The 72,089-nt window shown below is 41.7% G+C and overlaps 1 protein-coding gene and 1 long non-coding RNA gene across 2 annotated transcripts in view; both read right to left on the bottom strand.

The window, feature by feature from the left end:
- LOC121636039 overlaps positions 1 to 16,877 on the bottom strand; it is a 19,765-nt gene extending 2,888 nt beyond the window's left edge. Inside the window, exons 1-2 of the long non-coding RNA XR_006009588.1 lie at positions 16,865 to 16,877; positions 15,773 to 15,786 (exon numbers count right to left, since the gene is read on the bottom strand). This is a non-coding gene — a long non-coding RNA (uncharacterized LOC121636039). The remainder of the gene's footprint in view (positions 1 to 15,772; positions 15,787 to 16,864) is intronic.
- Positions 16,878 to 59,540: 42,663 nt separating this feature from the next.
- Positions 59,541 to 68,225, bottom strand: LOC121636041 (NACHT, LRR and PYD domains-containing protein 9A-like). Its single transcript, XM_041979386.1, has 4 exons — positions 68,192 to 68,225; positions 67,738 to 67,789; positions 67,480 to 67,638; positions 59,541 to 59,820 (listed from the first exon to the last, which is right to left on the bottom strand). The coding sequence occupies exons 1-4, from the start codon at positions 68,223 to 68,225 to the stop codon at positions 59,658 to 59,660; spliced, it is 408 nt and encodes a 135-aa protein (XP_041835320.1). The 3' UTR covers positions 59,541 to 59,657.
- Between the last annotated feature and the right edge of the window lie 3,864 nt (positions 68,226 to 72,089).

Genomic DNA, 72,089 nt, shown 5'->3' with positions numbered 1-72,089 from the left:
CCCAGGGTGTCCAGTAGTCTTTGTCCTTACCATGTGTTGGGATTACTGTTATAAGCCCTTGTTTCATGCTTGGCAGTAATTCTTTTGTTTCTATGCATGTGTTACAGCTGCCACTCATTGCCTCCACCTTGGGCTCATCCTGCAGGTAAACGCCTGCCCTCTGTTGCCTGTTTAGAGTCGGCTGGTACTGTCACACCTTCGCCTTCACCCGCCTGATTGGATAACTGCTGGTCCAATCCCTGCTCCTGCTGCCTTCCACCAGGAAGTAAAAGATTGCTGCGACCGCTCAGTCAGTAGCAACTGTTTGCACAGACAGGCTGCCCTTTGCTTGTGAACTTGATTGTGACCGTGTGCTTAGTTGGTGGTTCTGAGAAGCAAGATTAGTATTTATTTCCAACAGAGTTAAAACTGTTTGGCTTTTGTGTTCTTCGTTTTGCTGACTGACAGTCTTGTTTTTTGTTATCTTTGTTTGGTGTTTGGTAATACGTAAAGCCCTTTTGGCTTCTCTTTCAGTTGTATTAGTTAAAGTTGTTAATTAGTTAGTTGTTAAAGTTAGAATGTGCTGGGCTAGGTTAGTTTTGTAATTGTAATTGTATGTAGAGCTTTATATCAGCATAGCTACTGAAACTGCTTCACTCTTCATTAACTTAGATTAGTAGGCCAGTTTCCGTCCTCCCGTTTGGTTATTTCCGGTTTTTGCTTTCAATTGGCTGATTTTGAGTTAGACCATAGCGGTCATTTTGTGTTTTTGCTTTCAGTAGCTTGCTAACCCCAACACTTTTCATTTACTACCATTTGTTTGTTCTCTATTTCCACTTGTTCCAATAAGATCTGTTAGCTTACGTTATGAACATCTGTCTGCAGTTCTCTTCTTTTGTTACGCCTCTCATACCCCTGAACTGGGTCGTAACAGCATTCCTGTATTGTATGAAATATAAGGAGTCTAACGTCATTCCAAGAGAATTTATAAAAGTCTGCTGTAAGACCGTCACAACCAGGGGATTCGTTGGATGGCAGTTTCATAACTGCGTCCATAAAACAATGAGATACACTTTCTAGATCAGTTTTACAGAGGAGCAGGCGGAGGAGCGGACGGAGCAGGTGGGGGTGGAGTTTTATGCCAAACAGTAAAACAGCAGTAAAACAGAAATATTATTAGTAGGCACCAAATCCACTCTCTCCAAATCTGACAGTTTCTGCCATTAATTGATTTGATGATTCTTCCATTTCTCCCTCCCCTAAGGTAAAAAGTCTGGATGTCATCCTCGACAGCACCCTGTCTTTCACATCACATATCAATAACATAACCTGGTCAGCATACAGTAGTAGCGGTTTAAAAGTTCCCATCCAAGCTGAAAGCCAGCCGAATACCTGCTGGCTTCCAGCCCAGTTCCATTCCAGTTCCAGCCAGCTGCCTTCCAACTTCCAGCCGCCAGAGAGGCCCCCTCCTTCTCCTGGGAGTGTCGATGTTTTAATCAAACTCCACCCATTCCTTGTAATATAGGGTAGACCCAGAAGATGGCGCTTCTCTCACAGACTTCTCATCGCCCGTAGTCTGTCAGATTTTATCTGAATTTACACTGACCGGCAGAGGCGCCACTCAAAGCACCTCTGATGGCCAGTCACAATTCATAAAAATGCATAAAACTTAATACATAATCATCGTTTGACGTGGAATGTGAAATTGTAACATGCTTGTGCGCTGCCAATTGTTTTATTCAGAAATGAATGCTAGTAGGTTAATAAAACCTTTCAAATACTGGATCACAGCCCCTAGCTCTATTCTCAATAGGATGTATTTATCATACTGATTAATCTTTTAATATTAGCATTATTAACATAGACAAATCAGATTTGGATCAAGCAACACAGAATCTGTTTGAGGTAGCTAGGAAGGGTTATTTTATTCTCATATTATTTATTTCACCTCCATAAGAAGACAGGGCGACAGATAAAAGCCCCACGCAGGATCGGAGATAATTTCTTCCACTTCAATGTGTCTAATCGCGGGGGGACATCCAACACTCGCTGTGCTGCGACTTCCTGCTCGCCGGGAATCCCGATTACGTCACCCCTCCAGGTGGGCTATTCCCCGACACGCTCTGATTACCATTCCAAAAGGTACTGTATGCAGCCCCCAACTTGAACATGCACCTTCTTCAACATTCGCACTTGCTCCAGAAAATTACCATCTCTTAGGCTCCTCCACCACCACTTTGACTGTGGATTGATACGTAAATGAGCCGCAATGAGGCAGCTGAACAAGTGACCCAGTTTTGTGATTGTTGCACATTGGGTAAGAGTGGTAGTCAAACGAGTCCAGTTTGTGTTGTCATGCTATACAGAAATTCAGTAGGCTAGTCGGTCCTAATGCAGTGAATTTCCATGTTAATGTTGCCAAATTCAATAGCATAGCAAGAGATGAAAAAAGAAACAACGATATTTCTTCAACATGTTAACCAAAATATTTACCTCTTAAAGCATAAACCAAGTATTTACAACAAGCAGTGTGCTTTTTAACGTTAACGTGTGCCATAGCCTGCATATATGCAGCCCACAACTTGGTATACCTTTCAGAATGATAATAAACAGAACAAGACACACCAAACCAGGAGCTAGACCACGAAGTTCAGCATCATGCTTATCTATCTTTGGCGTTTTTACACCAACATTTTTATACACTGGATAATGATAATAATTATCGATTAAAGTCACGGATAAAACTGCTGTTGTTAAAACACACCCATCTCTTACAAAATCTAAAATGTAAAACAAAAAAAACAACAAACAAAAAATCTGGATCACTGTAGAAATATCTTTATTCATTGCTGATCATCTGGCCATTGAAGCGTTTTTATTTGGAATTGGGAACAAATATTTTCCACCCTGTTATATTCTGTTCCACTCTGTTATGTTCCATTCCACCCTGTTAGTAAGGTGTTTTTTTAATTTTTTTTTTTTTTACTAAAAACATTGAGGACTGTGAACCTTGTTGCACCATATTAGGAAGTGAGGAACATTAAATTGATTTTGCTTTTCTGTTCCCAGGTCAAAAGGAATGTAATTATCTCTCATTTGAAATACTTGATTATGCTTTCCTTTTGGCCTTTGTGGAAACAGAAACGTGATAATCTCTCACTTGAAAGCAAGCTGGGCGTACAATAGTGTGATGACGATGAAAACTCACATGACCAATGCTCAATAAAGGGTACATGAAAATGTGAGAAATGGTCAAAAGCACAAATACCGTTTGTGGGGAGTGAAACTATACAGCACAGTCCACAAGGCTCTTTTCAAGCACACTCCTCCCCCCAAGGAGTATGCTTGAACAGCTAACGGCAGGTAATGGCTGTGTTTACAAATGTAAAGGTGCTAATTGTTGGCCATTGAATTGTTAATTTCAAACCGGGCAGCCTTTTGGTTGTACTCTGGGCATGGTAGAGGGGTAAGAAATCTCTGGGTTTTCTAGTGTTAAACACTGGAAGCGCCGCCAGCGGTCTTTTGATGACCGCCAGTCACGCTACCATGCTTATAGTGTATTAAAAACTAAACGGCTGAACCTGGTATTTTAGGACTTTTATTATATAGTTGTTGTCTATAGTTTTACCTGCTTACTTGTTTGGAAAAGTAAACACATCAATATTTACGAGCAGTTTAGCACGTCTAAACTTCCACAGAGCCGCTCAGGGAGACTCTTTCTCAGCCAAACTGTCGTATATCACGGCTACGGACTTGTAATAAATGCCCGCCCTACTCTGCTTCTGATTGGCTGTAAGATCACAAACCCTGTGTGATGATAGGCTGCTGGTTCCTGTCATTCCTACCAGCCTTTGCGCATGTGCCTGCTTCAGACAGCAGGCAGGCGGCTGTCCCACCGCTGAGACACAGTTGTATGACGTTTTATCACGTTTTATCACTAGATCGCTATGAATAAAATCCAGGGACACTTCATTTCACAGTATAAACCATTTATTTACTTATCTACTTAGGATAATAGCACTTTGAGGCCTAATTCAGAATATAGGTTGGGCTGGGTCCGGACTTTTGTGATCCCTGCTTTACACATTATCAGTATTATGTTATTTTTACCTGCCGATATTACGTTATGATTTTGTCAATATTCAGTTATGCAGCAGCTGTATCAACCCCCACTGTGAATAACTTACGTTGCAGTCAAATGACCGCTGGCGGCGCTCCTCGGGATGTTTAGCTCGCTGCTAGTGACATTCACCACTTAGCCGACTTGAGGAGGTTGTGCTTTGCCTCATAACACCATTAGCTACACATGTCGGCTTTTTTGATACATTTATTTGACGCCATTTTCAAATCAAATCATTTTTTAAATGTTGGCAAAAATGCAACAAATGAGCGACACAGCTCATTATAAACTGTTTAGAAAGCAGCAAGATCAAATCACTGCTCCTCCCCGTGGACAAAAGAGGGATTGCAGCTGTTTTTTTACTTGGGCTGCTTGGGGGCAGAGCCTCGCTGACGACGTCATTGCGGGGGATTACATTACCCCCACAGACCTGTGAAGGATCGGCCAAGGATCAGTCAAGGACCAGTCAAGGACCAGTCAAGGACCAGTCAAGAACCAGTCAAGGACCCATCATGGAAACAGGGGAACTTTTAAACCGCTACTACTGTATTTTCACCTTCGCAATATCAACCCCCTCCGCCCCTCCCTCACCCCTCACGCCACCGCCATACTCGTTCACAGTCTGTCACCTCCCGTCCTGACTACTGTAACTCCCTTCTGTTTGGTCTTCCCCAAAAAACACTTCATAAAATTCAACTGGTTATAGGATGCAGCAGCCCGGGTCATCACAAGAACTGCATCCACTCATCACATCACCCCTGTCCTGCAGCAGCTCCATTGGCTCCCCGTCACCTACCGCATCCACTACAAAATCCTGCTGTTCACCTACAAGGCCATCCATAACCTCTCTCCTCCCTACCTTTCTGATCTCCTCCATGTCTCCATACCAGTCCGTTCCCTCAGATCCTCCTCCTCCATCCACCTCCCCCTCCCCCCAGTCCGCCTTGTTACCATGGGGAGAAGAGCTTTCAGCTGCTCTGCTCCTCATCTCTGGAACTCACTCCCCCTAGACCTCCCTTTCTCTGATTCTATACAACTGTTCAAATCCAAACTCAAAACACATCTGTTCAAACTGGCATACTCACTGTAATATTTCACACTGCTTTTTATTATTGTTTTATGCATCCTTTATGAGTGTATTTATTGATTTGTTTTATTCTTGTTTTATCCTCTAAGGCAGGGCTACTCAATTCGGTCCTACGAGGGCCGCAATCCAGCAGGTTTTCCATGTATCCCTGCACCAACACACCTGAGTCAAATTAATGAGTCATTGTGTAGAACCTGATTGGCTGTTAGAGCCACCTAATTTGACTCAGGTGTGTTGGTGCAGAGATACATGGAAAACCTGCTGGATTGCGGCCCTCGTAGGACCGAATTGAGTAGCCCTGCTCTAAGGTGACCCTGAGTGTCAAGAAAGACGCCCACAAATAAAATTATTATTATTATTATTATTATTATACTGTCAGAATACCTGCCTTAATGTTTTCATGGCTTTCAGGATGGTTTTCAAACAGCTGAGAGTGATGTTAACAGAAGTTAGCATCGTCTGTGAGCAGCGTTAGTCAGTGTGAAAGCTGACTGCTGTCAGCGAAGTGTGCTTCCATGTCAATTTGCAGACAATGAAGAGAAAGTCCGCCATACTACACATTTCATCAATTTTTCTTTTTTGAAGCTCAGAACAGAGTCAGTGGACAACAGAGGGACTGCAGTTACAGCTTCCCAACAGCAGTGAGGAGGAGGATGACCATGCAGCTGAGGGAGGGGCAGCAAGACAGCATGACCGAGACTCAGACTCAGAACATGGCCACATCTCTACAAGGACCAAACATGAACAGGAAACAGATTATTTGCATTGCAGTGAGCTTCAGTGAGCAAGATCAGCCACAGAAAGCAGTGAGCTAGAACTAGACCAGCCACTCCACCTGCACCTGGACCAACAGGTGAATTTATCTGTCCACAATATGAGGAATGGATGGCTACAGGTTAAATCATCTTAATAAATCTGTGGTTAAAACATGTTTAGACTGAGTGAAGATGATTCATGTTATTATATAAAACCTTTATGATTCACCCTGATCAGTATGGGATAAGCTTTGTGCCACTGGGGAGTGAATCTGAATTCTTTATATTTGAATTTGAATCATTCAATTTGAATCTGAATATGCCTTTTTAAATAATTGCTTTAAAAACTGAATCCAAATGAAGATATTTGATATTGAATCTTTGTTTTTTTAATGTGTATTGTGGTAAAGTTGAAACTTTTGTATTTGAAAAATTCAGATCTGAAATACAAATTCAGATCTGAAATACAAACTTTTGTGCCACACATCCGGGACCTGACGTGAGGCAAAACTAGTCGATCGCAGATGGAGTAACGTCAGTTTTGTGCAGTTGTTCTCAACAGCTAAAAGCAGAGGGAGGGCGAGGGGAGGATGGCGGTGGGGAGAGAGAGAGAGAGAGGCAGAGAGAGAAATGGAGAAACGCTAAGATCCAGGCCAGCCACTCGCTACAACGGCAGTTACCGTTCCTGCAACGGCACTTGCCGTTTCTGTAGCGGTAGTTACCGTTTCCTTAACGGTCTCAGCGGTTTGCCACTGTGGGCTGGTTGCTGACTTTTCACATTAGTGGTAACCCCTAAAACAAGAAAAATATGCGTAGGTTTGCACAGATTAATCTGCACCTCAAGTGACGTATATACACCATGTAGGCTATAATGGACCAGCTTGATCTTTCGCGTTTGTTTGGAAACATTTTAGTAAGTAAGTCGCCGGGCTGCAGACACGCCAGATCATGTCTGTGACGGCGCATCGCTGTGAAAGCAGCTTGCAGGCTCAACTAAAGGTTTTCTCCAGGACTCTTGAGGGAGACAGAAGAAGGGAGACACTAGAACTACCAGGATTTTCAGTTTCTCCTGCATTCCCCCCTCCCTCTACCAAAGTTAATCACCACCCTCACTGAGCCATTGTTTTTCAAATGAGGTAGACCTGCAATCTCCCCCACCCAGATTACAAATGCAAGATGCACCTAACTTTCCCTTCATTTCAGAGTTGTAGAGTTCAGAATCAATTTATTACTATTGTCAGTGAAAGCTTCACAGACCAGGGGTCTCATTTATAAAACTGTGCGTAGGATTCTTACTAAAAGTGTACTTACGCCCAAAACCGGAAGTTGGCGTACGCCATAAAATATTCTGATTTATAAAACCGTGCGTACGCACAGGTGCAAGCAATTTCCCCTTTATAAATCACACTTGTCCTTGAAGTTTGCGCAGGTGAATTTGGCTCATGTTCCGCCCACTACACACCCACTTTCCACCATAAATGGTCAATGCAAAGTACCTCAGCGTGTATTAAAATGAGCCAGCTGATCCATGTTGTGATCCATGAACAACGGCAACCGCAGGGAAGCGAACCAAAAAACGCAACTTCACAGAGGCAGAAATCGATGCATTAGTGAGTGAGGTGGAGAGTCGAAAAATTATTTTGTTTGGTAGCCACAGTAGTGGCGTGACAAATAAGAGTAAGTGTCGTGAGTGGCACCACACAGTTACCTCAGTTAACTCTGTGAGCGGGACAGAGCGGACAATGGCGAGATCAAAAAGAAACCATCAATGAACTGAAGGAAATCAGAACAACACTGCATAATTTGTGTGACATTATGTTCGACATTTCAAACACATTAAAAGAGCTTGTGAAAAAGTGAACCTTATTGTCTGCTTAATCGCTGCATGACCTCCTCACGGAGCCGTGCCCCGTGTTGGAACTCCCTGTGTCTGGGAGGGGGCTGTGGGTGAGGGTCGGCATTCCGAGGAGGGGGGAGGCCAGGAGGTAGTTGGATGCCGTGCCTCAGTGCCAGGTTGTGCAGCACGCCACACGCCCTCACGATCTTGCGCACCTTTTGGGGATGGTACAATAATCTACCCCCTGACGCATCCAGACACCGCCACCGGCATTTTAAAAGGCCGATGGCGCGCTCTACAGTTGAGCGCGCACGGGAGTGAGCGGTATTGAACAGGGTCTCCTCTGCGCTCTGGGGGTTTGGGAAGGGGGTCAGGAGCCAGCGCCGGAGGGGGTAGCCACTGTCCCCTGCATTTCAATGAAACAGTGCATCAGTGGTCTGCATCTGGCTAAGCTGGTTGTCAATATAAAGTTATTGTCTTACCAAGAACCCAGCCATCACGTACAGCGCCTGCCTGCAGTCTCTTCTCTACACTGCTTTGCGCTAGGATGTAAGAGTCATGTGTAGAGCCAGGCCATCGTGCAACTACATTTGTCAACATCATGTTGGATTGACATATGACTTGAACATTGATAGTATGCACATGCTTCCTATTGACATACATGAATTCATCGACATATGGGGCCCTTATAGCAATATGAGTGCAGTCAATTGCGCCGATTACATTAGGAAAACCGGACATTGCTGCAAATTGCCTTTTAATGTCGGCCTGTTCTCCTGCAATATAGAGAAATTGGATGTGGAAGAGTGTAGCAGGACGCATAGACAGCGGAGACGGGTTATGAACTCTTGCCGGGTTGAAGTCATGCACGCTGACCAGTGAGCCGAAATCACATCTGCGGTCATACAGCCAGAGCGCAAAATTAATTGGAGACATGGTGACAGGACCCCACGCTGCCACAAGAGGACTCTGGATGCAGTGTGTTGTTAATTCCCCACCTCTCCATCTGTGTCGCCAATTCCCCCAGCCTCCAAAACCAGCGTACGCATGGGTCAGAGCTGCCGTGAAAGACCGCACATTTTCACGTCAAGTTTGTTTTTTATAAATCACAACCTTTGCGTGAAAAGAGGCGTACGCCAGTTTCAGGCCCCATTTTGTGCGTACGCAACGGTTATAAATGAGACCCCAGGAATTTTTCTTGGTGCAATGGCGCAACATGGAACATGGAATGCAGACTAGTAAGGGAAATAAAATAAATCATAATAAAGACTTCAAAATAAGGCATGCAATAAAAACAATCCAAACTAAAAAATACTCCTCCTACATAGTAACACTGTATAAATGTGGTAATTATTCATGTTAATGTCTAGCAGCAGGTGAGTGTGGAGTGAACCACACAGTGCAAATATGGCAGAGTTGGTTGGTGTTCATGAGTCCGGTGCGGAGTAGCTGATTGTTCATGAGTCCGATACAAAGTTATTTTGTGTTTATGAGTCTGATGGCAGAGGGGAAGAAGCTGTCCATGTGGCGGGAGGTTCTGATCTGAAAGAACCGTAGCCTCCTGCCTGAGGGGAGAGGGACAAACAGATCATGTCCAGAGACGCAACCAATCACCTTCTCAGTAGCATGGACAATGTGCTGCTGTCTGTGCCTGTCCCTGGCTGTGGCTCCAGCGTACCACACAGTGATGGACTCCATGATGGCTGCACCAACATCTTGGCGGGCAGCTTGATTTTCCTTAGCTGCTGCAGGAAGAACATCCTCTGCAGAGCCTTTTTGATGAGGGAGCAGATAGTCGGCTCCCACTTGATGTCCTGGGGTATGGTGGTGCCCAAGAAGTGGAGATGGGGCAGCCAGTGAGGATGAGGGGGGATGGTGGGGCTGTGATTTTCCTGAAGTCCACCATCATCTCCACCGTCTTTTTTTTTTTTTTTTTTTTTTTTTTTAGCTTTTCCTGTCCAGCATCATAGCAAGCAAAATGATAATCTGGTTGCTGTATCGTGCTGAACAAATTTGCTCTGCCAAGGGGAGGCCTATGGGTAAGGCTCCTCTTGATAATCTGATTCATTTATTTATTTACTTTGAATCACGGAATCTATGTAATCTTGCAGGCCCCCCCCAGACAGCCACTCGGCGTAGACCAGCACACACCCCGATGTTCCAGCCGCACACCCCGGGAACCAAGGCGCCATCGACACCCCCCCCCCCCCCCCCCCCCCCCACTCCAATCTGCACCCCATATAACCCCACACTCTCACCCTCCCCTGTGCTGTACCCACAAGCACTCACCATCACACAGTCACGTCACACATAACCTACCCACCATGCCCCGTGGGGGACACCCCAGGCGGATCAGAGGACAGCGAGCCCCAAGCACCCCCCCTTGACCCAACACCCACAGAGCCAGCAGCCCACCAGCACAGCCACCCCAGTACCCGGCCCGGGGGCAACCACCTCCCCCCTCTCACCCCCGGCCACACACAGGGGGAACAGGGGTGTGAGAGGCCCCCAATACCCTCTCCCTCCCCGCTCCTGACTGTTTATGTAGTGTGTGTTGTGTGCAATTAAAATTGATGGGCAGTGACCGCAATGAGCCGGGAGCCGGGCCACCTAAGTGGCCCCGCCCGACATGCACCGCATGACATGCCCCCCAGGTGTTGTTTGTGTGTTGTGTTTCTTGTGTTTTGGTGTCTCTGTGCAATTAAAACTGAGAGATGAGTCGCCATGGGGTGCATCCAAGGAGACCACTGAATGGCCCCCTCCGCTCCACCCTGCATGGCTCCACGCCTCCCAACTCCCTACGTGTGTGTGTGTGTGTGAGACAGAGAGAGCGGGAAGTAAGAGGGGTCCGGGGATGTACGTCCAGAGGGAAGCAAACTTCCCTCTGGATGTTAAGCCTCTAGTGCCATTAGGCACCCCCGCTCCCCAGGAGGTCCCCCAGGGCAAGACAGGCCAGGAGAGGCCACCCCCCACAACCGGGCCATTCAGGGACCACAGCCAGTGAGCCGTCACTGACCCCAGAAAGAACCCCTACACCCTTCCTGCCCCCGGGCCATACCCTGGGTCCCAGGGCGGCAACCAGACACCAGGGCATGCACCAACCCACACCATGGCAGCACATCCGGGCAGGCCAAGACCCCCGGCACATACGGACCCCGGAGGGAGGAAGACCACCCACAGGCACCAAAACCCAGAACCCCCGCCCAACCGCTCCTGGAATAGCCCGGCCGCCTGGCCCAGGACTGACGCACACCGACCCAGGCGTCACCAGTGCCCTCACCCCCCGCCATGAGACGACTCCAACCACTGGACCCCACAGCCCCCGACGGGGCCAGACCCAGAGCCACCCCCATCGCAGAGCAGCCCGGCTCCTCACCATGGGAAACCACAAAGAACCCGCAACCACCAGTCACTCCCGGCCATTTCCCAACCCCCATAGCAACGAGGTCACAGTCGTCCACCTACACTAAGTGATGGAGCTAAGCACAGGGGACCAGAGGGAATGAGATTCAGCTAAATGGTTCTTTGAGGAGGCAGACGTTGTCTCACTACTGATGTGGTCAACTAAGAGATTCCTAAACTGCTGAATACACTGATTATTTTTGGTTATCCAGTTCACAAGGATAGTTTTCTTTGCGATGCATAATGCTGTGCACAGCAAAAATTGGAGAGTTGAATTTTCAGGGTTAAACATTTCTGAGTTAATTTGAACTACAAAAGTGTGATTTTAACATGTTCAGAGTGAAATGTTAGTCAGCACTGGTGTTATGTCACAATGTTAATCATATCAGGGTTATTCTAACTCATTTTAGACATAAATAAACTACGCCAATGGACTGCAGGTAGGTGTTGTTTGGAATTGGGGTTAAATAAACAGAGTTGATTATGTCAGAGTTAAGCCTGGAACACACATAAAGATTATGTCATGTGTGTACCAGCTGTAGCTGTTTTTGTCCCAATTTTTTTCTCTTCCCGACCAGGGACAGCAAATGCCCGATTGCACAAGTCTTATAATATTTTCCTATACAATTATCATTTGGTCTCTGATGCTGTGTGCTGTTATGTCCGGTTTCCGCTATGTTTCTTCTTCGTTTTTTGCCGGTTGTTGCCGGCACAAAATATACAATACCTTTTACATACCGTATATGGTTGTTGCCATGGTTGTTGCTATGGTTCTTCTTCTACGTTTTTGTTAGATCACATTTGGTCACATCAGATGTCTGGCTCGGAGGACTAGATTGTAGATCAGTCGCGGGACAGCATCATTATGTGTGTTGTTCAAACAGTATGACTAACACTGTTAAATGCCTGATTTTTTTATCTTCACATGTGAGGTCCCGACCAGATAAAAATATCAAAAGATTAAAAAAATCCTTATGTGTGTACCAGGCTTTGGCTTAACTCCTTACAGACATAATTATGCTCCGCCCACATTTAACTGCTGCAGTTTGTGGAGTGGCTCGGCGCCATTACCTGCTTGAATTTCTTCGTTACATGTACGTGCAGCTGAAACAGTAAGAAAAAATATTCATGTGTACTTAACTGCATAAAACATTTATTGTGTTTTTAAATGCTTTGATTACAAGTAAATTTAAGATTAAAATATATGTTAATGTTTTGCTTTATGGTTTGACTGAACAGCACTGTAATATCAGTGAACAGCTTGCTAGCTAGTTTTTAGCTGCTAATAATTTGTAGCTGCTACTTTCTGGAGCAGACTATGATTGAAAAACGAGAGCATATAAGATCTAAAAGCCAAGAGATGTAATATGGTGCAGAAATTGTGCACATTTCGTAGCTTAAGTGTTGCCATTTTCTCACAGACAGTTTATAATCATAGCGGTCAGTGGAACTGCAAGTGGGGGGAGGGGGTAACGGCCGTTTGCCGCTACGTTTTTTTTCCCCCCTCATTGATGTATTTTAATCAGACTGTAGGAAGGACTCCACGACATGTTTATGTTTATATTAACTGTTGCTAATTTTTTAACAGAACCATATATATAGCTCTAGAGAGTAGAAGTGCTGTTAGGGACAGAAGGATTTCCAATTACTTTAAAAACATTCTGTTAAAAAATACACAAAGAAATGCTTTGTAAGAAAAGGTCTGAAAAATGTAAATAATAAATGTCATTGGTGAACTCAATGATAATTCCTGCTGTGTAGACTAGTGTATGATCCTATGTGTCTATAAGGGTCAGGGGTGTGTGTCGATTTTCTTCAGCCAACTTTATTTGATCTTATCCACCCTCAACCTTTTAGCTCAGGAGGTAATGCTAAAGATACCGCGCTGAAATAAAACTGTCATATACCTGCCAGACACAATTGTCAGTAACCATGACTTTTACAAATGATCTAAACTGTCATACAACCCTGACTTGTGAACATTTCTTGCATATCCCAGTTAAAATGCTGGTCCAGGTCAAGTACAAACATCAGCAGAAATATGTGAAGCTGGATTTTACTTTAATCCATACAGTGGCTATAACTTGTAAAGCAAATTTGATTTTTTTTTCTATTCCAGTTATTGAGAGATTTTGCCTGCCACCAGAAACAAATGTTACATACAAAGATGCAAAAGGCACAGAAGTAGATGAGGAAATATTCAGCGACCTTGTTGGACAAGGCAATGTGGTGCTGACTGCTTTCCCGAACGATGGTAAGTCTTATTGTTTTTAAAAAGACATAGTTTGAGACATTAACTTTTTCTTCATAGAGCTTGTGCTAAGATATAGTCCTACTGGCTAATAATCTACTACAAAAACAGTCATTATTGGCTGCTATGGTCAAAGATGCATATGTGTAAGATAATAAGATGTAGTACTTCTTTTCATATCATGGGATAATGAGCATAATGAGACGTTTTTTGGGGGTACCTCCTGAATTAGCTGTGATTTACTGTAAATAATTATAAAACTGCATTACAAATTAAGTTTAAAGCATCTGATGTATGCTAATTTCATTTATCACAGATAATTGCAAGTACAGATGTGTTTTTCATAACTAATTGATATCTCCTCTTAGACATCACCCTTCTAAAACTATCAGGGAGCAATACGCTCTTGGAATAGTGATGCTGTTTACCTCGCTCAAGGATCCATATTCCCAAAAAGGCTCTGTAATTCTCTCTTACTTTTTGCATCAGACAGTCATGTTATATGTGCATGCTATAACTCATGAGATGCTTGGATGACTTCATATCAGATTCTGTGGGATATTGTTTTTGGGTGGTATTGTTAATTGTAGCTTTTTTTTTTTTTTTCAGGAACATTTCTATGATGCTGCAAGCAACACAGGGTACACTGCTTGGCGTTTGAAAACGGTCCAAAGAAAGATTCATCGTGGCTCCACTGCACCACGAAGTAGTCCCGCGGATGGTTCTCCTGGAGGCCCAAAATGCCAGAGGATTACAAATGTTGAAGGACAGCTTGATGGTGATGCTTGTCAAGAGGCCATGTCTTTGCTCAACCATACCACAGACAAGTCTTTGATTTTTGAGATTTTGAGAAAGACCTTTCAGCATCATCAGAAACTTGTTAATGATCCAGGCAGAACTGTTGGAGTTTTCTCTACAGTAAAACCCACCACATGTCTTTTAGACCCAATTCCCACTTCACTTTTTAAATCATTTTATGGATTTTTTAGACGAGCTTTTATGCATGATAAATTGTTCTCTTCTGATGGGCGTTTTCCCTGCGGCCTTTAAAACGGCGGTGGTGAGGCCCCTTCTGAAGAAAAGCAATTTGGATTGTAATGATCCTAATAACTATAGACCTGTATCCAACTTACCCTTTTTAAGTAAAATTTTAGAAAAACTGTTTTTTATTCAGCTTAATGATTTTTTTAAATAGTAGAAATATCCTTGAGATATATCAGTCTGGATTTAGGGTGAACCACTGCACAGAGACTGCTCTCCTGCTGAAATGATTTTAGGATTAACTGTGACTCACAGAACCTCTCAGTCTTGGTGCTACTGGATCTTAGCGCCGCCCTTGACACAGTAGACCAAACAATTCTTTTAAACAGACTGAAACACCCGGTGGGCCTCCCTGGTGTTGTTCACAACTGGTTCACTTCCTATCTCACAGACAGAACTTATATGGTAAGTTTGGATACATGCTCCTCTAAGATCCATAAAATGACATGTGGTGTGCCCCAAGGGTCAGTTTTAGGCCCTGTTCTTTTTAATTTGTATATGCTCCCTCTTGGCAGCATCATCTGGAGGCATGGAGTAAACTTCCACAGTTATGCTGATGATACTCAGCTGTACATCTCCATGTCTCCTGATGACACGAGACCAATGGATGCCCTTTTCAACTGTATTTTAGATATCAAATCCTGGATGGCAGAAAACTTTTTACAGCTTAACCAGGACAAGACTGAAGTTTTAGTCATTGGTCCTGAGGCTCAGAGAGAGAAACTCTTAACTAAATTACAGGCATCCGCATTAAACCCATCATTACAAGTAAAAAACCTGGGCGTTATTTTTGACTGTGAGCTTGGTTTTATTCCACATATTAAACATGTTACTAAAATAGGATTTTATCACCTAAAAAACATAGCCAGAGTTCGTCCCATTCTCTCTCGGGCCAACACGGAGATGCTGATGCATGCTTTTATCACCAGTCGTATTGACTACTGTAATGCCCTGCTCTCTGGTCTTCCCAAAAAGAGTATTGCACCTCTACAACTTCTACAGAACTCAGCTGCTCGTGTGCTGACGAAGACCAGAGGGCGGGCCCACATTACACCGGTTTTAGAATCACTGCATTGGCTCCCCGTGTGTTTCAGGATCAATTTTAAGGTTCTCTTATTGGTTTTTAAATGTCTTAATGGTCTTGGGCCTTCTTATCTTTCAGATTTGTGTTTACCTTATGAACCCTCGCGGCCCCTGAGGTCTTCCGGTACTGTCCTCCTGACTGTATCTAAAGTCAGGACACATACTCACGGAGAGGCAACCGTGTTTAACCATGGAAAGCACTTTGGGCTGCATTTACGTATGAAAAGTGCTCTATAAATAAAGACTGATTGATTGATTGATAGATATTCTTTCTACCCTTCCAAGATTCTTGGATACAAAAGGATTGGTAAGTTTGAAATAACTTGCTTACTATGGCTTCAGTTGAGGTGAATATTCTAGTAATTGCTTCTTTTTTAAGGTGGATCAAGACCACAACAGATGGAACTTTAAATAGAACACTGTCAATAACTATTCCTTACTTTAACCATTATACAGTATAAAACTAGATGCTGGTGGTGGTTTCTTTTCCTGTACTGTCCTTTGCATTCATGGTGCCAAATTTAAAATTCAAAGAGGGCAGAACTTTATGATATTGTCTACTTGTTAACATGACACATGAATTGAAGCAGAAAACTCAAATTTATAGCACAGCAATAAAAAAAAAAGGTTAAATTTCAGCTGAATCTGCATCTCCCATGAGCCTTTGCGGTCGGAATATGTTGAGTTTTGAAAATGGCCCCGCCCCCTCTGACAGAAACGTAACATGTTGAGTTTTCTTTGCTAATCATTATTATTACACTGCACAATGTAGAAAACTATCAGAAACAACTTATTTGTTTTATTAATGTGGAACTGTTATACAAAACATAAAATGATAATTAGTCACTACTAAATAGTTTATATTCAAACAAAATGTGGGCTAAGAGTGTGGAGTCACTGTGTCAAGTAAAACAAGCGCACCCTGAAGAAGGCGAGGACGAGTTGCTCGAATTAGCTGGTATTCTATTGGCTGGAGGAGGTTTGACAGACAGCTCTTTCTGCAACCCAAGAGAGAGGAAAGAATATCCAAGAGCAGAAGTTTTGAGTGCGCAGAGAAAGTGTCTGAGTGTGAGGGAAAGAGACCAAGTCTGAGCACAGAGTTTTGAAAGGAAGAACGATATATTTGAAAGCAAGAGGGACTTTTTTGAGTGTGAGAGCAGAGTTTTGAGAGCGAGCAGGATGATATTTGAGTGTGAAAACCAGAAATCTTGCTCTCAAAGCAAACAATTGTGCTCTTGATTAAAGATAGAAAAATACCCCCATAAAAAACACCCCATTGTTGTTTGGAGACATTGTTCCTCCAGGAGACAAAAACTGGAGTTTATTTCTTTTATTACTAAAAATAATGAACATAATCTTTTCACCTTCTCTCACTACTGGTATGCCATTTTATCTAAAACACTCAATTGTTGACCATCACACACTTTTTAAATACTTGTATCCACACAGAAATTTAATACCCAAGCATCATTTTATGATTCATTACCCATCTTCAATTAGGAAAATTGGGCCTTTATTGTACACTGCTCACAAAAATTAAAGGAGCACTTTAAAGAAACACATTAGATACATCAGATCTCAATATGAAGTTGGATATCTATACAAATAACGACAGGGCAATGTCTTAGGAACAAAAGGATGCCAAGTCTTTTAATGGAAATAAAAGTTTTCAGCCTACAGAGGGCTCAATTGTGTAGACACCCTAAAATCAGAGTGAAATGAAGATGTGGCAGGCTAGTCCATTTTTTTCAAAAACTTAATTTCTGCAACTCAAAATGCGTTTCAGTATCTTGTGTGGCCCCCACGAGCTTGTATGCATGCTTGACAACGTCGCGGCATGCTCCTAATGAGACGACGGATGGTGTCTTGTGGCATTTCCTCCCAGATCTGTGTGAGGGCATCCCTGAGCTGTTGTACAGTCTGAGGAGCAACTTGACGGCGCCTAATGGATCGAAACATAATGTCCCACACATGTTCTATTGGGTTTAAGTCAGGGGATCGTGAAGGCCATTCAATTGTTTCAATTCCTTCATCCTCCAGGTACTGCCTGCATACTCTTGCCACATGAGGCTGGGCATTGTCGTGCATTAGGAGGAAACCAGGACCTATTGCACCAGCGTAGGGTCTGACAATGGGTTGAAGGATTTCATCTCGATACCTTATGGCAGTCAGAGAACCATTTCCTAGGCAGTAGAGGTCTGTGCGTCCCTCCATGGATATGCCTCCCCGGACTATCACTGACCCACCACCAAACCTGTCATGTTGAACGACGTTGCAGGCAGCATAACGTTCTCCTTGTCTTCTCCAGACTCTTTCACGTCTATCACAGGTGCTCAGGGTGAACCTGCTCTCATCTGTGAAAAGTACAGGGCGCCAGTGGCGGACTTGCCAATTCTGGTGTTCTTCAGCAAATGCCAGTCAAGCTCCACGGTGCTGGGCAGTGAGCACAGGGCCCACTACAGGACGTCGGGCCCTCAGGTCACCTTCATGAAGTCTGTTCCTGATTGTTTGGGTAGAGACATTCACACCAGTGGCCCTCTGGAGGTCATTCTGTAGGGCACGAGCAGTGCTCAGCCTGTTCCGCCTTGCACAAAGGAGCAGGTATCGGTCTTGCTGATGGCTTGAGGACCTTCTACGGCCCTGTCCAGCTCTCCGAGAATAACCACCAGTCTCCTGAAATCTCCTCCATGTTCTGGAGATTGTGCTGGGAGACACATTACACCTTCTTGCTGCAGCACGTGTGGATGTGCCATCCTGGAGAAGTTGGACAACCTGTGCAACTTCTGTAGGGTTAAGGAATCGCCTCATACTGCCAGTAGAGATAATTACTCAAGCCAAAACCAGCACGAGTGAAAAATCAGCCAAAAAAGATCAAGAGGGAGAAACTTGAAATGACCTCCACATGTAAAACCAGTCCTGTTTTGAGGGTTTTCTGATTGTTGCCACTGTGGTGCACCTGTTGTTAATTCCATGAACACCACTACAGCTGAAAGTGATCAACGATGCCCTCAGCTGCTTAACCAACCAGAAAATTATCAGACAGGTTTAACTGATTTCATGCCAGGCCCAATAAAAAAAGTGTTCCTTTAATTTTTGTGAGCAGTGTATATGTGGAGTATGAGGTTTGAAGCCAAACACAAACTATTTAAAGGCTATTTTAAAAATTTCAAAAACACAACAAAATCTTTAGCTACAAAGCATCAGATGACTATCGCTAATCACTGGGAAACATTTTCCCTGAAACAAACAGAGTATGGACCAATTAAGTAATTTTCCCTTGGAGAAGTTGATGTGGTCAACAATGAAGTGTTTGAAATGATTGCATCCAAAGATGTTTTTTCAACCAGCTGGGTTAAAATTGATGGACTAGACTATAAAGCTGGACTTGTGATTTGTGTTGCAATGGTTGATGATGAGCCAGTCTTTTGTGAAATAAGTGATATACTTTGGTTGAAAGTCATGTTTATGTTTTGACAAACAAGCTGCTCAAAGAGAACGTTGATGAGATTTATCATGCATTTCAAGTGCAGAGAAGCAATGAAAAGTTCATTGTAAAAATGTCTGATATTAAATTTCAAAAGCCATTTGATATTCAGAATTCATATGGGATTGCTGATGTAAGTTTATATGTTGTACTCTCCTTCACAATGTTTTAATTTAAAGGTCAAGCAGAGGTGGAGAATAAATGTTCATGGAAATTATTTTGAGTATTGCAGTTTTATTTTTCATTTGTAGACTTTTTATGAAGTGAAACGAAAACTTTCGAGAGTTCACATTTACCACTTGACAGTGCTAATTTTTAAGTCAACATTTAACATTCAACAGGGTTCATTTTAAGTACACATTTAACACTACTGTGTTACTTTTCAGTTCATATTTAACACTCTAGGGTGTCACTGTTCATTTCATATTTAACACTCTACTGTGTTCATTTTTTTCACATTTAACCTCCTACAGTGTTAATTTTGAATCCCTTTGTTGTTATTTTAACACAGCTGTGGGAGTTCACTGGCCAACTCTCACTTAGTGTTAAATATTTAACTATTTTGAAAATGTTATTTTAACTCTAACGAGTGTGGAGCTATGTAAACCCTCAAAAAGTGTTGAAATCAACTCTGTAGGAGTTGATTTAACACACCACTTTTTGCTGTGTGCGTATCATGTGTGCAGAGTTAATTGCCATATTAATGTCACGCAAGTCACCTAGTAGACACAGTGCGTGGATTGCAGGAATATTACATTTAAACCATGTTGACATGTCCACACATACCTGAAGCCAAAACCTGCGGACAGGTGTGCAGGACCACAAGGCATGGAGATAGTTCTCAGGTGTGTTTTCATTGCAGTGTGGTTAGATGTTTGATTGTGACAGACCCATCCTGAACATCCTTTGTCCTGTATAATGAGTTCTATGCAGAATTTTGAATTGTATTAGTTGCATATATATGAATATATATGAATTGTTAGTAATTTTAAAAGTGTTTAAACATATTTGTGACCATTTATCTTTATTAAAGTTACTGGATAAGTCACCCTCCCATTTTGAAGTTGGAAGACAGATTGAGTCTTCTAGTTTAGATAATAGTTTATATATTTTTGATAATTGCTTTGGGGCATTGAGATTCCTGAATCCTGCCACCCTAATAGGTAGCTGTAAGTTTAATTGATTAATGGCATATTTTTTACATATAATAGATTTAAGCTGGTGATATTCTAAAAATGTTTTGGTACTTATTCCATATTGTGAAGTGAGAATATAAATGAGAAGAAGTTTCCATTTTCTATTATATGTTCTAACTGTTTTATTCTTTTATTTTCCCATTGAGTAAAATTGATAAGCTTTTCATTCTGTAGGATGTCAGGGTTGTTCCAGAGGGGTGTAAACTTACATGGAAAAAGTGAGGATTTGGTTATTTTTAGAAATTCCTACCAAGCCACTAAAGAGGAACAGATATTAATGCTTTTAAAACACTTGTGTGCTTTGATGGTTGAGCTGATGAATGGCAGGTCAGAGATAACGAGATCCTCACACCAAGGGCTTTCAAAACCTGAGCAAACATATGTGAAGAAAAATTCGAATGCCAAATATGGAAATAAACTGTGAGAGAGCCTTCACAACAGCTTTGGTGGTAATGGAACGAAGAGGGTAAGCGGCAGGATAACGTGTGCTTTGACACATAACTGTCAATAAATATTTACAACCAGACTTCGAAACAGGCAACGCCCCCACACAGTCAATAATAAGATACTCGAACGGCAAATGTACTGCTGGAATCGGCTGCAACGGTGCAGGTTTAACTTTTTTGGTTAGGCTTGCCAGTCAGCTGACACACGTGACAAGATCTAATGTAAGCTGCCACGTCCTTCTTGACACGGGGCCATAAAAAATGCTTTAGAAGATACAAGTACGTTTTACGCACCCTAAAATGACCACTATGATCATGCGCAGATTTCAAGACATCATTCCTAAATGCATAAAGTACAACCAGCTGAAACACGGGCTCACCTAACCTCACACTGTCACATGGAGACCTTTTTTACACTAACAGGTTGTTCTCTGCAAAGTAACCCTGCGCAACATCCTCAATTTGATCGTATGGCAAAACCTGATCCCACACTGCCGACAGACTATGGTCCGCTCTTTGTGCCTTGACCCACTCATCCCTGGACAAGGTCACAGGCAAACTAGACTATACAACAGGCTCAACTGAAGATTTAACGCCAGCCAATGTCTCGTCAGAATCACACTCCTTTTTACTCTGTGCGCGCGTCACCGCGCAGACCGGAAAAACCTCGCTGTCACATACCACTTCAGGGGGTAAAGGCCTTGATACAACCACTGCCGGCGGAGGACCTCTCTCCCACACGGGCTCCCACAGATGTCATTCCCCAGAATCATAGCTACGCCCTCTAAAGGCAAAGCAGGACGCACGCCCACAGAGAACACACCTTTGACCAAATCACTGTCCAAAACCACATGATGCCGGGGCACAGGGACAAAACCAAGCTCCATGCCACGCATCACAATAGAATCGCCCGTAAGCGTGCCATCAGAGAATGGCAACACAGAGTCAACAATAAACGAGTACTTAGCTCCCGTATGTCGAAGCACGTTAATGTTCACACCCTCATCACAGCCTACTAGGGACACACACGCGTCCGCAATAAAAGGCTCAAAGCCTGAGCTGTCACCAGACTCTGGCGTTACCGCCTTTTCCCAGCGCACCGTGGCGCACAGCATAGCTGGAGCTGGGGAAGGCGCTCCGCCTCTCTGTAACAGAGGACACCGGTCTTTCCAGTGGCCTTCACCACTACAATAATTGCACACACTTGCCCCACCAGATCGCCCCGGACGCACAGAATGAACATGTTTTTGAGAGGAGCCCTGTTTAACAAGCGGCGTACGCATATTAACAAAGTCATCAGGTTTACTGGCAGGCCCCTAACGTACCCCAGACCCACAGCCCTGGTGTGTCAGCACAAAATCATCAGCCAACTGAGCCGCTCTGAGCGCAGAGTCGGGTTCACGCTCGTTCAAGTACGTAACCACACGGCCAGGTAAAGCATTCTTAAACTGCTCCAAAATAACGAGCTCACCCAGACCCTCAAAGGTGTTGACTTTCACCGCGGAACACCAACTTTGAAAATGGGACTTCAAGTCGCGAACAAACTCCACATGCGTTTGCGTCTGTGCTTTAACCCACTGTCGAAACCTCTGCCTATAAGCCTCCGCTGTCAGTTGATACGCTTTTAACACTGTACTCTTCACCATTTCATAGGTCAAACGCTCCTGCGTGCACACAGCAGAATAGGCCTCTTGCGCCTTCCCCGTAAGCACGCACTGAAGCAGAAGAACCTTCTCCGCATCAGGCCACTGCCTGGCCTCAGACACCTGCTCAAACAAAGTGAAAAAGCTGTCAGGGTCTCGTTCATTAAACTTAGGGACAAGACAGAGGTTAGCAGTCATATCCGCGCCTTCACGTGTGCGCGCAGACCCAGACATATCTGCCCCAACCGCCGTGGAAAGTCTCGACTCCCTATCCAAGACTCTGAGCTTTGTCTGCTCCAATTCCAACTGCAACTGCAGCAATCGCTCCTGCTGCTCAAATGTGAGCGCATTCCCGCGTGTCACTGACGACTCTGTCGGCGCCGGCTTCGCAGCCGCTGCCCCGCCCAGCTCTTTCAGCAGCACCCCCGTTTCAAACAAGGATAACAAAATAAACGTTTTTAACTCGTCTTTAAGCATCCCATCCCGCAAATCAATAGCATAATGCCTGGCTATTTCTACCAACTGGTCCTTTTTACAGGTATCCTAAATTGCCGCAGTAGGAGCAAAATAAAACGCAGACAAATCCATCACTAACAAACAATTACACCCCGGGGTAAGCTTTACACCGATTAGACAAACAACACCAGCGCATGCCGCCACTGGAAAGTTCCCTCTAACTGCCTAACCAAAACTAGCCAAACTGGATCCTAGCATATATATATTATAATATATATCTATATATATATATATATATATATATATATATATATATATTATAGCATTTAGTATGTGTTCTTCTGGGGAGATATGGTAAGCATCCTCTAAGGATTTAATTCTGAGTTCTAACTCTGAGATTCTCAAAGTTTCCTTCTTTTTCATATGAGAAGAGAAGGGAATTATTTTCCCTCTCATTACTGCTTTTCCTGCTTCCCAAAGAACACGCTGAGGTTTCTGGCAAGTCGTTGTTTTCTAGATATAAGGACCATTCTCTTTTAAAGTAGCTGATAAACTCAGGATCTTTAAGTAATGACGTATTAAATCTCCAGTTTCTAGTTGCTGGTTTATTGCTCTTACTTCTCAGAGTGAATGACACTGGTGCATGATCACTAATGCCAATAGGATGGATTCTGATTGCTGACATGTCATTCATCAGCAAGCTGCTAGTTAAGAAATAATCTAATCTTGAATAGGAATGGTGAACTAAAGAGAAGAAGGTGTATTCTCTTAGTGTGGGATGGTGAGAGCGCCAAGCATCACAGAGACCAAAATCCTTAATGTACTGTTTTACAGTTTCTGAGGATTTCCAGACTCAATGAGCTCCTGTGGTACTATGTTTGTCCAGTATAATGTTAAAATCACCTCCTGTAATTAGTGTGTTATCTGAGTGACCATAGAGTGAGGCAAAGAGTGAGTGAAAGAAGGAGGGATCATCAACATTTGGACCATATATATTTGCAATACCTAACTTAACATTTTTAATAGATAGTGTAACTATTATAAATGTGTCTTCTGGATCTATGATTTTATCTATGTCAAAATTTAACCTTCTATTAATAAGAGTTGCTACTCCTCTCTGCCTAGAATTATAACAAGCTGAATACACATGTGGAAACTGGGTTGTTGAGAGAAGATCGATTGTCGAATTTGATAAATGACTATCTTGGAGTAATTAGGCCCGAGCACCGAAGGTGGTGCGAAGGCCTATTGAAATGCAAGCGTTTATTATTCTTATTCGTCCGTCAAATGGACTGCATTTTTGGGGGTCTCAACATACCCCAAAACTCACCAAATTTTGCGTACCCCCCCATTGGAATGTGAAAAATGTCATATTTTGGGGTGCTCGGGACTATTCAGGCAAAATTGAACAAGAGCGCCACCTATTTATGGTGCCCCGCCACTGCATGTCGTCAATCTTCATGAAAATCAGTACACTTGTTCCAAATGCTCGGGCGAACAAAAAATCCTCTTGGAGTAGTGCTCTAAAAACGACAGGAAGTCGGCCATTTTGGGTCAAAGTCGCCATTTTGACGTTTTACTGACCTCGCATTTGAATGAACTCCTCCTAGAGATATTATCGTATTGACACCAAAATAGGTCAGGATGTTCAGAAGGCATGTGTGATCAAAAGTTATGCAAAACTTTCTCAAAGGAGTAAGGGCGTACAGGGAGCGTGGCCTCAAAGTTTGATGTCTCACCATGAAAGACAAAATTGATATAACTCCCACATAAAACAACTTTTCTGACCCAAAATGGCCTCGTATGATACTAGTCCCATCCTCAACACATCTATGTGGTCATTATTGGATTATGAATATGCCACGCCCCCTGGCGACAGGAAGTCATGTTTTTTACTCGAAGACCCACTTCTCTGACGTTTTGAACACAACCGGGGTCAAACTGCATCAGACACCTGAAAACAAGTTGGGGATGATATCCAGTGAAGACTGTTGCTCTACGCTGCAAAGCAAGACCATGGCGCCATGGCGAACTTCGATAAGACGCCATGACATCATAAATCAGTATAACTCCCTCATTTTTCACCCAATCACCATCAAACTCACAGGGCTTAGTCATGGTCCGGTTCCGAACAGACCCATATGACCACTTCCGGCCTAGCCCTAAGCCCCGCCCACTTTCAACAGGAAGTGCTTTTTTGCAGTTGTCGTGGTCCTTCTCCTCAGGCATGAACCCCAGACACTTGAAAGTGCTTCACAACAGGTCAAACCCTTTCATTATACTACAACAAAAATCTCAAGTTCCTTCGCCAAACGTAACCATGGCGAATATTGGTCCGACGCCACCAAACAGGAAGTACTTGTAACTCACCCGGTGTACCATCGATCTCCACCAAACTCGGCAGGAAGGATGGTATTCAGACGTGGAACTGAGCCAAATTGACATATGCTGGAATAGTGACATAGTGGCTCTATAGCGCCCCCTACAATATTTTGATCAACCAGCTACGTGGACCGACATGCATGAAATTCACCACATTGATTTACTATGCCAGGATGCACAAAACTGTCCATTACACCTATAGGCTAATTTCAACAGGAAGTTGGCCATTTTGTAAAACGTGTCATTTTCAGGGTCCTTTTGGCCTGTTTCTTGCCATTGCATTTGAACGAACTCCTCCTAAAGATTTTATCATATTTACCTCAAAATCACTCTGAAGCTTCCAGAGGCATGTGTGATCAAAAGTTATGCAAAACTTTCTCAAAGGAGAAAGGGCATGGCGGGGGCGTGGCCTCAAACTTTGATATCTCGCCATGACAGACGAAACTGATATAACTTACATATAAAACAACCTATCTTAACCAAAATGGCCACGTATGATGTCATTTCCATGCTGACCACATCTACATGTCCAGATGTTGTCAACGCCATAGCCCCGCCCCCTGGAAACAGGAAGTACCCCATGTTTTACCATTGAAAACCTTACAAACATCATCAAACTCATCAATATCGTTCTTGGAGACCTCATCAATAAAAATATCACAATCTACTTACACCATCACGATTAAAATGGCTGCCAGGGAGGATTCTGTCCCTCGCCATCAAACAGGAAGTGGCTATAACTCTGGACTCGGCTGCCAGCCAGAGCGAGCTTGCTTGGGGAGGGAGGTTGCCGGCTGACGGGGCGGTGCAATAGGCCGGAGCGGCGCCAGAGGTGCGAGGGCCTTCATCGCTGCTTGCAGCTTTAATATTATATCTGCTTCCATATCTTGCAGACGATCAAAATTTTTTAACCTCTTTTCCCTTATGCCAGCTCCACGCACATTCCAAGTGACAAATGCGAGTTTGTTCATGAACCAACCACAGAGATGAGGGCTATATGCATATTACTGAAGTGTGTGTGTGTGCATCCCACTGCTTCTCCATGTGCATGTGTATCTGCCAGCTGGTTGTGACAGGGATGTATGTGCGCTTGTGCTCTTATGTGTGCATTCCTGTGAATCATGAAAAGTGCTGGTGTGTATATAATATAATGACAAGTGGGATTACGTTAACCGTTAAACGGTCAGAGAGAAGAAGTGTAAAGAGTGAAAAGAGCGGCAGTGCCAAAGGAAAAAAGTAATTTAAAAAACGCATCTATGACAACAGTGTAGTGGAGACGGGCAGTGGATTTACTGTTAACTAAATGATCTTTTTTGGCAGTTTTATGGATATAACATGATCTAGTGAGAATACAGGAAAATTAAAGCACATACCAAGTCAGTAGAGCCACGGAGTGATGTCCGGGTCACGGTACAGCTGTCCATTAATAAATAATTTATCCACCGCGATGACAGCGCGAGCGCCTTCAGTGATAGATTTTTTTCTTATGGGAAACAGGACTCCAGAATCTCTCTCGGATATTGGTCATTTCCGCCAAAGTTCGTTCCCTTCAGTTCGCGGCCCTGGTTCTTCACCTGCTCCTTCTGTTTGAAGCTGACGAACTTCGCTACAATAGGTCTTGGTCTGCTGGACCCCGGTTTCCTCCCGCCGAGCCGATGGACTCTGTGAAAGGAGATGTTTTTCACCGTTTCCTCCGGGAGCTTCAGGTGGGTTCTGATGAAGTTTTTCACCGTGGTCTCGGGGTCCTCCTCCGTCTGCTCTGGAATCCCTGCAAATACCAGGTTTTCGCTCATGCTCTGCGCCTGCAGATCGATCACCGTTTCCTTCATCTTCTTATTTTCTTTCGAGAGACGGGTCAAGGTGAGGGATTTTACCGACTCTCTGAGAACAGCATTTTCTACAGCCAGAGTTTCCACCTGCTTCTGGCTGAATTCTAGTGATTCACGTAGCACCTGGAACTCCTTGTGGAGAATTTCTACCAGGCTCATACGCGCATCAAAACTAGTGAGTTTCTTATCTATAGAGATCAGAACATCTGTTGAGTCGTTACCCGGTGGTGAAATAGCTCCAGGTGAATCCTCATTTCGCTGTCTCTTGGCCTTAGATGAGGTGGAGGGGGTGGAGGTGTTGTTTGGTTTCCCCATGACGATTCTGTCATAACAACGATCTATAAAATCTGTCAGGCTGGCCAAATCCTCCCCGCTGTGCTCCAGAGTGTACCTTTTAAAGACACTGTTTTCCTACTTTAAAGAATATTTTGATTAGGCTGGCACAAACTGCAGTTGAATGAAAGCATAAATGTTTGGGTGTGCCTAGTTTGAATCTGCCGTCTCCCTGGAACTACATCACCTACAGCACCTACAGCATCACTTACCTGTCACCAGCATCACCTACCTGCAGCGTCTCCACCGTCTTCTGGGCATTCAGCTCCAGGTTGTTGTGGCAGCTGATGGAATATTTTTTCTGTTTACATTGGATACATTTTTTGTGTTTGTGCCACAACTTGTTTTTGAGAGGTTTTTATTCTAACATGAATAGAATAGAATAGAATAGAATAGAATAGAATAGAATAGAATAGAATAGAACATGCCTTTTAGTTTTTCATTCATGTAGCTGCTGCACACTTGAATTCCCCCCCGGAATAATAATGTATATATCTATCTACTTATCTGCCACGGTTTCTGGGTTTTGGTGGGTGTTTTGATCATGTTTAGGATTTTGGTTTTTGTCATGTTTAGTTCGGTGTTCTTGGTTTATAGTTATGATCATGCTTTCAGTTTTGTCATGTTTGGTTTTTCCCTCTTGTTGTTCTGTGGTTTTCTGTTCCTGCCTCGTTAGTTCACCTGGTCTGATTGCTCATCCACTTCACCTGTGTCTTGTTACTCCCTCTGTGTATAAGTACTCCCGGTTTTCAGTCATTCATTGTCAGATCCTTACATGTGGTTCATTCCCCTGTCGTGCGTGGTTCCATGTGTCCTGTTAAATAAACCTTGTCACCAGCATAGTTCTCCCTCCTGCCTTGACTGCCTGCATTTGGGTCCTCACCACCTCCGCCGCCCGCCACTCCTGACAGAAGGATCTGACAATGAATGACTGAAAACCGGGAGTACTTATACACAGAGGGAGTAACAAGACACAGGTGAAGTTGATGAGCAATCAGACCAGGTGAACTAACGAGGCAGGAACAGAAAACCACAGAACAACAAGAGGGAAAAACCAAACATGACAAAACTGAAAACTAAAGCATGAACATAACTATAAACCAAGAACACCGAACTAAACATGACAAAAACCAAAATCCTAAACATGATCAAAACACCCACCAAAACCCAGAAACCGTGACACTTATCTGTTTAGTTTTAATGCCACTATTATAATTGTAAAGATCCTGTGTAAAGAGATATTACCCTGCCATTTGAAAAATCTGTTTGTTTTATGACTGGCACAAGGAAATGCTCCGACAAAGCATCAATCACCGCTCTGACTTTGGATGTTGCTGCTCTGGTAAACAAACCTGAAATGAAGGCCATCAGCTCATAAACAGCCAAGCTCCAACTTGGGTCAGTTCTGCGGCTTTGCTCAGTCGTGCACTCAGTGATGGACAGCAGCATGTTGATGCCGATCAAGCACAAGAAACTCTGGAGATGGCTGGTGATTTTACACTTGCCATACTCTGTAGGCTCTCCTCTCTCGCTAAATGCTGGATCTTTAGATCCACCTGTACTAAGATGATCAACTTCTTGCTGGATCCAAACAGTACCATCTTTGGAGCCACACTTGGTCCGGTCGGTTTGGTCCTCTCAGAATTCCAAGGTTTCTTTTGAGGGGGGCTCCTGCTTTTCTCTGTTTCACTCACAGCGTCATCATCCTTGGATACCTCTGTATCTAAGCTGTCCTCTTCAACAATGAAAGAGACTTCTTCTCCACAATCAGAATCCTATCACTCATGGCCTGCAGCATTGCTAAAGCCTCTTGAGGAGAGAGCTCCTTGTGTAAACTTGCAGCAGACATTGTCCAGTCTGCTCAACATGTCTGTGTGTCTGCATTTATCCAGACAGTTCAAAGCATCACTCTGGCTCCCGCCCACAGCAATTATACACTTTCATTATTACAAACAGTGTTGATGTGCGTAGCTTTGCAGCTTCACTTTACAAAAGGTTGCACAACCATAAGAATGAAAAGTTGGTGTTGTGCCCATCCTAGCAATGGATGGGTTGTGACATACAAATATGTCTGTGGCTTTGCCCTCTTTGTCTTGGTATATCCACACATAATTATCTCAATAAAGCTTGATGATGTTGCAAAGTGTTGCACATTATGCATTGATATTATGATTTGCTGCTCCACTCTAACTAGAAAGACTCATATCTGGCTTCTGAAGTTCCTACAGTTTCTATAGGCCACTTTCAAGAAATTAAACATACAAAGCAGGGAATTTAGCATGCAATCATGTGTGTATTCTGAAATGTAATCAAGCTGAAAGATAAATCTAAATGTCAGGTTTTCTATTTGATGTAATTTTTTTATCTCACTCTGTCACCTGAACTTGCGGTGAAGAAAACGCTCATACATCATAAATGAGGAAGATTAGGTGGTCGGCAGAGGTCCGCATTGGGTCCGCTGAAGAAGCAGCAGCCATAACTTTCCTCCTGGACTTCTGATTTTTAAAATTCCAACTGTGGGCCTTCGCTAATGTCCCAAATAAGAAAACAAGATGCTGCTTTTTCTTTTTCTTTAATATATATTTTTATATTTTTCATCACAATCCACTGAAACATATCTGAACAAAACACTGAGTAAATGAGTTGTTAAATTTTTTATCTGACAGCGGTTGTGGATTACAGTTTGTAATTTTGAGTGAGTTTATAATAAACACAAAGTCCTCAAACAAGAGAGGATGAGTTCTCGGAGTCCAGGTGTTCGGCTATGTGGTGTACATGCTTTGTACAACACATGCGTGTTCATCACTGCCAGATCAAGCATGTTGTAAAACACGGCGATGGCCCAATCTCCAATTTCTGGTGCATGGTGCTGAGAATACAGACAGATTTTTGTTCTTTGGGCGCATACACCATCAGCAAAGCACTGTCAGATGTGAACACCTCCCCCCGGTTGTCTTTATCAGAAGAAGCGGTGGTCCACCGGTCTGACGATTCTTATTCTGAAATGAGCGTTGTTTGCCGGGTAGAAGTCCGCATTTTGTCCGCTTGGGCTTCACTAATGTCCCAAATAAAAAAACAAGATGCGGCTTGTGTGCGGCTCCCGTTTGCCCCGTTCATGTAGCAGGTCTAGTTGCTTCTCTGGCGGAAATATGCCCAAATTCAGATTTTTCATAGTCTTCTGGCTGCAAAATGCTCATGTCCATTGCGCTCGCGTCCACCACAGCGTGAAGCTTTTAGCCTCGAAATGATTTTATTTGAATTTACAGATCAGTAAAACCAGACGGTATTTTTTGTTGCCATCTATCAGTGGATTGCTGGCAGTGATGTCATATGCCGGTCTGGAGGCCTGACGGCACAGATAGTGTTCAACATTATATTTTATTACACATATAACTCATTCAGTGTCAACAATTAACTGATCTGAAAGTTAGAACCTTTCTAACTGGGGGTGTGGAGGTTCTTCTGGGTGGCTGACCAAGCCGAATGCAAAGTGTGTAAATTCTTCACGTCAGTAACTTTACATAAGAACAGGCAGACGACGAGGTGGTAATAGGAGAGGCTGCCCCCCCCCCCCCCCCCCCCCCCCCAAGACCGGACCGCAGCGACTGCAGCCAATGAGCCACCACCTACCCCAAGAGGCACCCAACCCCCACTTGCCTAGTGGGGAAAGAAAGGATGGGGAGGAGGACAGCAGCAGAACCCAGACCCATGGCACACCACCCCCCCGGCCCGCCCAGGCCCCACAAGTGCACTTGATCCCCCTCTCCACATATACACCTATGTCCTTGCACACTCCTGCTCATCCTAGTACATGCATCCCCCCCCCCCCCACACACACACACGGTATAAACACACACACACAAACACACACACGCGCAGTATAAACACAAACACAGCATACAAACCTCTCAATCTCCCTCCCCAGCACCTCCCCCTCCCTCCCATCATGCCCTGTGGGAGACGTTGCACAAGTGTCCATCAAATGTGGCATATACCAAGGAGATGCCCTGTTCCCTGTGCTGTTATGCATAGGTCTGAATCCCCTGAGCTAAATAATCATCAAGACTGGCTATGGATACCAACTCAGGAATGGGTCCACCATCAATCACCTCCTCTACATGGATGACATCAAGCTGTACGCCAAGAGTGAGTGATACACTGACTCACTGATCCACACAACCAGGATCTACAGCAATGACATCGGAATGTCATTCGGACTTGAGAAGTGTGGGCGGATGGTGACAAAGGGAAGTTAGTCCATACAGAAGGGGTCTCACTCCTAGACGGCAGAATAGCAGACATTGAGGACAGCTACAAGTACCTTGGAATCCCACAAGCAAATGGCAACATCAAACAGTCCACAAGAAAAGCAGCCACGGCCAAATACCTTCAACAAGTAGGGCAAGTCCGAAGGAGTCAGCTCAATGGCAAGAACAAGGTCCGGGCAAGTAACAGCTATGCCCTGCTGGTCATCAGATACCCTGCGGAAATAATAAGCTGGCCAATGGAAGAGATTCAGACCACAGATGTGAAAACACGAAAGCTCCTGACCATGCATGGAGGGTTCCACCCCAAATCCAGCACCCTGAGACTGTACGCTAAGTGCAAGGAAGAAGGCAGAGGACTAGTGAGTGTCAGAACCACTATCCAGGATGAAACATCTAACATCCTTGAGTACATCAGGAAGATGGCCTCAACAGACGAAGTGCTCGGTGAATGTCTCAGGCAATGAAAAACAGATCATGTGGTGATGGAGGAACCATCATGGGAGGAAAAGCCCCTCCATGGGATGTACCACCGACAGATAACTGAAGTGGCTGATATCGAGAAAGCCAGCTAAACTCTCCCACGTAATGCATCCTCCAAGAAACAGTCATGTGTCGTAAATGAACAGGATTAACTACATGGAAGTGTGAAACTGAAATAGACTAATAAAAGGAAGAAAATAATTTAGCACACCTAGTACATCAATGTCATATTCAGGAGCTACATAAATTAGCTTGTTACGTTTCGCTCAAATTACATGATAACAGTAGGAGAGAACTTCTCAAGATATACCTAACAAGGCACACAAGAAAATACAATATGCGGCAGTGACTATATAAATAAGTAATGCAAATCAAGTTATGAATCAACATAATTATCAGCTAAATATATTCTAAGAATGTGACAAACATGTGAACTTAATATAAGGGGCTGGTGTAGTGTACAGGAATATCTGTGCGGAGTACAGACTGGAAGCCCAGAGGTTAAGGTGGGAAACACCTTCGTAGGTGGTAGAGAATAACTGAAGTAAGGTCCTGTGGGACTTCCAGATCCAGACCGACAAAATGGTGATGTCAAACCAGCAGTACATTGTGGTGATGGACGAACAGCAGAGGAAAGCCGTTGTGGTTGACATCGCAATACCAAGCGATTGCAACATCAGGAAAAAGGAACATGAGAAACTGGAGAAATACCAAGGTCTGTAAGAAGAACTTGAGAAGTCCTGGAAAGTGAAGGCAACAGTGGTGCCCGTGGTCATTGGAGCACTTGGGGCAGTAACCCCCAAACTGGGAGGTTGGCTACAGCAGATCCCAGGACAAACCTCAGACATCTTGGTCCAGAAGAGTGCAGTCCTAGGAACAGCCAAGATACTGCGCAGAACCCTTAAGCTCCCAGGCCTCTGGTAGAAGACTCGAGCTTGGATGGATGAGACCGCCCACGGAGGGCGAGGGTACATCAGGGGTCTCCAACGTGCAACTCTGGAGCTGCTAGTGTTTCTCTGGACCTTCCACAATGCCTCTAAATACGTGGCTAAACTATTTTTTTAAATCTATCTTTCTTGTCATTAGGTTGGAAACCAGGGACTTTTTTTAAAACTTTACATAATTTTCCACAAATATCTACATCCCTTAGAAGAAAGTCTGTCTAATCCCTTTTTTGTTTGTGTTTTTCTTTATTTTAAAACCTAAAAACAGAAATAAAAAATATCCTATGGTGGCTCTTCATTAGAAATATATATATTAAGTTGCCTTTTTGAAAAGTCTGGTAACATTTGCAGCTCCAAAGAAGTTTTATTTAGCTGGCTGAGGGAAAAATGGCTGTTTGGATTGGAAAGGCTGCAGACCCCTGCACTAAACACATAAACAGGTTTAGCAGCAGTTTTCTCTTTAAACACCAACAGTTAAAATATTTCTTCATATATATTTATAAAATCACATATTTATGAGAAAGAAGGATGAAATGTTCAGGATTTACTAACTAAAAGGTAAAAAGTCAGCAGGATGAATTTAAAGCTGTGAAGCTGCTTCCTTCTAATCACAGAAGGAACAATATGTGATGAATATCAGCATCAGGTGAACAGACAGAAAGCAGGATTAGAATCTCACAGCTTCTAGATGGTGAGGAGAGAGAAATATTCACAATATGCACAATAACTTCCATCCATGCACCTTCACTGCTTCATTATCCAGATTTCTGGCCTATAAATTCTCTAAACTTTCATGTTTAGCTTGACTGCACCTGCAGCCTCCGCTACCGGTAGTTAAGGGGTTAACATCTCATTTCCGGGTGTAACGTCAGGTCTGTAGATGTAAATATAAACATGTGTGGTATCCACAGAAAGTCCAGAATCTCAGCTACCAGCTGAATAAAACCATTTCTATCACCAACAAACACAGTTAAGACAACAATGATTAAGAGACCAGGTACACAAAGTCTGAAAAATATGTAAACACCGATGATGTCTCCCCATTACAACAAACAAATGACTCCTCTACCTCACATCTCACAGATTCCACAGCTGGAAGTTTCATCTCGCTATGATCAAGATTCACCAAACCAGAGGCAGAAGAAGACCCGATTTATGCTTTACATCTGTAAAAGTCAGAAAACATGTCTTGCCTTTGCTGTCTTACATAAAATAAAACCATATTTATTAAAAAATGATAATAAAAAAATAAAAAGTTTTTGGTTGTCTTTTGGGAGTAGTTTCCTGTCCAAAAATCACAATGTTCTGCCATCTGCATGGGTTTGGACTGTCATCAAAGCTAGCGGCCAGAAAAAAAACCAACAAAACAAAAAAAACTTTAATGCGCGATTAAAAAATTTAATGGCGTTAATTAATCGTTGCCTTAACGTGCCAAGCCCTTATATATATATATATATATATATATATATATATATAAATATATTTATATGAACCTGTAAAAACTGACCTTCAATGAAGTTTAATCTTTTGCTTTTGTTCTCTTGCTATTTCAGGGCTTTTGATTTTTAAAATGAGGAAATTATTTTTGGCTGTTTGCCTGTAAAAAATGTTTTCCCTTGAAAAATAAATATAGAGCCATAAGAAATAAATGCAACAGATTTGAAGGGACTTTTTATTAATTGAGTGATTATTGTTGTTTTGTGGGCAACAACAAACAGGCTCTGTTAGTTCCAGGTTCAATGTTTGCAATAAGGTCATTTTAAAAAGTTTTAATAAACACTGAATCAGTCCGGCCCTCAACTTGTTTCAGTTTTTTATTTTGGCTCGTGTTGTGTGTTTTTGAGTTTGAGTGGTAGTGGTGGGGGTATGAACACTACTCAACTGACTCTTCTGTTTACAAGATGCTCAGTGGGATAAATATAAATATATTATTATATGCAATTTTTACTGGCCCCATCTGGCCACCCCTTTGAAAAGGTGCTGGGGCGCCACTGATGAGACCAAAGATGGGTTTAGCTTTAACTATCATGTGCACTGTTGCATGTTCTACTAGTTTAGCAGCAACCTGTGCACACATGGACTATGAAGAAAAAAGTTGTGTGTAAGAGACCTAAATCAGAGACACACAAACATCTGATATTCATACAAACAGCTTTCACAAGTTTGTTTTTCATGAATAAAAACTCTTTTAAACTTTTAGTTTGATGAATCCTGACCTGAGAGTTTCCAGTTTGCAGTCTGGACTCTTCAGTCCACCACACAGCTTCTTCAGTCCTGAGTCCTGCAGGTCGTTGTTACTCAGGTCCAGTTCTGTCAGACTGGAGGACTGGGAGCTGAGGACTGAGGACAGAGGTCCACAGCTTGTCTCTGAGAGACCACACACACTCAGCCTGGAGAGAAAGTTACAAAGAAAATGTAAGACGTGAAAAGACTGAATCAGCACTCATGTTGAAAGTCGACTCAAAGAACACCTGTAGAGAAAATCAGGTGTAACTTATGACCAAAATAATAATCATGATTATTTTGATCAATATTGTAATCATGATTCTTAATCATGATCATTCACTGTGTCTGGAAAAACATATTTTTATTGCACCAATTATAAACAAAATATGCAGCAACAATTTTTAGTGAACATTTAAACTTTAAATTAGAAAAGATAAATAATGCACAAAAATACATTTAACATTATTTTTTGAAAAGTTAATGTAAATTGTGGGGCTACAAGAAAGAGCCAAACATCCCATCACTAGTACACTAAAAAAACATACATAACTAAATAAATAAAGGGAACACTAAAATAACATCCTAGATCTGAATGAATAAGCTATTCTTATTAAACACTTTGTTCTTTACATAGTTGAATGTGCTGACAACAAAATCACACAAAAATTATCAATGGAAATCAAATTTATTAACCCATGAAGGTCTGGATTTGGAGTCACACTCAAAATTAAAGTGGAAAACACCATACAGACTGACCCAACTTTGATGTAATGTCTTTAAAACAAGTCAAAATGAGGCCCAGTAGTGTGTGTGGCCTCCACGTGCCTGTATGACCTTCCTACAACACCTGGGCACCTGGGCATGCTCCTGATGAGGTAGTGGATGGTCTCCTGAGGGATCTCTGGTCTGGGGAAAGGGCGAGCCAGTCCATAGCATCAATGCCTCTGTCTTGGAACTGCTGACACACTCCTGCCACATGAAGTCTAGCATTGTCTTGCAGTCTAAGGGCCACCATTTACAAAACAAGCTACCTCCCACAGCATGAAAATCTCAGGTAAGTCACAAAAGTGGTCTGAATCCAGCTCAGCTACTTCCAAATCAGACAACACGTAGCTACACACCTTCTTCTCTTATCCCATGGTTCCAAGGAGGATTTCCCTCCTCTTTTCTCTTAGATGAAGTCGGTTCATGAAGCCAAACTCCCTGCATCCAAGAACGCATAAGTCACCATGGTCTCCTGGCTTCTTTTAGATTTCACTTGGACAGGCAGAATAGAAAGTGCACAATCCTGCTGACCGGCCCCAGTTGAACCACTGGTCTGAACGGACACTACAGCACTTTCTCTGGCCACATCTGAACCATTATTAACCTGTGTTGAACTCGTTTGTTTCACTTTGGAGTGAATATGCAACAATGTGGGGTGTTTAAAATTGCATACTCTGTACGTCAGGCGTTTTCTGAAATCTTTACTCTTGTGCCCAAAACACATCACATTCTCCTTCAAAAAGACATCTTCTCTTCTTGTGTCCTTTTATCCAGAAGAAGGCAAATATCCAAAGAATGACCATCTCCACAAAACAAAGAAACTAACAAGTTCTTCTCTCCTTTATTCACAGGTTCCACTCTCTTCTTAACATATGTTACAGTTGTGGCAAAACTACTGCTTCTAGGTTTTGAACCAATTTGACACTTGACCATTTTCAGTTCTTTTCTTCCCATTTCAGGTTCATCTTGGATATCCCCAAAAAGGGGGTCACGTGCTATCTTAACTTGTTTTTCCACAAACTCCACAATATACTGAAACGTGACTCTACAGTAGGGCTGGGCGATAAAACATAACGATATGTATTGCGAAATAACTTTTTCTCAATATAAATGTGAGACTTTTTTTGTTTTTTGGACAGACACGACAATAGCCAATCCGAATTAAGTAGCGCCGTGCCTAACCAATCAATCACTCTGGGAACAGAATCACATCAAGTTAGGTGGACGTGTTACAAGCACAAGTTTAGTAGCAAGCAGCACATGTGTAGATGTTTTGGCTGGAGCTGCCGACTCGGCAACAGAGAAAATGAGTGTTCCGTCTGATGAAAAACTGACCAAGAACTTTGGTGACCAGTTTACTAAAAAGGACACAGAACAAGGTTCAAATGACAAAGACATTGTTGAAAGGAATGGCCCAAGAAGTTCCTTAGTGTGGAGGTATTTTGATTATTTGAAGTCTGACAAAAAAGCAGAGAAGCGTGCACTGTAAACTGTGCAGAAAGCATGTTCCCACAAAGTCTGGAAATACCACCGACCTTTTTTATCACCTGAAGCAGTGCCACCCAGTAGAGCACGCACAATGTTGGACTGAAACGAGGACTGATTCTCCATCAAAAACAATCATGGGAAGGATTGTGCAGCAGCAACAGTCCATAGAGTCGGCTTTCTCTAGCATTATACCATATGACAAAAAACGAAGAGACACAGCGACATAACAAATGCAGTAGCTTACTGTCTAGGTAAAGACATGTTACCAATAAACACAGTCGAAAATGACGGATTCAAGCAGCTAATTAAAGTAACTGAACCCGTTACCAGCTCCCTGGCATAAACATTTCTCTCAGCCAGCACTTCCAAAACTTTATTCAGAGTGCCAAGAGATTGTTGAGAAGGAGCTGCAAAGTGTGTCATACTTCGCTACCACATCCGACATGTGCTCAAGTCGTACGTTGGAACCTTTCCTTAGCCTCACTGCCCATTGTATCGAGCAAGATTGGAATTTGAAAATGTCTTCAAACTGTCTACTTTCCTGACAACCATACAGGTGAAGTCATTGCTTTAGGACTGTCAGAAGCGCTTGCATCCTGGGGACTGACTGAAGACAAACAAGTCTGCATCACAACCGATAGTGGGACAAATATACAGTAGTAAAGGCTACATCCCTAAACAACTGGACCCGGCTCCGGTGCTTTGGACATCAACTTCCCTCAGCTATTGGTAAGTTGGGGAACAGAAAGTACCAATCTTATTTGTATTTTCAGCCCATATAAATATTATAACTAGTAATCTACATTCATTTACAGGCTTATTATGAAAATAAAAAAAAACTTACCACTATCAGAGATTGAATTTTCTTCATCATATAGGCCTATTTAACTGAGGTGATAGTTGGTGTTGGCATGCATCATACTAAAGTATTCAGCCACTCTTCTGTGTAAATCAAGTTGACAAAATATGAGACTCCTCTCCTCCCAATATAATTAAGGGTTTTGCGATTTCATCAGGATCCCAATTAGCTAATGCAACTTTGATAACATAAATTCTCAACTAGTAGTCTGCCAACCACCAGGGGGTAAACGCAAGGCCAAGGCTTCATTAAGCTGCCTAAAGAAGAAAGGTCGCAGTAGCACCCCTTTTACAGTCGGCAGCCAGTTGTACTCAGTGTTGCCAACGTAGCGACATTTAGTGAGTTTTCACTCACCTCTACCCATTTTTTTTTTTTCCAAAAATTGACTAGTGACAAATCTAGCACCTTTTTCTGGTGACATTGGAGACTTTTGTAGACTTACGTAAAAGAGCGTATAGTTTACTCTTCAATGAGGACTGGGTGCTGCGCCGACTCCTCTCCCATCCAAAGCACTCAGAAGAGGCTTGTTCCTCATGCAGCAGAGCTGCATTCAGAGCAGGAGATGATCGCTTCTGTTTCATGACCAGGTTGAAAACGTACAAAGCTGCTGCTGGATGATCCCGCGCTGGCTTAATGTCAGATATTAATGTTTACTAACGAAGAGTGTGGACATAAACATTTAAAAAGTTAAAAGTGTTGTGACATGTTTCAGACTCCTAATTTAAAAATAAATACACTTAATAAAATTAAACTTAAAAACAAAGAAAATATTGACTGAATAATTAAATTTTGCAATTTTTTTCTGTTCTAAACATTTTTAGGTTGACTTTTCTTAAATTTTTGCCTTTCACACAACATCCCTCTCCACGGTAGCATCCATTACAACTGTATATACTAGTGATGAATGCTCGGCTCTTTTGGCTCCTTAACAGCTCTTGATTTAGCATCTTTTGTAGCCCCATAACTTACATTAACTTCTAAAAAATGTATTGAATGTGAATGGTAAATGTATTTGTTGCATTATTTATCATCTATTCTAATTTAAAGTTTACTTTTTTACTAAAATCTGTTGCCAAAAAGTTTGTTTATAATTGGCGCAATAAAAATACATGTTATTCCAAACACGGTGAAAAATTGTGATTAATAATCGTAATTACAATATTCATCAAAATAATTGTGACTATTATTTTGGTCATAATCATACAGCCCTAGGAACAACCATAGCATGAAGATGATCTGCCTCATTATACAGGCTTGATATATTTTCCAGACATGACTGTATTTTTCCAACATTATCAGCACTTTGCATAAGATCTGTAATTTCTCTTATTGCACCTTTGATCCTTTTTACCTTTGCTTGACGTTTTCTTTGGATCCTTTCAACTTTATTTTCAAAAGCTTTAGCTGTAAGTTTTGTTTGTCTCTTCCCAAGTGTTTCATTTAACTCCATTTTTCATTCACAAAATATCCAGTAATCACAAAAATATTTGCTAATTTACAACTATACACAGCCTTTATTTATTTATCTAACTTATGTTTCCACATATACAGTGTGTTATTTTAATTTAATTCCCCTCTACCTCTTCTCCGGGACTATACTAAACTCAACCCTAGTCTTCTGTGTGTACTAGCGGTGGGTATTTATGTACCCAAATACCGATAGCCTCAAACCAGACTGACCGTCTTAGAACCAGAACTACGGCAGGATTCCCAAACGCAACGTTTCAGCCGCTTGACACATGAATGAAAACACTCACAAAATCCCAAAATAAACAAACCAGTACAATCACCTTATGCGAAAGTACCGCTCAGCCTAACAGGGGAAAAAAATAATCCTTTATTAAAAAACAACCATAAATGTTCTCAAACACACTGCGTGTGTGTCGTGTTATAGCAACGGCTACGACAGCAAACAAACAGCAGCAAATTGTGAATGAATGGGCTTTACGAGACTTCAATGCACGTTCACGTCTACCGCTCACAACTTTAAAAGCAAACTCAAACATCCAGGGTTGTACCGATAATACCATTAAATCTGCTTCAACAAGTAGGCAAATATCTTCTGTTAACAAGATGCTTTTTGACGGATGACGGATAAGTTACTAGTTGACATTTTTTCTCTTGACAGAAATTATTTTCTGTTGACAAAATACTGCAGTGCACTAACTTAAATTTTAACCCACATTTATTCACCATTTGGCGGATAGCCCTCTGAGATTTTTTTCACCAAATGAAAAATTTACTCGCATTCGGCGTCTGTCGAGTGTTTATCCCGACCCTGACCACACATGTGCACACATACATTTTATGGGAAAAATAAATAACCTGACAAATGGCTCCTACAAAGGATGCTACCGTGGAAAGGGTTGTAGTGAGAAAGGCAAAAAGTGATGAAAAGGCGACCTAAAAATGTTTAGCAACAGCAAAAAAAAAAAAAAAAAAAAAAAAAAAAACAGAACAAAAAAAAACAAACAAAAAAAAAAATAAAAAAAAATTTTAAGGCAATATTTCTGTGTAAATTGTTTTTTAATTATGATGTCACAACACTTAACTTTTTAAATATGTATGTCCACACTCTTCATTAATAAACATTAATATCTGACGGTAAGCCAGCGCGGGATCAACCGGCAGCAGCTTTGTACGTTTCATTTCCAGCCTGGAAAGAACATTTTCATCATGACAGCAGATGTGGTGAACTATTAGCAAATCAGCTCAAACAAAAGCAGGAAAAAACAACCATCTCCAACATTAAGGACTCAGCAGGAAAGCCGACCCAGATACCCGAAGAGATTAACAACATGTTTAAAGAATTCTATGCAAACTTATACTCATTTGGGAAAACAGATGAGGAAAGAATGAAGTTATTTCTAAACAACATCAACCTACCTGTCACGGTGTATAGCTGGCGCTGAGATTTCCCAACTTTCCCTGACGGCATTCTCCCTCCAGCACAGCTCTGATTGCTGATGCGCTCCACCTGTGCTATGCACTTTAAATACCAGTCTGTGACAACTTTTCCCTGCCAGATCGTCTCGGTTTATCCCTGCACGTTTCCAGCCCTGATCTCCTGCCTGCCAACCTGTTCTCTGATCTTCGACCCGTTTTTGACCTCGATATCCTGACTCTGCCTGCTCCCTGTCTGATAACTCTGTCTGTCATTTGATTCTGCTGATACTCTGACCCTTGGACTGTCCCCAGGATTTGAATTTGGATTACGGAACCTGGCTTTCCCTCGTCAGGAAAGTCTGGAGGATTTACCTGGATCTTTCTGGAGGATTTATCCAGTGTGGATATTCAGCTCTTGTCATTATCAGACCCAACTAACTGTTTTTGGTCCAGCAGTTTCCACAGCCCCAGCGGAGCCCCATTGCTACCATCATGGTTCCTGAAAACCACCCGGCCGGCTTCCATCCCCTCTGCTGGTATCTTACACATTCCCATTCCCATCTGATCACGCTGATTCTCATCTTGGTTCTCCTACCCTCACAGGCTAGCTGACTGTGAGACCAGACTCGACTCCCCTGGAGATATTCTCACCGTTACAATAAAAACCGTTTTACCCAATCCGACTTTTATTGTGGTCCAGTTTGCTGTTACGTGACAGTACGATCTGGCCAGCATTATGGACCCATCAGGAACTGCAGATTGGCGTGCCTGTGTAGAGACTGCTATCATGCAAGAGGAGGCAGGTCTAGGTAAACTAGTCACGGGCGTCAAAGATATTTCTAAGCAACTTGCTGCCTTAACGAGATCTGAATCCACAGGAACAAATCCGTCACCTCTTCCTACCACCCCACCGGTAATCCCAGGACATGAACCCCGGATGGCGCCCCCAGAATGATACTCGGGAGAACCAGGTCAGTGTCGGGCCTTCCTAATTCAGTGCTCCTTACTGTTTGATGGGAATGATGATGGTTGTAATTCAGTGAGGGCAAAAGTTGCCTACGTGGTCTCCTTGCTCTCTGGTAATGCCAGGCTTTGGGGCACAGCAGAATGGGAGAGGGGCTCTCCAGCCTTAACCATGTTTAAGAGTTTTTCCGAGGAGCTACATTGGGTTTTTGATCCAGTAAGACCAGAACGGGAAGCCTCGAGGAATCTGTTTTCTCTCTCCCAGGCTGGCAGGTCAGTGACGGATTATATCATTGATTTCCGCACGTTTGCTGCTGACAGCACATGGAATGACTCTTCCCTGTTCGATGCATTTCACCAAGGATTATCTGAACAGATTAAGGATAAACTTGCCGCCAGAGACCCCCCTAAGGACCTTAATTCCCTCATGGACGTCGCAACACGGATTGACCAGCGACTTCGAGAGAGACGGGGAGAGAGAGAGGTAGCGGCATTGGGGTGAGCAGGTTCGGATCCTCTGATAAACTCCCAACGCAGGCTGTCACAGACAAAGCCCCCACAGCTCCCAGTGACCCTGAGCCCATGCAGATCGGCCGTTCTAAGTTGTCCCCGGCCAAAAGAGAAAGGAGAATCTCAAATAGACTCTGTTTATATTGTAGTCAACAGGGTCATATAATACGATCCTGTCCAGTAAAAGGAAGGGCTCAGCAGGGGTCGGGAGGACCCTGCTGAGCTGGACTCTGCTGGACCCATCTGTCTCCCTACCAATTTTTCACATCCAAATCACAGCTGCTTATCAGGAACACACACTAGCAGTTTTTATTGATTCCGGGGCCGACACTGAATTCATTGACAGACAGGTGGCCGAACAGCTGGGTATTAGTTTTTCCCCTCTCTCGAAACCCGTTTCAGTCCGAGCTCTGGATAATCACCTGTTACACAAGGTCACCATGAAAACTCAACCCGTGCCTGTCATTTTTGCTAACAATCACCATGAAACCATCAGCTTCTATGTAATTGATTCACCTCAGATTCAGCATAACCTGGCTCCAACTACACAACCCACACATAGATTGGAGGGCAAAATAATAATAAGGGGAGTTAACTGCCTGACTACATGTTTGCGCTCTTTCCCTGCAACACCAGGTCAAACACCAGAGCCATCAGAATCTAGCTACCCCACACTGGACAAAAAGACCTGAGATCCAAAGGATACAAGTCTCTGTATCCGCGGCATATCCTGACTGTTTCCGGGTATATACAGGGTGTGCAGAATTATTAGGCAAGTTGTATTTTTGAGGATTAATTTTATTATAGAACAACAACTATGTTTGCAATGAACACAAAAGACTCATAAATATCAGAGCTGAATATTTTTGGAAGTTGGACTGGGGCTTTTTTAGTTTTAGTATCTTAGGAGGATATCTGTGTGTGCAGGTCACTATTACTGTGCATAATTATTAGGCAACTTAACAAAAACCAAATATATACCCATTTCACTTATTTATTTTCACCCGGGAAACCAATATAACAACTCAAAATTTACAAATATACATTTCTGGCATTCAAAAACAAAACAAAAACAAATCAGTGACCAATGTAACCACCTTTCTTTTCAAGGACACTCAAAAGCCTGCCATCAATAGATTCTGTCAGTGTCTTGATCTGTTCACGATCAACATTGCGTGCAGCAACAACCACAGCCTCCCAGACACTGTTCAGAGAGGTCTACTGTTTTCCCTCCCTGTAGATCTCACATTTGATGAGGGACCACAGGTTCTCTATGGGGTTAAGATCAGGTGAACAAGGAGGCCATGTCATTATTTTTTCGTCTTTTAGACCTTTTCTGGCCAGCCATGCGTGTGATGGAGCATTGTCTTGCATGAAAATCATGTTTTTCTTGAACGACGCTGACTTCTTCCTGTACCACTGCTTGAAGAAGGTGTCTTCCAGAAACTGGCAGTAGGACTGGGAGTTGAGCTTGACTCCATCCTCAGCCCGAAAAGGTCCCACAAGCTCATCTTTGATGATACCAGCCCATACCAGTATCCCACCTCCACCTTGCTGGTGTCTGAGTCGGAGTGGAGCTCTCTGCCCTGTACTGATCCAGCCACGGGCCCATCCATCTGACCCATCAAGACTGACTCTCATTTCATCAGTCCATAAAAACTTAGAAAAATCAGTCTTATGATATTTCTTGGCCCAGTCTTGACGTTTTATCTTGTGTGTCTTGTTCAGTGGTGGTCGTTTTTCAGCCTTCCTTACCTTGGCCATGTCCCTGAGTATTGCACAGCTTGTGCTTCTTGGCACTCCAGTGATGTTGCAGCTCTGAAACATGGCAAAACTGGTGGCCAATGGCATCTTGGCAGCTTCACGCTTGATTTTCCTCAGTTCATGGGCAGTTATTTTGCGCCTTGCTTTTTCAACAAGCTTATTGCGACCCTGTTGACGATTTTGAATGAAACGCTTGATTGTTCGATGATCACGCCTCAAAAGCTTGGCAATTTTAAGAGTGCTGCATCCCTCTGCAAGACATCTCACTATTGTTGACTTTTCAGAGTCTGTCAAATCTCTCTTCTGACCCATTTTGCCAAAGGAATGGAAGTTGCCTAATAATTATTAACACCTGATATAGGGTGTTGATGTCATTAGACCACACCCCTTCTCATTACAGAGATGCACATCACCTGATATGCTTAACTGGTAGTAGGCTTTCAAGCCTGTACCGGTTGGAGTAGAACAACATGCATAAAGAGGATGATGTGATCAAAATACTAATTTGCCTAATAATTCTGCACACACTGTACAGGAAGATCGGTCTGTAACAGATCCTATTATAGGATACCCTCCTTATACACATCTATAGCAAATCCTAGTATGGGATATGCCGCGGATACACATCTGTGATAGATCCTAGTATTGGATACCCTCCATATACACAACTTTAAGAAATCCTAGTGTATGATATTCTCCGTATACACATCCGTCGCAGTTAAATCTCTGTCCTTCAGTCACGATCAACAGCAGTGTTGCATTTAATTTTAAATATGTTGTCCCCTGTCTTTCTGTCTTGATTACCTTACTTTCATACTTGATACAGAGTGAATGGTGGATAACATTATAAAAACGATTTAGAATAGACTTACTAGGTTCATACACATTTAATGATTAGAGTGAATGGTGAAAATTATTCTTGCAATAAAAACGATTTAGGAAACTATCTGTGACTAAAACAAATTGTGGCATCATCCTGTGGACACACACAAGCTGTAACAGCTTCACCCGCCCTTTGAATTCTTTGTGTCACGTAGTTAAACAATCATCTCCCTTCTCTCCTCCATTCAGGTCTAATACAACAGCTGACCGACCAGGCTGCAGGTTCAGTGTTAGAGCCGAGACATGCCAGATCACGTCTGTGACGGGGCGTCGCTGTGAAAGCAGCCTGCAGGCTTATTGAATATGTAGGAAACTATCTGTGGACTTTGACTGTTTGAAACAAAATGTTGCATCATCCTCAGGACACACACAAACTGTAAGAAGTGCACCTGCCCTCTGAAATGTTATGTTTGTGTCACGCAACTGCGGCCGACCAAGCTGCAGGTTCCGTGTCAGAGCCGGTTGTCTTGGCAACGCGTCACAACGAGCAATATTAAATAGTCCACTCATCTGCTTCTTGTGAAAAACTTACAATTTTAATGGTAAAAAACAGCAATAACGTATTAATAATTGATTTAATATTTATTTATTTCATAAGTCACCATGGTATAAGTGGGATAATGCCCTTCAAGGTGTCCAATATCAGAAACGATCTGACGCGAACGCCTTCGTGTGAATACATCGTCGGGCATTAGGTATACATACATAACAAATCCCATAACCCAACTAGTACACAACTTAATTTTGCCCTCTCTGGTGACCCTCGTCCATTTTTACCCCTTTAAATGACATTTTGTTTGAATGACTTTTTTACTAATTATTCACTTATGTAAAATAAATATAACAATTGGAGTTTTGGATATGTCTAAGATTAGCAAAATGAATAAATAAATGGATTCAGCTGTTTTTACATTGTAGGCAGATGCAGGAATTCCTGGTATTTTCCACAGTGATGTTACAACATCATGGACCCACCTGGGGGTGCTAATAGTGATTTCTTTGCTTGTGTTATTGTATTATTTCAGATTATCAACATGTTGATTTAGATGTTAATTACAAACTTGTTTCACACATATACTGGAAAAAAAAATTAAAATATTGGTCTTCCCATGGGGTCCCAAAGCTCCATAATACAACTCTCCATGAGTTGTAAAACAGAGGTGGAAAGTAACTAATTATATTTACTCAAATTACTGTAACTGAGTAGTTTTTGTGAGTAATTTGTAATTTTTTCAAGTAGTTTTTTAAATGGGTAATTTTACTTTTACTCAAGTGCATTTTGATCCAAGTAGTTTACTTCATTACATTGGAAATCTCCCCTGTTACTGAGTAAAAATGCCGGGAAAAAAACATTAGCCTGAACAGCCATTATGCCGAATGTCACAAATTGTCCATCTCTGCTCCTAATCTACTTTGGTCACGTTCCACGCCCACTGATGCGCGGACATGCATGGACGTGTCAAGTTTGTGCAGGCAGAATTCTCACTGATCATGGCTAGTGCCGAGCAAGAGATGGAGATGGAGGACGCTGATGCTGAGGATTGCCAAGCAGAGACATGGAATGCCGGGGGAAGAGATGAATCGGAAAGGGAAGGAAATCCTTGGACATATCTCAGCCAGCTCTTTGTGTTCAAACACAAACAAGGCAATAAGTTCATCATGCAATGTAAAATGTGCCTGCCTCGCCAGACAGAGATGTCGGCTTTCAAAAATTCCACATTAAATCTACAAAAGCATGTGGCGGTAAGTAGCATCAATAGCTTATTTTAGTCTTGTTCATTTGTTTCTTACTAACAAATACTTAGTAATAAGTGAACAATACAGAATACTACTATCTTTGTCATCTGAAGTTGTAGCTGTTTGTAGGACTCTAATGACAGATAAATAATTGCTTAATTGTCAGATGTTGTTTGTCATTCAACAGGTCTTCTCTATGTGAGACAACACCTCAACCAAACGGCTGAGTCAGAGGAGTGTGCTGGAAAAGGACAGCAGCATTCATCAGATGAAGAGGATTTGTTCTCTATCATGAAGTCCAGAAGGTCAGAGAGGAGTTGAAGGCTACCTTGTGTGCGTCTAGAACATATGGATCTTCTAAACTCTTTTCTAAAAATAAAAAAAAACTGTCTGAAACTCAACACCGGCCGTCTGGCCTCAGCCGCTTGCAAGCGTCTTTCCAGCTCTGCTGGTTTCTTGTTCACAGAGATGAAAACGTGGATTAGTGCTACAAACTTTGAAAATCATCCCCTGCTCAAGCTGAACAAGCCCTTTAGAGTCTAATGTTGTAGTATTCACTTGGCAGAATATTCTGTGGGGCACTTTATTTCATTTCTTATATCAGCTGTCAGTGATTGTTAATTTAGACAACTGATTATTTATGTTTGTGATATAAAGAAAAAAAGAGCACAGTTTTGTTAATAAGAATTGCTCAACATTTTCAGCATCATGGATACTTTGAATTGGTTTTATTTTCTCTCTTTTACTGTAGTGTTTTAAAAGTTTATTAAAAACAGTGTTGGATTGGATTTATGACTCTTCTTTTGTTTACATCGGGTAATTTAAAGTAACTAAGTAACTTTTACTCACTTAAATTTAGTACTTTTTACTTTTACTTGAGTAGATCGTTGGTGGGTACTATAACTTTTACTTGAGTAGAATTTAAGCAAAGTAAAGATACTTTAGCCTAATTACAATTTTTCAGTACTTTTTCCACTTTTTACCTAAGAAGTGGACCAGTGGAGCTGTGGACTGTACAGATGATTTCAGGTCTGCCACCAACCCTAGGTTCACTACTGCTTTCAAGGACAATGTGCATTCCACAACAGTCCTAGAAAACCAGCCACTCACCCTCCCCCAGCAGTACAGGAGATGTGGCCTCTTTGAAGCTGCTCACCTCTAAAGGTCCTCCCACCCCCACCAACACCTCTCTGTCCTGGAGAGAGGGAAACAAAATGTCTTCAAGAGCCTACTTATACTTGGAGCCATATTCCAGCGCTAGGGTAGCAGTGGGGGGCTTATGTCCTGTAAATACTGTTTGTGTTCTGTTTTGTTTTTGTGTGTGTGTGTGTGTGTGTTCTTTTTTCACTTTTATTGTTTTTGCTAATCCCAAGACAAATTCATTGTATTTGCAAACTTACTTGACAATAAAGACCTATTCTGATTTTAAAATTGTTTATTAGTCAGAGTTGCTGAGTAAAAATAAGAAAATGTATTGAAGTAGCCATGAAGTCGACTTCAGTCATCAACATGCTGACACAGTCACTGAGTGTCCAGTGGGTTTATTTACTAAGAGATAATTCTTCTTTTTCATTTCTCCTGAGTTAGTATCTGGTCACTGTTATGCTACTTTCATGATATGTCTTTTTTGGTTTGGTTATTATTTAAAAGCTCTTGATGACTACCAGCTCTGTTTTCTTTTTTTTTTTTTTTTTTGTAAAAGTTGTAGGAAATGTTCGGGTGTGTTCATGTACAGGCGTAACAGTTTGTTGTCTGGTGATGGTGTGGATTGAAGGGTCATTGCCTTCTGTCTGTGATGTTTTTGTCTCCTTTTTTCTTTCCCTTTTGCTTCTTTTTGCTATTTTCCATCTTTTTCTGTCCCCTCCAGTCAGGTCCAGCAAGATTACATAGATTCTGCGATTCAAAGTAAATAAATAAATGAATCTGATTATGAAGAGGAGCCTTACTTATAAGCCTCCCCTTGGCAGAGCAAATTTGTTCAGGATGATACATCAACCAGATTATCATTTTGCTGCTATGATGCTGGACAGGACAAGTTAAAAAAAAGAAAAACAAAAAAACAAAAACTGTGTCGGCGTCAACTTTGTGTAGAATATTACAAACACAATGCTACAAATGCTACAATGGAGGACAGTTAAGAAAAAAATTAATATTGCAAATATGGTTTGTTACATATTTTTGGAGAAACAACAAATCTTATTCCAAAATCATTAAAAAAGAGGGGGAAAAATCTTTGAGTGATTAATACTGTTTAAGTCTAATCATATCCTTGACCTTAAATGTATCTCAGTATGTATGTATGTATCAGTGATGGAACAACAATGCTTAGTTTCCTCCCTAATTCTTAAAAACTTAACCTTAGTCTTGGTATCACAACGGCCAAAGATTCTTTTCAGTGGAGGTATGTTAAGTTATTAGTCCTAGCTGGGAAGTTTGTTCTCTGCGTTTAACCCATAGTGTTGTTTATGTTCTGTTTATTTTTTTTTTTATAATTCATTGTTTTTAAACCATCACCCCAAAACAAATTCATTTTATGTGCAAACTTGTTTGGCAATAAAGACACATTCTTCTTCTGAAACAGTTTATTTTGCTTAGATGCTGAATAAAAAAGTATCCAGTCAACGACCAAGTAATCAGCTTTGTTTGTTAGAAGATAATAATCTCCTGCTTAAACAATTGAAAATAAAATATACAGAACATAAACTGTATAGCAAGGGGATCAAGTATTAAGTGATATTGAATGAGACCAGTAAGTAAATTAAATCTAGGAGATATACATAAACATATATGAAAAATCCAGGTGTGCATATGCATATACATTTATACATTTAACCATCCGTTAAAGTAAAGTGAGGAAAGAGTCATCTCAATGAAATAAGATTTTTTTTAAAGTAAACTTTAAAGTAAACTCAAGACCACTGAGGTTGGAGCTGTATTGAAAAAGATCTTGTAGAAACTGTGAAGTTCGGCTTGCTGTCAGCCCTTTTCCTTTTATGAATGTGAAATTTCCCTGAGCAACTACTAACAGCAGGTCGCCGCTCACTCTCCCGTGGGATCCTGCTCAACTGTCGCACATCGTGTGACATCATCAATCAGCGCCATTGTAGTTCTGCGCTGCGCTTCTCTTTATTGTCGTGTTTTCCTTAGAGTGCCTCTAGAGAGAGAGTGGCGTCATCTCCGTTCACTGCAATGGTTCAGTTTTTTCACAACAATGGCGGCGTATGGAGCCCCTCAAAAGTTCCCGGAAGTTAGCAAAAGCTAAGCGACGGTCAATGTATTTCAATGGAGCAGATTGTCGGAGCTACACTTCTTCAAGGTAAGATGTTTTAATAGTCATATTTCCATATCAGTTGTGCATCTAAATCAACTTGACATGAGTAATTAAATATGTTGACGGATTGTCACCGTCTAGATTAATATATTTAGAGATTATAAACTGATAAAAGTTTATGCTAGCACACTGATAGCAACAGATGCCACAGGCTGATGAATGTAAATTCTGTTCGTCAATATAAATTGATCCAACGCCGTTGATAGCGAGGTTAATGTGTAGGGAGAGCGATTGTAGTTACATTTTTATTTAATTTTAATATATTTATAAGGCTGTGGAATTATGGACAAAGATATGAAGATGATTCTGTATGTGGGTCATAATGTGTGACCACCGCATTTCACACATTTAACACTATAGGCCAGGCCAATAATTACACCGTTCATTTTACATAATAACTTGAAAGTGAGCTGTTTTGTCGAATAGTACAGCCAAAACAATTATACAATATTAGGGCTGTCATTTGATATTGCAGGGTGAAAAGTTCAGTCATATATATTCACTATATATTATACTATTATATATTAATTATGTTGTATTATCAGTTCTGGGGTTGCCTGACGTTAACTGGGATACTGTTCTTCTTCACCTTCCTGGTTTGGCCACTTTTAAGTGTTGTTTCCTCTTTTTTTCTATATTCTGCAACCTCAACCATATAAATCTCCCTGTGATGTGTTTAATTTAAAAATAAACTTCCCAATGATATGGTCTTTGAAAATGTGTAATGCATTGTTTTAATATGATTACCTCACATATTTTTTGTTTTCACAGTCCCTGATGGTGGTCAAATGTATCCTGCTGACTTTGGCCATCCATATTTTCCTTCTGTCCCTGTCTTTGGGGAAGCCATACATACGCACGCCTTTCTCTGAGCAATTGGAGCATCCCCATGCAGCACAGCACACCGTGGTGAAGACTGTATTCAAGGATAGCAGAGAAAAGAAATGGCTAGACCTGCTGATCTAGTCGAGTTTTATTGTAAAGGAATTCTTTTAGGTATTAAATGCATTTGGAAAACAAAGGGTGTTTGTCTGATTTATTATGTATATGTAGGGAGTAAGTCTTGGGATAGTTAACAAATAGTGATAGAAAGCCATGTATTTTCCATGAATTGAAATCAAAATTTTATTTATTTGCCATGGATTTTCTGTAAGAACACATTATATTGTGAGTCAGTCTGCCTCAGTCAAAATAAGTCTTAAGACTTAAAAGCAATTCACACAAGTAGATACTAATAAGTAAGAATAGATAACCCATTTATTTGAAATGAATTGGGGATCTAAATTTTATTTATTGGATATAGATTTCCTGTAAGAACAGTTATCATTATGCTGTGAGCCTAGATTTTTTGTGTAGTCAATTGGTAAACCATTGTCGTCACCTGTTGGTATGCCTCAGTCTGAAAGATAAAGTTAAAAAAACAGAAAATATTACGATTTACATGCTGTTGATGTCATACAGGTTTAGTAAAACTTTGATGATTCATATCAATAAACACAACTATAAAAATATTGCAAAGCAAAGCCTTCATTGATCATTATTTACCGATTATCGTAGTTTTCCTATTATTTTGTATTGGCCGCCAAGCACTTCCTGGAACTTTTGGAGGCTACATGGACCACGTGATCGGCAAGCGTTTTGAGCTTCCGGTGGCGCCACTCTCTCTCTAGAGGCACACTAGTTTTCCTGTACAGTCCACGTCAGTAAATTGTAAAAAAATTCTTCGGACAAAGCAAACGACTCTTCTTCTCCCTTTCTTCAGACTCTGAGGACACAGAAATAAGTGTCGATGCCAACGGGCGATTAAAACTTTAATTCTCATATTTGGCGTCCAGCTGGAGCTAGTAGCAGAGCCTGCCGTCCAGTCACATCGGACATTATGTGGAAGTAAGTTGATACTCATTTTTTTAGGCCTTTAAATTGTTTCAGTTGTTATAGATAGTGAGTTACTTAAGTTTAGCTTTGCAGACAAACTTACTGTTATACCCATGTCCGTGAAACTGCAGTAACTTTATTTCAAACTAAGACGCTAGCTTTTATGGGTTCATTCATAGACGTAAGGCCCATCAGTCATTGTTGCGACATGTCCACGTGATCACCATCTTGGAGCTGGCAAGCTCCTCATTAAATGAATACAAGTGAACAGTTGTTTCATTTAAACGGGATTAAATATAAAACGTTTGTACATTTTTGTGTGTGTGTTTTAATATTTATTTTATGGTTGAATCAGTTAAAACTGTTTCTTAATTGTTTAATAACCACTGACAGACAATCGAGTGCTTATTGGGATTAAAGTAAGTTAAAAACATAATGGGTGGACAAAATTACTGTCAAAAGTAAAGGTAAAACCAGGAGTAAATTTGGTTGGCTTCTTTTTTGTTTTGTTTGGTTTTTTTTTTTGTTTGTTTTTTTCCTGTGTAACACAATAGATATTTATATTATAATTCTCTGGTTTAAAAGGTGTCCCTATATAAAGTATTAAAGCCTAATTTGTTGTACATCATTACATCCATATTTTTTATTATAATGTAGATAAAAATGGCACAGAATGTAGATTTTACTCAGTATTTTGATAGCCATTGTCATTTTAAAACAACAAAAACTAACACGATCACAGACTGAGACCTGCGTTTGTAACTAGAAGAGACTAATGATGGAATTAAGCTTTGTTCAAATCCTGCATATTTACATTATAAATGTATATTAATATACATCATGCCTTTTTAGGAAAAATAAACTCAGAATCAAATGTAGAAACAAACGTTCCCTATCCTCTGCTAAGGCTGCAGGTCAGTGGAGAAATAGGATAGAATCAATACCTAAAATGTTGCACAACATATCTGAACATGTTTCAGGGCATTGTGCAGTGTACACCAAAACATGGACAAGATGATGGTGAAACTGGACGTGACTGAAGCGCTGGAGAACTGGAGGTCAGCTGGTGGTTGTAGCAGTAACAGAGGAGCTGTGGAACCACACACTTCACAGCATTTTCCTAAAGCCAACCTGTAAGCTGTTTACTAAACCTTCTTGTTGTTGTTGTTGCTTATATGGGAAAATATTGCATGTTCACTGGTGAGTTATCAGTCTGAAGTTCCCTTAGATAAAATGTGTCCACAACCACACAGAAACAACTTATTTTAGAATTATTAACCACTGTAATGAGGTGTAGATTTATTTATTGATCTTCTTCTTCTTTTTACAGAAAGTTTCTATAACTGTCAGCATGATGAGGATCGCGAGGAGACCAGAATGCCTGTACACCCTGAGGTGGTTGGATATGTACACACCAAAAACACTATTTTAAGCAGCTCAGTACAACTATGCTTGGTAGAAAAAACTGTTGCTTGGTAAAATGTTTTCTGTATGTTGTGCAATGAGCAGTATGTACCTAAGTGTGTGTGTATAAATGTATAGCTTACAGGTAATACAGAATGCAAGTATGACGGCTACGTCCCACAATACACCACATGGGATGACGTGCTTTCCCAAGTTCTCTTAATTGTTTGATCAACACCATCTTGTCCTTTTTGTCTTTTGTTGACAGGAGTGAAATTAATGATCATGCAAAGAAAATGTTTTTCTGAAGTGGTTTAAACAATAAGGGACTAAAGATGGAAATTAGCTTTGCTAAAGTCATTCACAACTACATTATAAATGTATATTAATATGCCAAAAAAAAAAAATCAATAGAAACAATCCTTGTTCCCTTCAGTGACTTAGAAACATGGGATTCATATGCTTTAATTTCTGTAATGATGTTCCAATGTTTACAATCAAAAACTGACATGTTGGAAAACACACTTGTAAATGTTTCAGGGCACTGTGCAGTGCACACCTGAAAGTTGGCAAGGTGATGGAGAAAGTGGTTGAACTGACTGAAGCCGTGGAGAACAGATTAGCTGCAGGAGCAGCAACATCAGTAACTTCGAAACCACAGACTCTGCAGCAAATTCCTACAACCCATCTGTAAGTTATTCACTAAGCCTTTATTGTTGTTTTCATAGATTTGAGTAAAACAGATCTAACGTGCATCTTCATACACTGTTACTACTGTTACAACCTGGGATCCACCCCCACCTGGAGGCTTTAAACATTCAGAACCACTGTGATAAATATTCACACATTGTCCCTTTTTTTTAGGAAAAAATGTTAAGGCTGTATGTTAAACTTTATGGAGCCACTGCCTTATTTACAATATGTCTGCAAACACAGGCACAAACAAAAAACAGCTGTACAAGCTGCTGTAATGTGGTGTTTCAAAAGTTTGTCAAAATATTTTTCTCACATGATCTAAATTTGATCTGTTTGTGATATTGGCTGTTTTAGCGTGAGGTAAAAAGGATCCACAGGAGTCTGGAGGATGGGCACAAATACAGAGGAAATGAGAGGTAAGACATTTAAAACCATTTCATAGTCTGTAAGTTGATTACAAGACATGTATTTTCTATGCAGCATCACCTTGAGTGGTTACATATTCATCAGATCACAGACTAATGATGCTTTAGTCCATCTTAAATTGACTCAGATAAAAAATAATGGCACTTTGATTTTACATATTCACTAACGAATTTTCAGAGCAGATTTAGTATTTGTCATGTTTCATGTTGCTTTGTTGTGTTTTCTGTGATGTAATCTGCAGATTCACGTCTGAGCACAACTACGGTTACAGAAGAAGAGGAATGTGACACCTCTTTGATCAGAAGGAAGTTATGACTCTAAAACTTGTTTAAGGTTACTTCTAAAAAATAATGCTTATCTCTCCAAAGAAAGACAATTTGTTGAAAAGATCTTTCACATATTAATGTGTCACCTTTTGTGTTTGTAGGAGCAACAGATACTTTGAGAACATCAGGAGGGAATCTAAGTTGTCAGAAGACTAAGTGGAAGAGGATCGGAGGGCCAACAACCGAAGACATAGAGTGAGTTGAATCACTTATAGATTTATTTATTTTTAAGTTCCTTTAGAATGCATCAGATTTCTGATTTGCTTTTGTATCACATTACAGTGTTGTAGTCAGCAGTTTTATCTCTGGATACAACAACTGAAATGTGTTGTATGAACTGTGCATAAAGATGAAGTTTCTGGCAGTAAAAATGCTTTATTATGTTAATTTTTTAATGTATACATTTAAAGTGTTCTCATTGACCTATAAATGTCATTCTCCATTGAGAGTAATATCTAATGTTTTCTGTAAAAGCTTTTAAATTCACGCCGATCTGCTGCTCGCTCATTTTAACCAATGAGGAGTACAGATACCTGAACGGGCGCCTGCATGCATGATGAGCGACGAGGAGACGGACACTGAAGACAAAGACGTGTGGAAAGCATATCCACCTGAATGGAGGGCAACAAGACTCACGGATATGTTAGAAAGGTGTCAGCACCACCTTATTGACCTACAAAAGATGTCCTCCAGGATGGTGCACCAGAGAGTGCCCAGTGGTGTATATAGCCAGAGGCAGTCACTGAGAGGAATCAGATCCATTTATTTGAAATAAAACTGTGTGCTTTAATTAAGAAAAAAAGAAAAACTTTGGTCTGTTTTTCATGTCTGACATGTTTTCATTCAGCTATGCAGTTTTGTAGATGCACCTGATTTATTAGACTACTTCATTCTGTTCTGTTCCCACTGTTCAGTTAATAATGCTGATATTTTTTATACAGTTTAATCTGACATGTCATTTTATAAATGCTTGCTGAAATAGTAATGTGTAACTTGGTCAAATGATTTGTACAACATGATGATGGTACACAAACCAAGATTAAAGACTGTCACATGATAACTATTGTGATGTTTGATTTTAACGTGCCTGCTAAGATCTTAAAAGATAAGAACTAGGTAAGTACTTTTACATGAAAGCTTACATGCCAAACCATATAATTAATGAAGAGAACCATTAAATCAGACATATTGCATAAATGAAAAATCTGCGAATACCCGGTGGGCATCCGTCACGGATGTTCGATGTATTTCCCGTGATCTGTGAACATGATCTGCCAAAGATGCGGACAGTATCCGAGGAGATGTAAAATTGGATCCACGAGGGATCACATAAACATGCATCTTGTGGATACCTCGCGGATGAAAATCCGGGTTTTGGGATTTTCAGTAGTCTGGATCCGGAGAGATCTAAAAATAGGATCCATGAGGGATGCGGTGGGGATTTCCCTGTATCTTGTCTGTATTTGTGACAGTTACGGACAGATTGTGGTATCGGATCACTTTGTACCTTGGTACTTTTCATCCAGTGCCAGTCTCACACAGGTTCCTCTGCAATATCACGACCTTAAGGAGGTTTTTAATAATGTCCGTGCTACATCTTTGCCCCCGCATCGACCATACGACTGTGCAATAGATCTTCTCCCTGGCTCCATGCCACCCCATGGTAGAATTTACTCCTTATCCGCTCCAGAAAAGGAAGCCATGGACAAATATATTTCAGTCACTTTCGTCGGATCTGATTCGCTCTTCCTCTTCTCCAGCGGGGGCAGGCTTCTTTTTTGTAGAGAAGGACAGCACACTTCGTCCCTGTATTGATTACCATGGTCTGAACAATATCACCATCAAGAATCGTTACCCTCTGCCCCTCATGTCCACAGCATTAGATTTGCTACAGAATGCCAACATCTTCACTAAACTGGACTTAAGTAATGCTTACCATTTCGTATGCATCAGGGAGGGAGACGAATGGAAGACTGCCTTCAACACTCCAACTGGGCATTATGAATACCTGGTAATGCCTTTTGTATGGGATAAGCTTTGTGCCACTGGAGAGCGAATCTGAATTTTTATATTTGAATTTGAACCATTCAATTTGAATCTGAATATGCCTGTTTGAATAATTGCTTAAAAAAACTGAATCCAAATGACCATATTTGACATTGAATCTTTGTTTTTTTTAATATGTATTGTGGTAAAGTTGAAACTTTTGTATTTGAAAAATTCAGATCTGAAATTCAAATTCAGATCCGAAATTCAAATTCACTTTTGGTTTGACAAACGCACCCGCTGTATTTCAGGCACTGTTAAATGATGTTCTGAGAGATATGCTAAATAAATTTGTTTTTGTCTATCTTGACGACATCCTCATCTTTTCCCAGAACCCAGAAGAACATGTCTTTCAGGTCCGTACAGTTTTACAGCACCTCCTCCAGCACCAGCTCTTTGTAAAGGCTGAAAAGTGTGAATTCCACAGTTCCACCGTCTCATTCCTGGGTCACATTATATAAGCCGGAGGTTTCATGATGGATCCCGCCAAGGTTTCAGCTGTCCAGGAGTGGCCTACAACCAAGACCCGTAAGTCACTACAACAATTCCTGGGGTTCGCCAGCTGTTACAGAAAGCTCATCAAGAACTACAGCTCCATCTCTGCTCCGTTACAACAGTTGACCTCTCCCAAAAGGCCGTACTTCTGTACAAACGAGGCTGAAGCAGCCTTCACCTCGTTAAAACAACGGTTCACTTCAGCCCCTGTTCTACGCATGCCGGACCCCACCAGACAATTCATTGTGGGAGTCGATGCTTCCGACTACGAGGTGGGCGCGGTGTTGTCTCAGCGGTCTCCAGACAACTCTAGAATTCACCCTTGTGCCTTCTTTTCTAAAGGTTTGTCTCCATCAGAACGCAATTATGATGTCGGAGATCAGGAGCTCCTGGCGGGGAAGCTGGTGCTAGAAGAATGGCGTCACTGGTTGGAGGGGGCTACCCAACCTTTCATAGTCTGGACGGATCACAAAAACCTAAAATATCTGAAGTCCGCCAAGAGGCTGAACCCCCGCCAAGCCCGTTGGGCGCTGTTCTTTCACAAGTTTAACTTTTCTCTGGCTTACTGACCGGGAGTTAAGAATGTTAAACCTGATGCTCTGTCCCGACAGGCTACTCCCCCGGAGGCAGATTTGGACGGGTCTGAAGACTTCATCTTCACCTCTCATGTCCGGTCGGGGGAGAGCCGTGTCCAACTGGAGACGGAGGTCAGACGAGCACAGCGTTCCACCAAAGTTCCCACTGGTTGTCCAGACAGGTGCCTATATGTACCACCCAATCTCCGGTCCAAGGTCCTCGTTCTCAGTCACTCCTCCCAGCTGGCCTGTCACCATGGGGCTGAGAGGAACCATCACCTTTTATCTCAGCGGTTTTGGTGGACCACTTGCTGCCGGGATATCAGGAGTTTTGTCGCAGCCTGTCCAGTTTGTGCCCGGTCCAAGTCTTCTCGCCAACGCCCGGCTGGACTCCTGCATCCATTGTCCATCCCTCATCAACCCTGGTCTCACATCTCTATGGACTTCATGACTGGACATCCAACCTCAGACAGCAAGACGGTCATTAAGACAGTGGTGTATCGGTTCTCTAAGATGGCCCACTTCATGGCACTCCCTAAATTGTATCAGTTCATAAGTGTAAATTTACAGGTAGGAAACCAGGCTTCATTTCTTTGTTTGATTAATTCAAACATTACATCCTCTCTATACATTATTCTAAAAAACAAAAAGCAATTAAAACTGTATGTGTGTGCAGGATTTTTAATATGTAGACATAGTCTTTAACCCCCAGTATGTCTTTCTCTTTTTCTTTCTCACTTCTCTCTGTTCTCATGTTGAACTAATGTTTCTACATTTAGATAAAATAAATTTTCTTTACTATTTATATAGTTAAGTTGTATGTTGATGTATTCAGAACCTTTATTTTATTATATAGACAACTGTATTTATTGTCTTTGTAAATGCTTCACGTGTAATAAAGTAGAAATAAATAAAAAGTAAGCTGGTGTCCTGCTTCTGGTGCCTCTGGTCCGGGAGAGGCCCGCCATCACAACCAGCTCATACACCAAAAAACAGCCTGCACAGAGCAGCAGTTTTTACTCATTATTAACGTCTTTATCTCTTTTTATTCAGCTATCTGCATCAACTGTACACTATTCATTCTCTTTTTAGTTAACAATTATGAATTAAATCACGCTCCAATCATGTTTAAAATGATTAATTAAATGACCGTCTCTCAATAACTGGTGGGTGTGGATACCTTCTGAAATCAATAATTCCACATGAAATGAAGCTTTAACCACTCTTCATCCAGTTATTAGCATTAGCATGCTCTCTCTAGACTGAAGTCTGTTCTCATTGGCATCAGTGCAGAAGAACTAAAAGCGCCCTCTGCTGGTGAAAATAGAAACTACAACTACAAACTCATTCTAACAGCAGCTATAGCTCAGAGGTTCTCACACTTTTTCTACCTGCCCTCCTTTTGGAGAAATAAATATTCCATCCCTTTAACATTATATATGAATTTGATGAATCCTGACCTGAGAGTTTCCAGTTTGTAGTTTGGACTCTTCAGTCCATCACACAGCTTCTTCAGTTCTGAGTCCTGCAGGAAACCACACACACTCAGCCTGGAGAGAAAGAGGGAGATAAAATTATGGAGAAAGTTTTACACACAGTTAGTGCATGCACCAACCTGTGTATAGCCTGCTGCAGTCACTCCTTAGCTTTTCCTGTTTCTTTAACTTTTAACCAGCTTTTTGTCTTAATTGTTACTTTCTATATTTTACTTTTCATTGAAGCTGCACCCACTCCTTCAGGTTGGTTGAGATTTTTGCCGTTCATTTAGCTGCAGGACTGTTCCTCTCATTGAGTCAAGGGACTGCAGCACTATTTCATGCTGCTCTGATTGTTTACTCCAGATGTCAGCTGATTGTCCTGCAGCCAGCTGCCTTATTGACCAGAATAATAGAAATTCCTGCTGTCAACACAGAGACTGCAGAGGTGGAATGAAGACAAGGAACAAGAGAGCTGGGTTGCTGTGATCCACCTCTCACCATGGAGAACACAAAATCACAGGTCAACAAGATGGATGAGCGACATTAAGGGGAGAAAATACACTTTTTAAAAACTTAGTGATGTCATTGTGAGGAGACCTTTCTGGCTCGTGAAGCTGTGTTGATGTAAAATACCTGAAGGAGGTGATAAAAATGGTTTTGGAGACAAAAAAAAAGAAAAAGAAAAAAAAGAGCTCCAGATGCCAACTCAAACAGATCTGCAGATTATGTAAGGTCTGTAAGTCAATGTTAGGATCCTAGTGATGGTTCATGTCCATGGTCTGATACGGGTTTGCAAATGGAAACACAAAATGCTGCATATGGACCTCTAGTAGGAACCTATAACCCCGTCCATACATGGAGCCCAGAATTCACTGACTCTTAGCAAATGGCTGCTACATCTGCCACCAAATACAGTCACATGCAAGGCTAAGCATCGGATACTTCACTGGTATTTACTAAAAAGTAGAGGTTTAACTTCTAGCATGACTAGGTTCATTTGGTTTATTCCAAGTTTATTTTCAAGCGTTCTTTTTGATCAGAAAAAGTTTTCTAGAAGCTGTAATTTTAACTTCTGGTGTAAATCCCATCTCAGTAGTAATCACCTGGACATTTAAAAAGAAATTCTAATCTGTGTGTCTGTCAGACTAGTTCTGAACCATATTTTGTGTGTTGGTCTATGGCTATAAGTCTGGATCTTGGTTCTGTCTTGTTATAATCTCACTGCTCATGTTTAGGTCTGTGTTGTTTAGCTCTGCTTTGTTTATATTATATAAGAAAATAAAAAAAAATGATGTCAGAGCTAATGGTGCTAGCCTAAAGTCAGAAGGAGTATTGTGTTAGCTTAATGTGCTTCGTAGAGCTGTGGCTGCACCTGAATATTCACGGTTTCCATGGAGGGTTTTCAGATGCTGTCAGAAGCAGCACTGCTAGCGGTAAGAGGAAAGGAAGAGGACTCGGCATACTAGTAGATAAACTATGTCAACCTGGCTCAAATCTCCATCAGAGAGCACATTAGTTGTACAGACATAGAAATGTTTGATGTTTGAGTTTTATTAATATTTAGAGTTTTCTCATGTTATAATGTTGACTGTTTATGTTCCTTCCTCTGCTTACCCCCCATCTGCACATGACCTGGTCCTCTCTGCCGTAGCCTGCTTACAAACACAACACTGGAGTGTATTTATTACAATCTCAGGTACTGTCGACCACATCACCGTGTAAAACAAACTCGCCATATCCTCGTGGCTTAAAGCACTACAGACACACAACACGGACTATCATGCTGACCCTGGAGAGACTGGAACAGTTCTGATTCATGTTCAGACCACTTCTGGATCCTCATTGGTTAGTAACCTGGACTTGGAGCTGAGGACACCAGTATCTGCTGTACTGGGGCCCCTCAGGGAACTGTATTCTCTCCCCTGCACCTTCCCCCTCCACACCACAGATTTCAACTACTGCACAGAGACCACTTCAGAAGTTTCCTGATGACTTTGTGGTATTTGGTCATGAGGATGAGGAAAGGAAGAACTGGACTACAATGATGTGCCTGTAAAAGTGCCTCGAGACTATTTTTTTATACTCAAGTCCAGTTTTATCAGCCTGGAGGACTGGAAGCTGAGAACTGAGGACAGAGCTGAACTTCATCAGAGAGGGAACATTCACTGAGTCTGAAGAGAAGGAATTTAACAAAATGAATAATATTTGTATTAAAATTATGTGACATTTATTGTTTATGAACAACTAAAATACATTCCTCAAAATAACAAATCCAGAATTTGCTCTGTACAGGCAGAATATCTGCTGAACTTCTAATGGGGAGCTTTGAAAAGTGGAGATACACAATCTACTTTCATTGTTAGTTCTCTATCCACAAGTTTTATCTGACTTTCTAACATTTATATCTCCCATCAACTACAAATATCTCACTATCCACAAACATGTTTAATGTAATTAATAACAGCGTCTACATCTTCATTTCACCGTGAAATGAAAGTGTTAAAGGTAGAGCTGGTTTCACAGCAAAGACCTGTGTGGACTGATAATTACATGAAAGTCTGATAAACCATTTCTACATGTGAAATGTTTTTCACACATCTTTAAATCTCTTCTCAGTCTGTGGATGTTATTTGTGGCAGAGAAATATACCTGCAGAAGATCTGGGGCCTCATTTATAAACCTGAGCGTAGCAAAGCAGACTACAGGCGGCGTCCGCAGGGAAACAAGGAAATGCAGCACAAAACTTCCAGATTTATAAAAGCATGCAGACGCACGTCCCACGTCTGTTTCCGTTTATAAATCACAATCAACTCTAACGTTGGTGCAGGTGAGGGAGCGCCTTGCTCCACCCACATGGTGGCTATAAAAGGTCAGGTGAACGCCTGTAATACATTTTCATCACATCATTTCCATGATGGCTCAGGAGGGAAAAGATGGAAGAGGAGGATTTCTTTGGAATGTCAGACTGAGATCCTGATGGACCACGTTGGAAAACTAGAACAGGTTTTATCTGGTGGGGGCAGCGTGGTCATCACCAGGGTCAGAAAGGTGGAGGAGGGCAGCAGGTGGAGATGCTGCCAACGCTGTGTCAGAGGGAAGACACACCAGAGAGGAGGATGGTGCAGCTGGATGACACAGCTGGCAGGGCATCCGTCTGCCATGCGGGAGACCAAAGTTCAAATCCCACAGGAGTGAATATTAACTCCACCCTAACACTACAGCCCACGGTAAGTCGCTTTGGTGAGAAGCGTCTGCTAAATGACAGTAATGATGCAGGTAGTTTAGTCTTTAACGTATAAAATAAATATGTACAGATACATCTGAGATTGGTAGCAGTTTATTTAGTGTTACATAATTCTTTCTAGTTCCTGGTGCTCCAGCTGGGTGGGTGGTGCTGCAGCTGTGGTTGGAGAGGGTGAGGCCAGAGACTCCACCCAGCACCGCAGCAGCCGTGTCCTCAGAGGAAGTCCTGCAGGTGCAGAGGGACACCATCACCGCTATTAACCAGGTGGACAAGGAGTTGTGGGAAATAAAGGAAATCCACGTCTTGTGTGTTTCCTAAGCGTTGCATCACTTCTAGACCTCCAGCCTCCAGTCTGCGTCCCGCTCTGCTGGGTCTTAGAATGAAGGACCGAAGCTACTTCTCACATTTTCTTTTACTGACTGGTTCATGCAGGCAGCAGACTGTCCATCTTATTTAGCTGGATGGATTTTATAACATCTAAGTTTTGTTTTACAACAACAGAACATATTTTAGTGGTTGAGGTTCTTATTAATACCATCTCCCTTTTTCTTGGAAATCCTGTTTTTATTTCTAAGCGTGAACTCTTAGGAGAATTAATATGGAATTATTCATTTCTGCAAACAGCTTTAATATCTAACACGTGGTGTGAAAGGTAATAGTGGATTGTGTACAAATGTCTCACATTTCACATCATTTCCTTGATTTTATTCTTGACCGTTGGTGTCGCCGTTTCCTGTTTTCCCAGATTTTGTGCGTACGCCTGGGTCAGAGTTGTCGTGGAGGTAGGAACATTTTCCCACCAAGTTTGGTTTTTATAAATCCCAAATGTTGACTATGAGCGGCGTACGCTGGTTTTTGTTGCTACAGCTTGATAAATGAGGCCCCTGGTGTAGCTGCAAACTGCACCAACATGAGGTGCAGTTAGTAGCTGTAGCAGCAGGTGGCAGCATTTCCCACATGAGCTGACAGAACTACAGTCTCCACTGAGAGAAGAACAAGAGTCTTTACAACACCTGGTCTAGTCTAGTGTGCCTCTAGAGAGAGAGTGGCGCCACCGGAAGCTCAAAACGCTTGCCGATCACGTGGTCCATGTAGCCTCCAAAAGTTCCAGGAAGTGCTTGGCGGCCAATACAAAATAATAGGAAAACTACGATAATCGGTAAATAATGATCAATGAAGGCTTTGCTTTGCAATATTTTTATAGTTGTGTTTATTGATATGAATCATCAAAGTTTTACTAAACCTGTATGACATCAACAGCATGTAAATCGTAATATTTTCTGTTTTTTTAACTTTATCTTTCAGACTGAGGCATACCAACAGGTGACGACAATGGTTTACCAATTGACTACACAAAAAATCTAGGCTCACAGCATAATGATAACTGTTCTTACAGGAAATCTATATCCAATAAATAAAATTTAGATCCCCAATTCATTTCAAATAAATGGGTTATCTATTCTTACTTATTAGTATCTACTTGTGTGAATTGCTTTTAAGTCTTAAGACTTATTTTGACTGAGGCAGACTGACTCACAATATAATGTGTTCTTACAGAAAATCCATGGCAAATAAATAAAATTTTGATTTCAATTCATGGAAAATACATGGCTTTCTATCACTATTTGTTAACTATCCCAAGACTTACTCCCTACATATACATAATAAATCAGACAAACACCCTTTGTTTTCCAAATGCATTTAATACCTAAAAGAATTCCTTTACAATAAAACTCGACTAGATCAGCAGGTCTAGCCATTTCTTTTCTCTGCTATCCTTGAATACAGTCTTCACCACGGTGTGCTGTGCTGCATGGGGATGCTCCAATTGCTCAGAGAAAGGCGTGCGTATGTATGGCTTCCCCAAAGACAGGGACAGAAGGAAAATATGGATGGCCAAAGTCAGCAGGATACATTTGACCACCATCAGGGACTGTGAAAACAAAAAATATGTGAGGTAATCATATTAAAACAATGCATTACACATTTTCAAAGACCATATCATTGGGAAGTTTATTTTTAAATTAAACACATCACAGGGAGATTTATATGGTTGAGGTTGCAGAATATAGAAAAAAAGAGGAAACAACACTTAAAAGTGGCCAAACCAGGAAGGTGAAGAAGAACAGTATCCCAGTTAACGTCAGGCAACCCCAGAACTGATAATACAACATAATTAATATATAATAGTATAATATATAGTGAATATATATGACTGAACTTTTCACCCTGCAATATCAAATGACAGCCCTAATATTGTATAATTGTTTTGGCTGTACTATTCGACAAAACAGCTCACTTTCTAGTTATTATGTAAAATATACGGTGTAATTATTGGCCTGGCCTATAGTGTTAAATGTGTGAAATGCGGTGGTCACACATTATGACCCACATACAGAATCATCTTCATATCTTTGTCCATAATTCCACAGCCTTATAAATATATTAAAATTAAATAAAAATGTAACTACAATCGCTCTCCCTACACATTAACCTCGCTATCAACGGCGTTGGATCAATTTATATTGACGAACAGAATTTACATTCATCAGCCTGTGGCATCTGTTGCTATCAGTGTGCTAGCATAAACTTTTATCGGTTTATAATCTCTAAATATATTAATCTAGACGGTGACAATCCGTCAACATATTTAATTACTCATGTCAAGTTGATTTAGATGCACAACTGATATGGAAATATGACTATTAAAACATCTTACCTTGAAGAAGTGTAGCTCCGACAATCTGCTCCATTGAAATACATTGACCGTCGCTTAGCTTTTGCTAACTTCCGGGAACTTTTGAGGGGCTCCATACGCCGCCATTGTTGTGAAAAAACTGAACCATTGCAGTGAACGGAGATGGCGCCACTCTCTCTCTAGAGGCACTCTAGTCTAGTCTAGTCCGTCTAGTCTAAGGACGATACCATTAGTTTATGGAACTTTTCATCGATACTGATACCGATATTGATGCTTCTTGGCCCTTAAAGGAGAATCATGATTGCACAGTGTGTATTATTATCTTTATTACAACGGCAGCACGAAACATAAATAAAACTCACAAATGTAAATACTTGAGAGGCTTTTAAAGAGATAATAAATTATACTGATTTACATTTAAAAATATAAAATCTTTTTAAAATAATGATAAAAATAGTTAAACTACAGATTAATATGATTATTCTAATTAAATGGGAAGTTAATAAACTATAAGTACTAGTAATATGTTAAATATAATAAAATATAAAGTGTAATAACCTGCATTAAACCAGTAAAATATCTAAACATCATCACTTACAGAAGCAGCATCATCATGACATCCTGACATCTGAAGCCACGATCAGCTGCCATGATCATGTGACACAGAAGAAATAACTGTTGCTGGACTTCACACACAATTTTAGTGCCTAAAACTCTCAGAAGTGAAAACAAATATCTTTTTTGTCTCAGCAGAGCGGTATCTCCATATTCACACTGTATCAGATCTGATATCTGACTGGCTGAAACCAAAGTATGGACTCCAGAGTATGGATACACCATCCCTGGTCTGGTCTAAGTGTCCAGTCTGCTCCAGAACCTTCCTTACAGAGTGAAGAACCTGGAAGTGTGTGAGCAGCAGCCATGGTAAGAGCTGTCTGAAACCATCAGATGCTAATGAAAGCTGCTCCAATGCTTTCTTTATGACCTCTTTGAGGAACAGCGTAGCTTCCTTTATGAAAGGAGATAATTTCATAACACACTTCATTCTGGCTGCAGCCTTGGAAGCAATGCTGGTGTTTATCCAGTTGTACTAACTGGTAAATGTGTGGACATATATGAGGACAGTGGGGTGTGTGTGAGCAGCTGTGACAACATGTTTTACTTTTCCTTCCCTTTAATCACCAAGCTTGATTATAAAGTCATATTTTATATCTGAACACGTTCACATGACATATAGTTTCCATGTCAGTGTGATCAGACTGCATTAGATGAAATATCTGAATCCCTTTCTGTAGAATATTTATTGAACATCTGTAGTTTCAGAGCTGCAGAATAAAACCACGGGTGAGGCTCATTGTGGTCGGATTCTCAATGCAACGCTGTCGTCTTTTCTTGGATCCTCTGAATTTATCCCACCACCTTTCCTAAACTCCATGATGTTTTCCATCAGGGTAAAGGAGTTTAGGCAGGAAAAAGCATTGGGGGTGATTCTGTTTACTATGTGACTGAACCACTGGATGGAAACAACGTGATAAACAAGCAGGACGAGCAACGTTTCAGCCAAAGCTGAGAGACAAAGTAGAGCATCTTTATTTAACCAGAGGCTCATTTATACCTTTAAGTCCTAAATAAAACACACGTTCCTTCATTTTAAAAGATGCGTTACTCTGGACATATTTCATTCACAATATTTCAAAGTAGTTTAGAAAACATTGCAGATTATTCCATCACAGAGATGTTTGAAGCTGAAACAGAGGAAAAACATGGGAGAGCAGCAGAGAAACCTGACCTGAGAGTTTCCAGTTTCCAGTTTTCCAGTCCATCACACAGCTCCTTCAGTGCTGAGTCCTGGATTCTCAGGTCCAGGTCCTTCAGTCTGGAGGACGGAGAGCTGAGAGCTGAGGACAGAGCTGAACATCCTTCATCTGAGAGGGAACAGCTGCTCAGTCTGAAGAGGAAATAATAAGAGAAGTAATAATCTGTCCCATGATGTACGCTTATACCAGCAGCAGTATATTTCTCCACATCCTGCTATATATGTACTTACAGAGCTTTGCTGGAGGCTTTGACCACTGGCAGCAGCCTCAGAAGAACCTCCTCTGAAGGAGAGTATTTCTGCAGGTCAAACACCTCCAGATCTTCTTCTGATGACAGTAAGATGAAGACCAGAGCTGACCACTGAGCACGAGACAGTTTATCTGTGGAGAGACGTCCTGATCTCAGGAACTGATGGATTTGCTCCTCTAGAGAACGATCATTCAGTTCATTCAGACAGTGGAACAGATTGATGCTTCTCTCTGCAGACACTTTCTCACTGATCTTCTTCTTGATGTACTGGACTGTTTCCTGATTGGTCTGTGAGCTACTTCCTGTCTGTGTCATCAGGCCTCGTAGGAGACTCTGATTGGTCTGCAGTGAAAGACCCAGGAAGAAGCGGAGGAACAAGTCCAGGTGTCCATTTGGACTCTGTAAGGCCTCGTCCACAGCTCTCTGATGGAGACGTTTCAGGTTTGGTTTTTTTAGGTTTGTAGACATCTTAGAAATTTCCTTTTGTTCTTCCATCAGGTTGACTCCAGACTTGATGAAGGTCAGACGGACATGAAGAGCAGCCAGAAACTCCTGAACACTCAGATGGACGAAGCTGAACACCTTCTCCTGGTACAGTCCTCTCTCCTCTTTAAAGATCTGTGTGAACACTCCTGAGTAAACTGAGGCTGCTGTGATATCGATGCCACACTCTGTCAGGTCTGATTCATAGACGATCAGGTTTCCTTTCTGCAGCTGATCAAAAGCAAGTTTTCCCAGAGACTCAATCATCTTCCTGCTCTCTGGACTCCAGTGTGGATCTGTCTCAGCTCCTCCATCATACTTGACCTTCTTGACTTTGGTCTGGACCACCAGGAAGTGGATGTACATCTCAGTCAGGGTCTTGGGCAGCTTTCCTCCCTCTCTGGTTTCCAGCACATCCTCCAGAACTGTAGCAGTGATCCAGCAGAAGACTGGGATGTGGCACATGATGTGGAGGCTTCGTGATGTCTTCATGTGGGAGATGATCCTGCTGGCCTGCTCCTCATCTCTGAACCTCTTCCTGAAGTACTCCTCCTTCTGTGGGTCAGTGAACCCTCTGACCTCTGTCACCATGCCAACACAGTCAGGAGGATCTGATTGGCTGCTGCAGGTCGTGTGGTTATCCAGAGGCGAGCAGAGGGAAGCAGTTTCCCCCTGATGAGGTTAGTCAGCAGCACATCCACTGAGGTGGACTCTGTAACATCAGTCAGGGTCTCATTGTCGTGGAAGTCCAGAGGAAGTCGACTCTCATCCAGACCGTCCAAGATGAAGACAACCTGGAACTCTTCAAAGCTGCAGATTCCTGCTTCTTTGGTTTCAGTAAAGAAGTGATGAACAAGTTCCACCAAGCTGAACTTTTTCTCTTTCAGCACATTCAGCTCTCTGAAAGTCAGTGGAAATGTCAACTGGATGTCCTGGTGGGCTTTGTCTTCAGCCCAGTCCAGAGTGAACTTCTGTGTTAAGACAGTTTTCCCAATGCCAGCCACTCCCTTTGTCATCACTGTTCTGATTGGTTCATCTCTTCCAGGTGGGAGTTTAAAGATGTCTTCTTGTCTGATGGTTGTTTCTGGTCTGTGTGGTTTTCTGGATGCTGTTTCAATCTGTCTGACCTCATGTTCATCATTGACCTCTGCAGTCCCTCCCTCTGTGATGTAGAGCTCTGTGTAGATCTGGTTCAGAAGGGTTGGGTTTCCTGCTTTAACAATCCCCTCAAACACACACTGGAACTTCTTCTTCAGACCACATTTTAGTTTACGTTGACAAACTGGAGCAAAATATTCTGAAAGAAAAGAAGAAATAAGAAGAGTCAGTAAAGATTTGAAGCCTCTGAGGAATGAGGATGTGAACATGTGATGTTCATGTGTTGAGACATCAGTAAATGTGTCATTTATCCAGCAGCTTCAATCTTTAGAGAAATCCTCTTACTGCTCTGCAGACGCTCAGCCAGCTCCTCCTGCTTCATCCTCCTCAGGAAGTCCACTGTGATCTTCACTAACGCCTCTCTGCTGCTCTTCCTCTGCTCCTCATCCTCACCCTCCAACACTGAGCATTCTGGGTAATCTGGACTCAGAAGCTTCTGGATCTTCTTCAGCTCCTTCTTCATGAAAGTGATCATGTTGTCCTCCAGCAGCTGGAAGAGAAACGATATTAAATCATGGAGTCAAACATCAGATCCATGTTGGACATACTGACAATCCACTGGTCTACAAAGGTCAGCATGGAGATGATGTGGACAGAAGAGATGGAAAAGTAGTTGTTGTACATGTACAGACCATAAATATGGAGTCCAGCTGTGTTTGATGCTGCTGGGCAGACTGACCACTGGGAAGCTCTGAGCTCTGCTGGTCCACTCTGTGGAGGAATCAAAGGCAGTTTTAGGGAATATTCTTTCCATGTGGAACATGCAGGAATTCTGTTTCCTGGAAGGTTTGAAAGTTTTCTAAAATAAAATAAAAAACTTAAATCTGCCTCTGAATGTTCAAGTAAACATCAAGTTTAAACTATTATTTTCTCCATGTTCACAGAGCAGCTTTACTGTGTTTAGGAAATGGAAACAAAGGTTTTATTGGAAGCAGCAACACGTTCAGCTAAAGTTGTTAAAGAGACAAAGTCAGCCAGAAAAAGAAGCTCTACATGGAGCAGCATGTTATTTCCTAACAGTGTCAGGACTGGATATCATATGTAACACACAGCATGAACAGTAAGGAGGAGCTTGTTCACACTGGAAACATGAAGCTTTCTGAGTTCTTAGAGAAATCCAGCTGTCTGAGTTTGGAAAGAACTGGATCAGACTGGTCTGACTGGGTTTAGGATCAAACTGCAGCTGTTTGCTGGTTGAACCATCTGATCCAACTCGTCTTAACATTTGAACCCATCTGAATGTCCTGATTCTCAGAAACTGTAGAAGAAAAAAGATTCACAACACCAAAGTAAAACCTGATTCTGAGAGTTCAGCTTCGACTTTTACATTTTATTACTGACAAATACTTACTGTCTGTTAGATCCACGACTTTGATGGAAATCAGTATAATGTCCCATCGACCAGTCGCTCTTCATGGACACACAGCTGGGTCCAGGTTCAGGTCCAGTTTTAAGTCTCTTAACGTTCCTGATAGAAAAGCAGAAATGTTGTTTAAATCTCAGAGTTCAGCCTAAAAAACCATCAGAGACCTGCTGAAGTTCAGAACTGAATGTTTTCAGAGGAGCTCATGTCTGATGAAGATGAGCTCATGTCTGATGAAGAGGAGCTGTCAAAGAGACCAGATGGACGTTGATGACAGACTCAGAAGTTCTTCCAGCCTGATCAGAGATCCACATCCAGCTCAAGCCTGCTGATGAAAAGCCTCTGAAAGGCCTCAGTTCAGTCTGGAACTCATACTGACACACTCATTAGGGGGCGCTGCTCTTGTGGCGACCGGCAGGCTGGCGTTTTGTGCTCCATGTGTGTAGTGTGTTTTGATTTTTATGTGTTTTTAGGTGACTTTTTAGCGTTTTTTATTTTGGTGTTTTAAGTTTATGAGGTTAACAGAGTCAGCTTCCCTTAGAAGGTACTCTGTCAAAATGGAGATTCTACGTTTTTTATTGTTAATGTTTGTTATAGACTTTGTATGGAGCCATACAATTACTTATTCATGGGAGACGCTCCTGGGATTGCGCTGGAGTTATCTGGCCGTGAACAATCCCACATATTCCGATCCGAGATTTTAACCTGCTGAGGGCTCTACTATGATGGGAGAAAAGTGAATTCTGCAAGGCCACGTCACCCAAAGAAAAGGGGGAAGAAAGGTGGCGTGCGTCAGCGCATCAGAAAGCTTCAAAGTAAGAAACGTATTCCTCTGCCTTCCATGATCCTGGCTAATGTTCAGTCTCTCAGGAATAAGACTGACGTATTGCAAGGGGATATACTCCACTTACGGGAATACAGAGACGCCTTTCTTTTGGCGTTCACTGAGACTTGGCTCACTGATGAGGATAGCGACTCTTCCTTACAAATTACCGGCTTTGGGGCTCCTGTTCGTTTGGATCGGGACAGCGCGGTGACCGGCAAATCCCAGGGAGGTGGAGTTTGTCTTTACGCCAATCGTAGATGGTGCAGTAATGTCACTGTGCGCGAGCGGCCGTGTCATACCGACATTGAACTCCTGTCTGTGTCTGTAAGGCCATTCTACCTTCCAAGGGAATTTCCACAAATATTCATCACTGTTGTTTCATCCATCCTAAGGCTGACGTTCAGAGCGGCGCGGAATATCATCTTTAAGTGTCTCACAATCTTCCACATCCATTTCTCCGGATGCTCCCCACTTTATCTTGGGTGATCTTAATAACTGTAAT

The sequence above is a fragment of the Melanotaenia boesemani genome (genome assembly GCF_017639745.1).
Source record: "Melanotaenia boesemani isolate fMelBoe1 chromosome 2 unlocalized genomic scaffold, fMelBoe1.pri SUPER_2_unloc_1, whole genome shotgun sequence".
Lineage (NCBI taxonomy): Eukaryota > Metazoa > Chordata > Actinopteri > Atheriniformes > Melanotaeniidae > Melanotaenia > Melanotaenia boesemani.
The sequence above is the reverse complement of the archived record's forward strand: the minus strand, read 5'-3'. Positions and strand labels throughout refer to the sequence as shown.

Bases quoted from the DNA above. Each gene is read 5' to 3' on its own strand.
- LOC121636041 (XM_041979386.1), bottom strand. From the start codon at position 68,225: ATGTCTACAAACCTAAAAAAACCAAACCTGAAAC. The intron at 67,639-67,737 runs GTAAGTACATAT...TTTCCTCTTCAG, and splicing joins AAAGCCTCCAGCAAAGCTCT to ACTGAGCAGCTGTTCCCTCT. The intron at 59,821-67,479 runs GTCAGGTTTCTC...CTTTCTCTCCAG, and splicing joins TGGAAACTGGAAACTCTCAG to GCTGAGTGTGTGTGGTTTCC.